Source organism: Bufo gargarizans, chromosome 4, assembly GCF_014858855.1.
Source record: "Bufo gargarizans isolate SCDJY-AF-19 chromosome 4, ASM1485885v1, whole genome shotgun sequence".
NCBI lineage: Eukaryota > Metazoa > Chordata > Amphibia > Anura > Bufonidae > Bufo > Bufo gargarizans.
The window spans coordinates 371,945,915-372,018,003 of record NC_058083.1 but is presented as its reverse complement, the minus strand read 5'-3'; positions in this window follow the sequence as shown (position 1 = coordinate 372,018,003).

The following is a 72,089-nucleotide window of genomic DNA, read 5'->3' as shown; positions in this document are numbered from 1 at the left end:
ATCTGCAAAAGTTCTTTTTGCTTCCGCCAGTATTTTTTTCCTCTTCTTTTCCTCCCTTACTCTCTCCTCCTCTGCTTCCTCCTTTTGGAGCAACTCCAACTCCTCTAGAGACAAAACCCTGTCATCATATTCTTTCATGTCTACATTACTATCTTGCACTACATTTCCACTTGCCTTGCCATTCGTACTCACATTCGCACCCGCATTTGTATTAGTTCCCGCACTCCCACTTCCATTCTGGCCCCCTTTCACACCACCATGCATACCACTCACATCACTATTCATACCACTCTTACCCCCTTTTCCTGGGACCCCACCACTTACTCCCCCCAAACTGGTCGGGCTACCCCCCCACATTTGGGGTTACAGCAATTACATTGGTTTGCTTTGATTTTCCAACAGACGTGGCGACACTATGTTCAGTATCATCGGATTTGAGGTTAGATTCATCCCCACTATACCAGGGTAGCGGGGAATAGGAGGGATCCTGGGGGAACACAGGGGGATTAGGCTCAGGGCAGGGGAAGATAAGGGTTGCCAAAGGTTACGGGGGGAAACAGGGGCTATAGGGGAACACAGAGGGTTAGGGGCTCATTTGTGGTAACCAGGGGAATGCAGGGGATCGTTGGTGGTATAAGGGGTTAATCAGGGGAATGCAGGGGAGTATATGTAGCAGGGGAGTATATGTAGCAGGGGGGGTATATGGCAGCAGGGGGGTATATGGCAGCAGGGGGGTATATGGCAGCAGGGGGGTATATAGGAGGATACTTAGGGTTTAATGCTCGTTGTCCAGGGGGGCTCGTTTTCGTCCAGGGATGATCCTCTCTGTAGGTGGGTGGTGGACCGGACTGCTGAGCGGGGCACATTTCCTATAAAGGGGGCACATTTCCTATAAAGGGGGCACATTTCCTATAAAGGGGGCACATATCTCCCATTAATACATATACACAGAGATGCATGTTGCCAAGGGGCCTCCATACATTTCTCCGCATATCCACAGATCCCACCTGGAGGAGCCCATATACAAGGGCTAATATATGTGTATATATGTCACGGCATATATACATATATATTTAAATATGACCCTTCCCTCAACAATCCCCCTGTTGTCGGGAATACGACAATAAACATTTTGGGGGAAGGCTTGGGCTACATTTGCCTCTTCAATCTACCCTTGGTGACATTTCCGGGAGGACTAAAGTAATCTGACTCTTAGGTACCTAGACATCACCCATCGTGCTCCATCCTGCCTCTCATTAAAACGTCTCCATCCCCCGAGTACCCCATGTTCTTCTCCTTGGATAACTTTCTTGGTATCCTATGATCTTCAGGTGTCAGCCACTCCCAACGTAGTCTATTCCTGACTCCGGAATGGCTTCACCCTTGCAGTCTTTAGATCACTCCATTCAGCGACCGTATTCTCTCTCTTTGCCAGTGTTGTTCTTCTGGCATCCGTTACCCCCAATGTTAGTGCCGGTAATTAATGTAGCACCTCCTTACGGAGTACGGACGGCCGTAGGCTGACCTTTTAATGACTTTCATTTTAATTAAAGACTCAGTTGTTGGAGAGGTTCTCTCCGGGACAGATACATAGGTTTTTACAAGGCAGGTCAGATTTTCTGGTGAGAGGTGATGTCATAGTACCTAAATTTTACCTGCGGGAAGGAACCCCGCACTACCATCATTCAGTCCAACCCTTACAAAAAAATCACCATTGTCGATATTGAAGCGGCAAATACCTTAGTGATGAGGGGCCCGACCCTAGGGAATCTACTCTACCCCACTCACACAAACATGTCATATCCCTCCCAATACAGTCCAATTCAATTCAGTGTGTACCCATAGAGACTCATGCCACCTGGCCTTACTCTATACCTCCCAAGGCACTGGTAGTTAACAGACCCTTGTGTCCTTGGGGAAATGACTATAGGATGCAAGTGTGCGTCCAGCCATATTGTAGTATGGCTGTCGCCCATTTGCACCTAGAGTGTCCATGGGTACATGAGGAACTCACATGCAAATAATCAATGTAAATCTATACACAATATGATGAGGTCACAGGGTGGTCTATGATTATACCCCGAATCCTCCTACGAAAACCTACTACAATACGTGTATGCATACACACAATGTTATGAGGTCACAGGATGGCTTTTGGATTTTCATCCCGACCTTCATAGGAAACCGTATGTCCATGCGATCTCTGGCTTCAGGACTTTGTTGGAGCTAAGTCCTGAGCCTCCTGTGATTAACTTCGTGAAGTTCTGTCTGGTTCTGGTTTAGCTGGTCCGCAAGTCTCTTGACCCTCCTGTAGATTAGACACAGTCCCATGTACATGACTATTACCAGAACCAGAAGAACTATCACCGGATGAATCAATAGGTTGAAGAAGGATGTTGCCTTTGGACTGTAGCCGAACAGACTTTCCCACCAGGAGATCTTGGAGTCTTTGTCCAACGCGGTTGTGATTGCCGTTATTTTATTCTTGTCGTGCGTCAGTTGGATGGTGGCCTGTTTCTCTGTTTCTTGAAGATTCTTAAGTATTTTGTCTTCTTGGCTGAAGTCCAGCAGGAGATGTTTGAGTTCTAACCCAAAGCCCAGAGGAATTTTCTGGAGTCTCACGGGTACGTCAGGGCGGATGTCGAGTCTTTTCTCCGGGGTGATTGGTGTTCTTCCTTGTATCTCTGCGACATCTAAACCTAGGACGGGACTAAGGGTGCAATACGCTCCAGGGAGGAGTACTCCTCTCTCAGTGCAATTAGTTCCATAGATTGTATAAGACATGTTTTGCCTTTGGTACCAGCACCAATACCCCTGTCACAAGTATTTAAGGGAAGAGGGTATTGGGCTGGCCTTCATCTCACAGGACCCCTCGGTGCTCCAACATTGGTGTCTTAACACCCGATCCTGACTACCTTGACAGAGGATAGCATTCCCTTTCTTCCAACATCCCTCTGTGTCTAACAGATAAGGATGGCCTCTCTCATAGGTTAGAACGCCCGCGGGGAGCTGTGGATGAAGCACCGTCTGGTTATTTATGACAACCCCTAAGTTAATTACACTGTAACCTTGTCTAAGATGGCCAGATACCGGAGCCAATGACGAAGCAGTGCAAGTGAGATTCCTACAGCTGTGCCACTGGACTACCCACCAGTTGGTGTGATTGGCTGCAAAGGGAGATATGAGAGGACTTACCCGTTGGCAGAGGTTAAATGGGAAGTGGCCACCGTACAATGATGATACAATATGTTTAAGGTTGCCTGAGAGTTCACTCTGGACTTGCGTACACGCCAGAGCGAGCTGAGCTCTATCCTGTTCTTCCAAGAGACCCACAACTAACCTTCTAAACTTCTCTCGTAAAGCAGAAGATAGAGAGGTAGTGGCATCTATGTGCGAATGCTGCAAACCCTCTAAGACGTGGTTTACATCCAGCTGGGTCTCGAATCCTTCTCCGGCGTGTCGCACAACATCCCCAAGTTTACCTCTCAGGACTTCCATGTCCATAGTGTTCAGGGCGCCCACTCCCAATGCCCCTCCGCCTAGTCCCATGGCTATCAGATCTCTTCTTCCCCTATGATTCCTGTGCATGAGATCATCCTTTCTTACCTCTTGCCCCGCCTCTATCCAACCTCTTATCATGTCAATTTGGTTTCTCACAAACTCCCCACATCTGTGATCCCATTGGTCGACTCGGAAGTCATCTACGGAAATTCTCCAAGTAAATAGGACGAATTTTGTCCCCGTGATGATCTTCCATGGGGATGACAGTTGAGGAGCTATGAGATCTGCCAACTGATGGATAGGGGCTTTGCAAGAGTCTAAATGCATTTTTACAGGTTGGAGACCTGTTGCTTCATAGGGGATCCTCACCACGGTTACACAAACTTGCCCTCTACCTTTGAACGGATACCATTGGTCACTTTCTCCAACCTGTAGCACTAGTTTTCCTACGGGTTTGGATTTAGACAGATAGACCCATTGTGTAAAGGTCCAGCACCCTTCATCTACTGCCTCGCAAAAAGGCCATCTAAACAAACCATCTATATTGATGTCAAAGTTAATATCCCTGCTACTGGGGTCTTTCCAATCGGAAGACACATACCTACCCCGGTATTCCTCATTCATAGGGGTACCGTCCATCCATACATCCACTGTAGGGGTATCAACTCCATTGCACACCAAATCCCATCTCCAGGGATTAGTGTCCAAGGTTACCATCTGGGTATCTTGTTCCCAGTGGGCATAGGTGATGAAATAATATCCAGTCACCTCCTGAACACAATTGTCTCTCATGATGGTGATCATAAAAGACCGTATGGATGGAGATCCCTTTAACTGAGCATACCTGAGATCCTTGGCATCTGTCCGTACTTTTAAAATGGTGGCTCGGTAAAAGCCTTCCAGTTTTACCGGACCACTCTGGTCATTCCATAGGACCTGGCCAGAGTTACTGCAGTTTAACTTTAGCATCATTATACTGGTTCGTATGTAATCTGTGGACACATGTCCCTGAACATAACTGGATTCCCTAGTGATAATCATCTGGGAATCTCTTATCATACAATAAGCTTTTAGGGTGCCCTTTACCGGAATGGGTCTGCCAAAATATGTCCTTACCCTCAGCCCACCTTGGCTATCCCTCCTTATGAAGGTAGCTTTAAGGATATACCAGCCACTATATTCTGCACCCGTGACATCCTCGGGACTCAGAACCCCCTCCTTGGTACACAACACTGTGGTAGTGTTGGCTTCCACTTGTTTGTAAGGATGCAAGTGAGGGTCCCTAGACACCCATCTTAAGGATCTCATAGGAGTAGGTTCAGAGTCCCGAAAATGTCTGAATTCTTTGAGGCAGAGGGCATGTAAATCATGTTGTATGGCAGACACATTCTCCACAGGGGTATAATGTTGAATTACACCTTGGGCAAAACTCTCCCTCTGGAAACCATACAGATACCACTGTCCTGGTATAAAGGAAAAGTTCTCGTATGGTTTCAAGATTTTGCCCTCCAAACATTCCACCATTAAAAGGCCGGGTTTATTAACTCCCAGGCCCTCCCCCGAAGAGGTTGAGCCCACCATCATCATGCTTACCACCAGTGCCACAAGTTGGGGATATGCCATGTTCAGAGGATCTGTATATCTTTTCAGGCTAGTCGTAGCCTTGGTGAGTCTCCCTCCTGTGATCTGTTAATTCAATGTGTGTGTAATTAGTTTCATGGATCCACCCTCGACCCGCCAATACACCCCCCCCCCCCGGTCACCCAACTCTGTGAGGGTTCCTGTTATTGAGTTGGGGAGGATCGGGTGGCCTTGGCCTGGTCGATATTGTCGTGCCTTTTCATAGGTAAATACTTTGATATCCAATTCATTTTTAGTCAAGATGGATGTTCATTACCTTTAAGAGCCATGCTCCACTATAGTTGCAATTTTGTATGTCTTGAGAAGGCCTAGATAAGACAATGTATTCGAGTTCTGATGATTTTAGTGAATAGAAAGACTCTAATCTTTCTTTGTGGTTTTTATATTAATCAATATAGGAGTAGATTGATTTTATATTATCAATTTTAATAGGTGTGCTGAATATATAGTATATATATAAGAGTATAGTCCTCATAGATATATTCAGTTTTAAGATTAGAAACGAGGTATAAACTCCTCTGTCATGTTTAAAATCTGTCTCAGTGTAACACACAAATTAATTATTTCTTTCCTGGAATGGAGAAATGTGGACACAGGTGATCGTGAACAAACCCTGTCTCCTCCAAGAACAATGAATTGAGATAGCCCTATTTATCTTGATTTAATCAAGTCTGGTCAAAAGACTTAAGGATACACAAGTTAGTTGACCAAGTATAAAACTCCTTGTCTCTTCAAGATCTTCTCAAGGTTTTGTCTGAAACCTTAGATAACATTTATTGCTAGTATAGATAAGATATTCTCTTTAGATAAGAGAAATAAGCGAGTGATTAAATTTTTGTATGGAATACTAGTGCCATCTAGTGTTAGGGTAAAATACTAGAGGGAGGTTATATTGATTATAAAGTGAGGTCACTAGTTAATGATAAAACTTGGCCAAGCCCTTTCTAAGATAGGATAAAAAGATGGTATGGGAGACAAGAAAGAAAGAGAGGAGAGAAAAGGGGAGCTCTCTAGAGGGGTCTATCAAGATGGAAGCCATGGTGAGATGTGCTATGATGGACCACCCAGCTTTCCTAGGAGCAGAAGTGAGATTCCTACTAGAACTTGGTAAGAGACACAGAAAATGATATTTCATTTTATTAAGACTAATTTGATAGTGTGGGTGAAATTATACCATCTAGATTGGCGAATAAATACATAATTAAATTAATTGATCATCTCCATATTGAGATGTAGTTTTAGGATATTGTGAGGCTTCATTCTACCTGCAGAAGAATCAAGACTCATAATCTAGCAAAGCATTAAATAATTGCTTAGATATATATATATATTGATAGAACATTCTTCGCCAAGCTAAGTGATGGATTCCCACAGGAAAGACTTATTTCAAGTCCTTTCCATTTAAGATATGGTCTAGCAAAGATCCTATATCCCTGTCATTTGTCTTAATAGTCTTACCAAAGTTATATATGTGAAAATAGTCCAGGATGGGGCGGAAGGATACAGTTATCTCTTCTAAGTTATATCCTTGGATGGATTTGCCCATGCCTGAAGTCATGTGATGTGTAGTTGGTTAGAGGGGGGTGGAATGTATTTAGCATTCCATATTGATGTCTAGGATTAGACATGCCCATCCTGATATCATGAGGTTTTCTCTGAACAGAGGTAATATATATATATATATATATATATATATAACTTATGTTTATATTTGATATCCTAACCTAATAATAGCTTTGTTATAATGTGACAAGTTATTTCCACTCACATGTATTGTTAAGCTTGTAATGCTATATATATTCATTTGCATGTATCATTGTGTTTATCTACTTATATATGTTTATAATCTTGTAACCAATAAATCTGCATATTTTTATAAACCTGTGTATAATTGTATAATGCAGAACTACATGTTTTATCATTGACGTCATCTCACGTCAAAAATAACTTATTTATCTGAGGAAATAGTCGGCCTCAGATGTGAATTGTATCAATTAGGTTGTCTACAATTCACCAGGTCATGATTTTAAGAATTTATGACAAAATTTATAAAATTAATTTTTTTATGATTAATTATTTTTATGACCATAATTAATAATTCTTAATTGAATTATTACCACCCGACATAAATGGAGGTCCCACCGAGATTTGATTGATGAGATGACATATTAATGATAAATTGTCATGTATATTGTTGCTGGCATTAGAATGCTACAGCCAGATCACTTTTAAAACCCTTAGAAGGGCGTGGTCTATACACAGTCAATATTATTGTCCTGGTACTGAAGGGGTTAAGCCCATACCAGAACCGCAGATGAGTTGTTGCAGTAAAGTGTTATTACACGAATGCAACGAGTGCATGACATATAAATCAACTCAGGAGTTGTTTGTCTATGCTAAACACAATTGATGTTTTTGTATCGCCAGAAATTAATAGTAAATTGTCCCAAGATAGGGAACAGATGTATGTCTCATTAGCCTAGGCGGTACAGGGTCCGGTTCTAGTCCTTTGTTTGACTCAGGAACCTTCCTATTAATTCCTGGCCAGTTGACTCCCATAGTTGGAGATTTACCCCCATATACAGGGAGGTTGAGTTTAGTAGCTCAGGGCGTTACAGGATAATAGAGGAACTTTATACATAAAGTCTGACCCAATGTTATTGATAAATAGAATCTACAAGAGAACAGTTTTAAACAGGTTAATTGCTATGTATGCTAATGTAACCATGCTTTCTTATAGGATCCTAATGTACAATTTGCAATTGCTACAGATATGATAATCCCCAAAGGAGGGACTTGTTTCATCTATCTCTGATTAATTGTTTCAGATTTTAGTTTTGTTTGTGATTTTTTTTTAGCAGAGTATCTAGAACCTGTTAAATTGTTTCAATAGTAAAAAGCGCAAAACTGTATTTAAATAGCTCTGTTAACTAACCCTAATTGCCTTAAACAGTCTCCTAAGGGAGGGGTATGGAGTAGTTTGCAGTAAGAGCAGACCAGAGTATACTCCCAGAGTCACAGAGCTGTGTCATATATACAATCAGTTTTCCTGCAGATGCTGTATGTCCCAAAATGTTGCCCACCATCTTAAAGATGGGAGGGGGAAGGAGCACATTCCTAAGTTTAGATGCATGTCAGTGAAAAGGTCAGAGGTTGCAGAGCTGCGCTGTGAGCTGATTTCTTAAGTCAGACTAATGGAAAGGAAGAGTAAGATTCTCCCAACTCCATTGAATGTAAATTCTTTATCTCATGAAGTGAATAAAGAGTAAAGGAAAAGTTGTTTAATACTTCGCTGAGATAGAAATGTCCAGTAAACGAAGCAAACTGCTTCATTAAATTAATAGTTATAGCAAGTCAATAAATGATTAATGATATTGATTACTAATCAGATTTTTCCATAGGATCATTAACATGATGTTTGTGTAGAGTTTTATTTCAGGGCTAAAAACGCCAAGAGCTGAACTAAGATTGAAAAATAAAAAAAAAATTTTTGAAGATGGAGACACATCATAAATTTCTTATGATTGGTGGTGGTATCGTATGACTTTTTTTTTTTTTTAATTATATAAACTTTTATTTTTTTAATTCTCATACAAAAAAAAATACATAACAATATACCATTTACAATGCTATAAAATCCAAAAGTCCGTCAGTTCTAGTCCTTAAAGCATAATTAAATATGATTTCATGCAAATACCCATAATTATATAGATATTAACTAAAATCAAATAAAGGTCTCACTGCCTGGGGGGAAAGCAGGACCAGCCCGGCATCAAAGGGTTTAGCATTACAGATAAAAAACGAGATCTTATTTAGTATTATTATCTCCACACTGAGAGGGAGCATAGGCCCGAGACCCGGGGGGCCCACCGAGCAGCGAACACGCACCCCCCACGGCCTCCCTCAGACGCAAGCAAGCACCACGGACAGGACCAGCACCCGTGGGGCGAATCTCTGTTGCTCACCTATCCCGTGTGGGGCAAGCTCACAGCGATCTTTGATCGCACCCTTCCGTAAAACCGAAGAGAAGGGGAGGGGGGTCCAGCAGTCTTCTATCCCAGTGGTATAAAACCCACTCCCAGGATTTCCTGCCTCATCCCCATATAGTTAGATTAAATGTTAATGGCTTGTTTAAGCATAACTCGCATGGGTGCTCCACGGTATCTCATGGAGAGGGGACACAAATCAAAGTGTCACTCAACAATCCCCAGCACTTGGGGAGAGAAAAGGAAAATAGCCAGCCAGCACTGTCTCATTAGGAGGGCAGAGCCCGGCATCAACTCCAGTTCATTAAGAAGGAACAAATGAGGGACCCAAACCACACCCGTGTCAAATCACTGCCCGTAGTAAAAACTCACGTCCAAGAGAAAAAGCCGCATCCCGGGTCGCACCCGATGCCCGGATCCCCCAAAATCCCGAGCCCCGAACCCTCACCAGAATGTTAGTCAATATTTTAAATTGATCAAGAATTAACCAGTATCTAATGCCGGTGAGTCCTGCCAGCCCCCGGCATTTCTAAAGATGCTCCAATGCTCTATTATGGCTTCACATTCTGCATTAATACATTGCATACACAAAGAAGCCGGACAATTGGATCTTCCCCAAAAAATCCCCCACCTTACCCCCCCCCCCACCCGCCACCTTGCATACAAAAAAAAAAAAAAAAAAAAAAAAAAAAAAGTTAAATTAGTTGGTCGTATCCCAGTCTTTCCACAATTTATCCCACTTTAAGTATGCTCCTCGTTGTTTATACAAGATCTTCTCGTAGCTTTTCACCTTCTCAACCAAACCCAGCCAATTATTACAATCTGGAGCGGAGGAGCAAAACCATACTCTAGAAATGAGAAGCCTAGCCAGAAACATCACCTTAATCAACAATCGACCATTTGTAGGTTGGTGATTAACCTCCGATAGATCTCCCAGGACCCATATCCTGGGAGTGAAGGGAACAACAATGTTGAGTCTGCGAGCCAGATTGGTTTGAACCGATCTCCAGTACCTGCTCACCATTGGACAGTCCCAGAACAGATGTAAATGATCTGCCTCGGATTTATCACAGCGTGGGCAGTTAGAGGAGGTTCTAAGTCCTCTCCTATATAACCATATAGGTGTCACATATATTTTGTGCAAAATATTAAATTGTACCACAATGTGATTAAAATTATGCGAAACCAATTTTAAACTTTCCCCTATATTCTCCCAGTTTGGGGAGCCCGTCGCTAAAAGCGAAGATGACCAGGCTCTCTGTCCTGGTGAGAGAACATCAGAAAAAAACTTTTTCATTAAGTGTCTATAACAGTGAGATACTTTAATTCTCGTGACAATTTTCTTAGAAATTAAATCATGTAAAAATTCAGGAGTTTCTATAATAAGAAGATAGCGATTCGCAGTGCTAGAAAGTGCTGACCTTAATTGAAAATATGCATACCAAGCCACCTCACCTAGATTTGCCCCTTGCTTTAAATCCGCAAGGGGCAAAATGTGTCCACCACTGACCACTTGATGCAGGTACTGAATATTCTTGGTCCTCCAATACTGGCTGCAACTCAAGTCATTTAAATTCAAGAGCTTTGGGTTATGCCATAGTGGAGTACAAATAAGTGATGCCCCAGCTCCACACCAATTCCTTATATTTCGCCAAGACTTTATGGCCATTCTGCAGAAGAGTGTATACCCATTTAATGCATTTAATAAATAGTCAGACTCAAGTACTGTAAAAAAATCTGCGAAGCCTGAGTCTTTCACCACCCTGCTGCAGAACTGGCTATTTTCCCATTCATTAAACAGGCAGAGTTGAGAGGCCACAAAGTACCCCCTAAAGTAGGGGAGGTTAAGACCTCCCCGACTATAGGGCATAGAAAAATAGAGTACCTTCAGTCTCACACGCTTCCTCCCCCATATTAAATCATTGAGCATCCGCTCTATCAATCTAAAGTACTTATCTACAATCCATACAGGCGAGTTGCGCAAGATATATAGAACCTGGGGCAGCACCACCATTTTTATTAATGAAATTCTGTCGGCTCTTGCCGACAGAATTTTTTGCCATATCTTTATTTTAACCCTCAGCTTTATCAACAGAGGAAGCAAATTAAGTTGTAAATATTCCTGTGGTTTGGCAGAAACTGTTATCCCCAGGTACTTTATTGAATCTGAGATCGTTAGCTGGTTATACCGTTCGCCCCGCAGATCATCTATAGGGAGGAGAACGGTCTTCTCCCAGTTGATCTCGAGACCGGAAGGACCGGAAAAGAGACCAACCAGGTCCATTATGCAAGGAAGAGTAGTGTCTGTCTGATGTATGAAAATCAAGATATCGTCTGCATAAAGTGATACTCGATCGTGATTCCCCATTGTGCCAAAGCCAGCCACCCTCGGATCCTGCCTAATACTAGCCGCTAAGGGTTCAATGTAAATATTAAATAACAGGGGGGAGAGAGGGCAGCCCTGACGGGTACCTCTTCCTAATACAAAACTCTCTGTTATCATGTCGTTGATCCTTATCCTAGCAACTGGAGAGTTATATAGGAGCTGTACCATCGCCAAGAATCTTGGGCCAAAGCCCATTTTTTTCATCACCTCCCAGAGAAAGGTCCACTCCACCCTGTCGAAGGCTTTAGTAGCATCCAACGACAGGATGGAGCGGGCGCCACTCCCCGGGGACTGGATATTCATAAATAGCCTATGCAAGTTATGATGGGTGCCCCTTCTTGGCATAAAACCATTTTGATCTGGATGGATAATAGTGGATATAACCCGCGAGAGCCTCCTAGCCAAAATTTTTGATAGTAGCTTAACATCGGTATTTAATAAGGAAATTGGTCTATAGGAGCTCAATTCTGCCGGGTCTTTATCCTTTTTCGGAATTAGAACAATAAGAGCCTCCATCATGGAGCATGGTAAGCCCCCTCCCTGGATCGCCTGGGAAAACACCTCAAGTAGCTGGGGGAGGAGCGTCTCACCATGCCTACGGTAAACTTCATATGGGAGGCCATCCAATCCTGGCGATGAGCTCCCCGAGATAGACCCCAGAGCCTCCTTTAACTCAGAAAGGGAAAGCTCCTCCTCCAAAAATTCCACCTGAGCTTCATTCAAGGTAGAAAGTGGAATCCTCTCCAGGAATCGCATCGCCAGTTCGGGTGTCGTAACAGAAGAGGGTCTATATATCTGAGCAAAATATTGTAAGAAGGTATCCCTAATCCCCTCTAAATTTGTTATGGTTTCCCCCTCTAAATTATGAATTAAAGTGATGGATTGATTTTTCCTATCTTGTTGAGTAATTATTCTTGCTAGGAGCTTACCAGGACGTCCAGACTCCGAAAAATATTTAAGCCCCTTAAAGAATACTCTATGATTTGCTTTCTCTAATAAATACCTTTCCAAGCAACAGCTAGCCTTCTGCATCTCTTCCCTGTTATATTCCGTGGGTTGACTGGTAAAACACTCATTGGTAGAGGCAGCGATCTTAACCAGTTCCTCCTCTTTACACCTAAATATTCTCCTTGCTGCAGCGATCTCACTGATAAAGACCCCTCTTAGATACGCTTTCAAGGCATCCCAAACTACATTGATATTAGCAGAGGGAAAATTTACCTCCCAAAAGGAGGATATCAATAATGTAATAGGCTGAGGATTCTCCATAACGGCAAGCCAATATGGGTTCAACTTGAATCCTAGCCCCCTTATGGCCTTATTCACCCCAGTGCAAACCTCAATTAGTACGGGTGAGTGGTCCGAAACGGTTCGTACTCCATATCGAATCTTGCTGATATTACTCAAATTGCTCTCATTAGTGAGTGCTAGATCAATCCGAGACATTGCTCTCCCCCCCCCTGCTAACGCAGGAGTATACTCTCTTTCCTCCGCCAAGATGTTCCCATATATCTACCACTCCTACCTCTAAACAGAACTGGGGCAACAAGGAGTTACAGGGGTTCCTCCCCCGATCTGCATCTAAAGTAAATCTATCCTTGTTGGGGTCCATAACCGCATTGAAGTCTCCCATCAGGATTAACCGGCATTCTGGTCTATTTTCAGCAAAGAGCAATAGCTGAGTCAGGGGGTACATTGAGAATGGAGGTGGTATATAAAAGAAAGCCAGAATGTAACTGTGGCCATACAGCTTGCCGTGTAGGAAAATGAATCTACCCTGATCATCTATATAGGATTTTATAAGGATGAAGTCTACAGAATTATGAATCAGGACTGAAACGCCCCTAGAGGATCCACTAAATGTGGAGTGGTAAGACTGGGAGTGCCATCCCGTTGTCAGACGGCGCAGGGTTTCTTTAGTAAGGTGAGTTTCTACTATACATATAATTGCTGGAAGGTATCTTTTTACTGCATCCATAATAGCTTGCCTTTTAACCCTTTCCCCAAGCCCTCTAACATTCCAAGATATAATTCTAATAGACATCAATCAAAAACAAGAAGAAAAAAGAAAAAGAAAAAATGGTATCGTATGACTTAAAAGAGACTGAACAGTTATACTAACCATATTGTTTGTCTATCAATTGTGACTAACTAGTCGTCACTGTATTCCATGTAGAGATATGGACGCATATATATTACTCTGTTTTGAGGTAATCTCAAAATATTGATTGGGTTATTATCCCAAATAGGCATAACACTTAAGGCTGCATTTGCCTAGCAGAGGAAGAATAGTTATATCTATTCATGATACCCTGTAGTTTGTTTTTTTTTTTGAAAAAAAAAAAAAAAAAAAAAAAAAAAAAAAAAGTCCTCAACTAGCTGCTGGCTAAAGTATGACATAAGTCAAAGGCCTAAAATAGGCAGGTATATGTTTGATAAAGTTTTTGCTGCGTTGTTGCTCATACTGTCTGTTGTTTTCTTAAGCTTAGATGATGGCCCGAGATGGGATCACGTATTGATGGAAGGACAGATGGCGGAATCCTAAAAGTCTTTGTATCCGGAACCAAGAGAACCTGAGGTCAAGGCTATCCGAGACGCCAGAGACGTCTAGTCGGAGCCAACCCAGATGTATCCAAGATGTATCCAGGAGGGACAAGTGGGCAGAGCCCGAGGAGATTCGACAGCCGCTGCAAAAGTTCATCACACCAATGCAACATGACAAAGTATTCGAGATCGCAGACATGAAGATATGATGCCAAGCACCGCTCGCTAAATCGAGTTGCCAAGTTGCTGACAAGCCAGGAAGCTATTACTTCCAATTTTTCATTTTAGCAGCAACATTATTAAGTTAGAGGACCAAAGTAAAATCTTAACTAGAGACACGTTTCCAGAAAGTCTAGAAAATGACCGAAACGTCTTTCTCTCTACAGTGATCATAAAAGAAAAAGAACGAAACCATTGTATAATATGCGTTCTATGAACCAACGTGTTTATCAATAATGCAAGAAATGTAACCTACTTGTAGTTTAACTAATCATAAAGTTTGTGCGTTAGATTTGTGTCGTAAAAGTACACACAAAATTGTGATACATTTATTCCAAGGTAAAAAACTTGCGTTCCCCAATCTTTAGAAGAAGACATATGAAAAGCCCTTTATTGCATTTCAGCCTATTCAACCTTCTGATAACGAAATTGAATATGCTGAAAAGGGGGGATTTGTCGTGCCTTTTCATAGGTAAATACTTTGATATCCAATTCATTTTTAGTCAAGATGGATGTTTATTACCTTTAAGAGCCATGCTCCACTATAGTTACAATTTTGTATGTCTTGAGAAGGCCTAGATAAGACAATGTATTCGAGTTCTGATGATTTTAGTGAATAGAAAGACTCTAATCTTTCTTTGTGGTTTTTATATTAATCAATATAGGAGTAGATTGATTTTATATTATCAATTTTAATAGGTGTGCTGAATATATAGTATATATATAAGAGTATAGTCCTCATAGATATATTCAGTTTTAAGATTAGAAACGAGGTATAAACTCCTCTGTCATGTTTAAAATCTGTCTCAGTGTAACACACAAATTAATTATTTCTTTCCTGGAATGGAGAAATGTGGACACAGGTGATCGTGAACAAACCCTGTCTCCTCCAAGAACAATGAATTGAGATAGCCCTATTTATCTTGATTTAATCAAGTCTGGTCAAAAGACTTAAGGATACACAAGTTAGTTGACCAAGTATAAAACTCCTTGTCTCTTCAAGATCTTCTCAAGGTTTTGTCTGAAACCTTAGATAACATTTATTGCTAGTATATTAGATAAGAGAAATAAGCGAGTGATTAAATTTTTGTATGGAATACTAGTGCCATCTAGTGTTAGGGTAAAATACTAGAGGGAGGTTATATTGATTATAAAGTGAGGTCACTAGTTAATGATAAAACTTGGCCAAGCCCTTTCTAAGATAGGATAAAAAGATGGTATGGGAGACAAGAAAGAAAGAGAGGAGAGAAAAGGGGAGCTCTCTAGAGGGATCTATCAAGATGGAAGCCATGGTGAGATGTGCTATGATGGACCACCCAGCTTTCCTAGGAGCAGAAGTGAGATTCCTACTAGAACTTGGTAAGAGACACAGAAAATGATATTTCATTTTATTAAGACTAATTTGATAGTGTGGGTGAAATTATACCATCTAGATTGGCGAATAAATACATAATTAAATTAATTGATCATCTCCATATTGAGATGTAGTTTTAGGATATTGTGAGGCTTCATTCTACCTGCAGAAGAATCAAGACTCATAATCTAGCAAAGCATTAAATAATTGCTTAGATATATATATATTGATAGAACATTCTTCGCCAAGCTAAGTGATGGATTCCCACAGGAAAGACTTATTTCAAGTCCTTTCCATTTAAGATATGGTCTAGCAAAGATCCTATATCCCTGTCATTTGTCTTAATAGTCTTACCAAAGTTATATATGTGAAAATAGTCCAGGATGGGGCGGAAGGATACAGTTATCTCTTCTAAGTTATATCCTTGGATGGATTTGCCCATGCCTGAAGTCATGTGATGTGTAGTTGGTTAGAGGGGGGTGGAATGTATTTAGCATTCCATATTGATGTCTAGGATTAGACATGCCCATCCTGATATCATGAGGTTTTCTCTGAACAGAGGTAATATATATATATATATATATATATATATATATATATATAACTTATGTTTATATTTGATATCCTAACCTAATAATAGCTTTGTTATAATGTGACAAGTTATTTCCACTCACATGTATTGTTAAGCTTGTAATGCTATATATATTCATTTGCATGTATCATTGTGTTTATCTACTTATATATGTTTATAATCTTGTAACCAATAAATCTGCATATTTTTATAAACCTGTGTATAATTGTATAATGCAGAACTACATGTTTTATCATTGACGTCATCTCACGTCAAAAAGAACTTATTTATCTGAGGAAATAGTCGGCCTCAGATGTGAATTGTATCAATTAGGTTGTCTACAATTCACCAGGTCATGATTTTAAGAATTTATGACAAAATTTATAAAATTAATTTTTTTATGATTAATTATTTTTATGACCATAATTAATAATTCTTAATTGAATTATTACCACCCGACAATATGGATCCATAAAACTCCCTGCCGCCTACGTGACTTTTTCTTGGTCGTCATCGGCCTTTGCACCTTTAGCATGGTGTCACCCATTACTTCAAGGACCTGATAGGGTCCTTCCCAGTTTGCATCCCAGGGGCCGGCCCGACGGAAGATTTTCACCATCACCAGCTCTCCTACAGAAGGCATTGTTGTTTCCCCCTGTAGATACGGTCTGTGTAGCCGTATTGCTGCATGAGGCAATAACTCCTTCAGGTTTAGTTGTACCTGTTGGAGAAATAGGTCTCTGGCGATGGCGTTCTTCACCGGTTCTGACACCAGGGGTTCATTGGGCAGGCATAGGGGCATTTTGCGTCCGGTCATTAGTTCGAACGGGGTGATACCGGTACTGGTAGCCTCGGTAGCTCGGATTCCCATTAGCACAGCTGGCAGTGAGGTTACCCATGAGGAACCTTTCTCCAATAGTGCTTTAGAAAGTTGTGTTTTTATGGTCCGGTTCATCCGCTCCACGATGCCCGCTGACTGAGGGTGGTAAGGCACATGAAATCTTTGCTTTATGTCTAAAAGACCACAAAGCGCTTTCATTACCTTACCCGTGAAATGGGTCCCTCTGTCTGACTCTATCAATCTGGGGATACCCCATCGTGACAGAACCTGTTCCCAGAGAACACGGGCAGTGGTTGTAGCCGAATCGTTAACCGTGGGGATGGCTTCTACCCATTTAGAGAAAACATCCACTACCACCAGTGCGTAACGATAGTTACGACTTCCTGTTGGTAAAGGTCCTATAAAATCTATTTGTAGTGCGGACCATGGACCATCTGCAGGAGGGACTCGCTGCAACACCGGCTTCAGGGCTGATGCCCTTGGGTTAACCTGAGCACATACCAGGCACTGTTGTGTTACTTCCTCTACTGTGTTGGACATTCCCGGCCAGTATAATTTGTCTCTCAGGAGAGACAAGAGTTTATCCCGGCCCAGGTGTCCAAACAGTTGGTGGTTCAATCTGGTCAGTTCTGCTTGCAGATGCTGTGGAACCACGGGAAGAGGAAGTTGTTGTGTACCGGTATCATAACACAGGATCCCTTGCTGTCTTGACCAGGGATGCTGTGGAGATATGAGGTGTGTCATTAGAAGAGGGTCTTTTACTTGTTCCTCCTCAAATGACACCGGGCCTTTACTCAGGTTGGTACGAACTGCAATGTGGTAGGCCGGTAGCGGCTCAGTGTCTGTTTCCTGAAGTATCCCAGATACTGCCGCTAGTTTGGCCAATTCATCCGCCTTGTTGTTACCTAGCGTCAAAGGCTCATCCCCTTTCTGATGCGCAGGGATTTTTATGATGGCTGCTTCCGCCGGGTGTGCCATGCCCCATTCCCAAAGTTCTTTCAGGACCGACAAATGAGCCAGAGGTTTGTTTTGGCTATCCACAAATCCTCGTCTTTTCCATGTGTCCAGGTGCAGGGTGAGAGAACGAACTACATATGAACTGTCGCTATATATAGTTTGTTTCCCTGGGGGTTGAAGAAGTAAGGCTTTCTTGACTGCCTCCAGTTCCGCCCGCTGTGCCGACATGTGACCTGGTAACTTGACAAGATTTTGGGTACCTGTGGTCTCATCCAGCACAGCAAAACCTGTGACATAGGTCCCATCCATGAAAAATCGAGAGCCATCAACAAAGATGACTCTGTCTTCTGGATGTTTATCGGTCCTGAAAATTTGTGGCGCGTTGATGTGCGCTGGTTGGCCACAGTCATGTTCGGTGCCAGTTAGGTTCAGTAACTGGGACAGAACATACTTGGCTTTGTGGTTCACCTGTAGACTCCGGCCACTGAGATCCATAATCCACCTCCCAAATCTCTGTTGGGAGACTCCAGGGAGTGTATCACGGAGCAGGAGGGCCAATGGAGAGTGTGGAGTCTGCAAAGTGAGGGGCCTGAAGCCTACAATATGCTCAGTGGTTTTGACGGCATAGTATATGGCTGCCAGTTGTTTGGCACACTCATCGAACCCTCGTTCAACAGGCGAAAGTAACCTGGAGAAGTATCCCAGCGGTCTAGTGTCATACCCTATCTGCTGTAGGAGGACCGCTGAGATAGACTCCGTCCCTGCATGCGCCTGTATGGCTATTTCCCCTTCAGGATGGGGGGTAGCCAATACAGGGGCAGAGGAGAGGTCCCTTTTCAAAGTAGAAAAGGCCTCTTCCTGTGCATCAAACCAACCTTTGATTGAAGGGTCTTCTCCTCTGAGGAGTTCATAGAGGGGTTTTGCTTTGGCAGCAAAATCCTCTATGAACTCCCTCATGAAATTAGCAACTCCCAGGAATTTTCTTAAATCCTGTAGAGTGCCCGGCCTAGGTATCTTTACCATGGCTTCCACTCTGGCTGCCACGATTCCTTTGGCTCCAAAAGAAATTTGGACTCCAAGAAAAGTCACCTCCGTTCTGGCCAAATTTGCCTTGTGGGGACTCAGCTTTAGTCCTGACTTGGCCAGGAGTCCCAATAGCTCTTTTAACAGAACCAAGTGTTCTTCTATGGTTTCTGTTTGTAAGAGCAGGTCATCCACGTATTGCAGAAGGCATCCTGGCCGTGAAAATACACTCAGAACGGCCGCCAATGCCTGGTGAAAATACGTGGGACTACTGTGGAATCCCTGGGGGAGTTTTCTTTACTGGCCAGAGGGCATTGTTGCATTTAGAATTGCCCTCTATGACCACCCCCTTAGTTTTCAATTCTTGGACAGTGTCCAAAATTGAATGGGTGGCTTCTGGCGGAAAGCGGTATTGGCGTTGAGGTGGAGGGTCGGGACCTTGTATGTCCACCTGAACTCCAATCAGTCTGCCACAATCGTTTTTTCCCTAGGCCCACAGATCGGGGTACTTATACACAATAGGCTCAAGATCTGGATTATGCGAGATCTCAGACCATTTGTGTTCAAGTACTTCAGTAGAGTCATCTACTGTTGGCAATGGTGGTCCCAGAAACTGGCGTTGGATGACAAACACCTTGGATTGTCTGGGACCCTTCCATACAATACTATTTGCCAGATCTAGGATCCACCCATTTTGTATCATTACGTCGGTTCCAATAATGTTGTCAGAACCGGGGTAATATCACATGGGGATCCTAAGGGTCGTGTGAGTGGTAATCTGGACAATTACTTCTTCTATTCTGTGGGCCTTCACCCCCCTTTGTTGGTGATCAAATCCGATCACCACACACTGAGGGCTGTTGGGATGTAAATCATGTTTGACATTGGTAATGGAAATTTCCGCACCAGTGTCAAGCATGATTTCGGCGTCCTGATTTTTGATTTTGGCTTTTATGTGGGGTCTCCCTGAAGAATCCAGTATGATAGGACATACTGGCGCCAGTTCTTTAGGGATCCCTGATCTTCAATCAATTTCTACCAGACTCCCAGTAGGTACCTGTGAGGTACATACTGCCACTTGTGGGTTCTTGTTATGGACCCTTAGTGTGGATTCCAGGGATTCCACACTCCTTACCGAACGCGCAGGGTCATTCACAACAGCCACATGTTTTGGTGTCTGGACCTGTGAATGTCCCAGATATTCCCCCACTGGTTTGGCATAATTAGGTTTCATCTTGAAACCGTTATTATTGCCCGTTCTCTCAGGATTTGTCCGGTTATTACGTGACCATTGTGGACAATTCCTCTTTATGTGCCCGTATTGTAAACATAGGAAGCATCGAATGCTTCCTATCCTTTCCAATGGCGGGGCCGTGGGGCGAATAGTTGAATTACCCTTTGTGTGCTGTACCCGATCATCTTGAGATATATCAGGTACAGGCGCACGCTCCGTCACTTTGACAAATTTCTTATTGAGCAGTGTATCCTGTCTGCACTGCTCAATAATCATAGCAGCATCCGTGAGGGATGGTTCCCTGGCTGCGCTCAACCGGATTGCAGTATCAAGGTATGGGAATTTCTCCACAAACGTACGTATCATACCCTGTGGAATTCCGACACCGTGATCCTTTGTAACCCTTCTATACATGGCTTCAAACCGACTACACATAGACAAAGGTTCGTCATGTATAGTGGGTTTGAACTTGGACAGGATATCTGGAGTGACGTCCCAATGGCCCGTTGCCAGTCTCATGAGTATGGAGAGACGTCCCTCCTTGTCATAAAACTGTCCATTCATGGGTTGTGTCCTCCCCGTTACCTCATACCTTTGGTTTAGGTGTGTAGGTAATCATAACTTGAATAACTCCATGCGATATTCGTGAGCCACTGAATACTTGTTACAGTGACCCTCGAATATATCACATGAAGTAAACAGATCTACAATGGGATCATAATTTGGGATCTCCTTGCAAATCCGTAACAGGAAGTTTATCCTTTCCATACTGGAATGGTTAGGATAAAAATATTCCTGTCTTTCCGGACGCGTTGGCGGATTGGAAGTGGTAAATGGCCAACCACTTTCCTCTCTCCAATCGTTGTCCTGTTCCTGGAATCGGTTGCTACCCCTATTCTCCCTGGGTGTTTGGGTAAAAGGTAGCGTCCGTTCCACCTGTCCCCTGGTGTCTACTGCCTCGGGTGTTTGATCCGTGGAAGATATTGGCGCTGTCGCCGCTGTCTCCTACCTGGCTCGCCAATGTTAAAGGGGAATATTAATCATCAATATTTATGCAAATATTGATAATTAATATTAATAAATAGGCGTGAGTCGTCTTATGATATCTCCGCCTATTTATGGCTTACTTAGTAACAAATCGTTACTGATTGCCCTACACTAATCACTAAACTAGCTGCACGCGCCTTACTGACTACCCCTAGTAATCACACGTTACACAATTGGTATAAATGACACAGTATTTATTAATAATACATTAGTAATACAATGCCAACAATACACTAACTCTATTGCGGCGATGCTTTACAACATTAAAGGAATTATTATGTTTATAACTATATATATCTATAACAAGTGGATAGATATATATTGTTATAACCGCGCACTACAATACAAATACACACACTAATACAATATACTAACACGGTTCTGACTATGCTAACACAGTCCCAATTCCTCCCCAGTATCTAACTATAATACACATACATACCCTTTACCAGAGGCCCACCCAATCCTGTCAATATACTTTCCCTATGGGGAATAACAAGGGGTAAATACAGACACTGCTGCTGCTGGGGTAAGCAGGGCAGCCGGAAAAGGGTATCAGGCGTAGCACTATACCAGGGTAGCGGGGAATAGGAGGGATCCTGGGGGAACACAGGGGGATTAGGCTCAGGGCAGGGGAAGATAAGGGTTGCCAAAGGTTAGGGGGGGAAACAGGGGCTATAGGGGAACACAGAGGGTTAGGGGCTCATTTGCGGTAACCAGGGGAATGCAGGGGATCGTTGGTGGTATAAGGGGTTAATCAGGGGAATGCAGGGGAGTATATGTAGCAGGGGGGGTATATGGCAGCAGGGGGGTATATAGAAGGATACTTAGGGTTTAATGCTCATTGTCCAGGGGGGCTCGTTTTCGTCCAGGGATGATCCTCTCTGTAGGTGGGTGGTGGACCGGACTGCTGAGCGGGGCACATTTCCTATAAAGGGGGCACATATCTCCCATTAATACATATACACAGAGATGCATGTTGCCAAGGGGCCTACATACATCTCTGTGCATATCCACAGATCCCACCTGGAGGAGCCCATATACAAGGGCTAATATATATGTATATATGTCACGGCATATATACATATATATTTAAATATGACCCTTTCCTCAACAATAGGTATATTAAGCAAAATGTATTAAGCAAAGCGCTCTTAGTAAATCTTACAGCACCAGGATCTGTATCTAATGTAAGGAGCTTACCTAATGCCTCTGTCCGGAAGTGCGCCCATAAACGCTGTGCTGTCAGATAGTAGTGTGTGTCCACACGCTTGAATGGGGATGCACTGCGGTGTCTTTGTAATTTGCGCCTATATGTAGCGTGGGGGGGGGGGCGTGTTGATCTAAATCGAGATCACTAAGGCTCTTTTCCGGTTTGAAGGTGATGCGCTCAACCTTCCGTGTGTCACGCATCACTTGACTGGGGCGGATATGACGTGATGCATGGCCGGAAGTCCTATGCGTTCCATTGGAGTCCGGAAGTGGTGCGTTCCACCACTTGCGTCCCAATGCTGAGGTACAAGCTTCAGTTCTAACATGTTGTGGTGTATTGGCTTAATCTGGACCTAACTTTTGCTTATATTTAGATGTTTATAGAAAAAGGGGGATTAATATTTGGCCGGATTTGAGTTGAGGTTATGACCAGCTGCTTAAAAGTGGGCCGATACTGGGAGTAGGAGGTTTTTGCGTCGAATTGATGATTTATGTTGGCATATGCGATCTCGGATTTTTGGGATCGTTTCTCCTATGTCAATTTTGCCACATGGGCGTTTTAGTAAATAAACCACAAAAGATGACTTGCATGTAAAAAACTTTTTGCATGTAAAAAACTTGTTAAGTTGAAATCGCAATTCGATTAATTCAAGTTATAATAATCGAATTGCGATTTCAACTTTTTACGTATATTCTTATTATTTCTCTAACTTTGTCTTTTAGAATATTCGTAATATTCTAAAAGACGAAGTTAGAGCAATATTGCAAAATTTCGTAAAATATTCTATATGTGTATTTTACAAAATTTCGTAATATTGCTCTAACTTCGTCTTTTAGAATATTACGAATATTCTAAAAGACGAAGTTAGAGCAATATTAAGAATATACGTAAAAGTTGAAATCGCAATTCGATTATTATAACTTGACTTAATCTAATTGAGATTTCAACTTAACAAACACTGCTATATTCCATATTCGTTAATTCTAGCCTAATATGGAATATAGCAGTGCTAAGTTGAAATCGCAATTCGATTATTAAAACTTGAATTAATCGGATTGCGATTACAACTTAGCACTGCTATATTACATATTAGGCTAGAATGAACGAATATGGAATATAGCAGTGTTAAGTTGAAATCCAATTTGATTATTATAACTTGAATTAATCGAATTGCGATTTCAACGTAATTCTCAAATCCGACAGTACATTCTAGTATATGAAGACGTTCCCATGGTGATGGGGACACTCCATGAGCACGAAAGTCAGCTGAAGCGGCAACGGGCACTGACTGGAGCAGCCAGGAAGCCAGGAATCCAAAGGACAGGTAAGAAGAACAACTTTAGGGAAGTGGGAAAGTAAAAAATATAACAATAAAAAAAAAAAAAAAAGAATATTCGATTTCGCAAATATATAGAACTATATTCTAAATATTCGTGAAATCTCGAAGTTAGTTTTGCCACCACAAGATGGGAAGCACATCTTTACCGCTATGGTAACAAGGCAGGTAGATTATTGGCAAGGCTGGCGAAAGGGCAAAGAGGGACATCTACTATTCACTCCCTTAAAGGGAAAAATGGAGTAATGACTTCGCATCCAGGAGAAATCAACAAAATACTGGGAGATTTTTACGAAGATCTGTATGCAGTAAATCCCTCTCAGAATAAAAGTGGTAGAAGTTGGTTAGCAGGAGCTCAGATGCCTAAACTATCGGCGGAGGACAGGGAAACGTTAAATGCCCCGGTCTCCACGGAAACAGTAATTGCATATATTAAAAACCTGAACTTGGAAAAGGCACCGGGGCCTGATGGATATGGTGGGGAATTTTATAAACTAATAGCCCAGGATATAGCGCCGACTCTTGCTCAGGTATACTCAGGGTATATGAATGGTGACCCAATACCGTCATTAACCAATACAGCCTACATTAAAGTTCTTCCGAAGCCCGGAAGGGATCCCACAGACCCAGCCTCATATCGTCCAATTTCCCTCATTAACGTAGATCTCAAAATCATTTCTAAGATACTAGCTGATAGACTCTCAAACCTGCTACCTAAATTGATTTCATCGGCTCAGGTGGGATTTGTGCAGGGTAGGTCGGCAGTGACGAACATTAGAAAAGTTTTGTTGGCATTGGATGAGGTGAAGTTGAGACCCTCTTCCCATTCATTCCCAGCCATAGTATCTATTGATGCGGAAAAAGCATTTGATGGCGTGGACTGGGGGTGGATGGGAGAGGTGTTGGACAATATGGCTTTTGTGGGACCGTTTATAAAATTCCTGAATGGAGTTTACTCAGATCCTCAGGCTAGAGTAGCCACGCCAGGATTTTTGTCCAGAGCTATTCACTTAGGTAAAGGGACGAGGCAGGGATGTCCGCTCTCTCCACTCCTCTTCAATCTGGCACTGGAGCCTTTATCTAGACGGATTGAGAAGGACAACAAACTAGAAGGGATAAAGATAGGTAAGTCCGGGAAGAAGGTGGTAAAGCATGAGCTTTTTGCAGACGATTTGTTAGTATTCTTGGAGAATCCGCATAGAGACATAGGGTACTTGATAGAATTACTAGAGACGTTTGGAACATTCTCGGGATTCAAGGTAAATACTGACAAATCGGAGCTGATGTTTATAGGACCTCAGGCCAAGAAAGCCCAAAAAAGAGCATTAGGATTTCCCCTGCGGTTGGCCAATCATTCGATTAAATACCTAGGCATACATGTAGGAAGCACGCCGGACTCATTATATTCATTAAATTACCCACCATTAATCAAAAAAATTCTAGCAGATATAGGGAGATGGTCATCCTTGCCACTATCCTTGGGAGGGAGGTGTCAACTTTTAAAAATGATGAGCATAGCCCAACTCCTGTATCCCATACAAACAATCCCTATCCTACTTAAACATAAGGATGTAGAAACCCTGGAAAAGGCATTTTGGTCATTTCTGTGGAGGGGGAAAAGGTGTCGAATCTCACTGGCAAAACTGCAATTGCCAAAAATTTTAGGGGGTCTTAACTTCCCGGACATAAGAGCATACAATTTAGCTAGTCTCCTAAGGCACAGCATAGATTGGATCTATGGAACACAATTTTATACGAATACCAAATTAGAGGAACAATTGGTGGCACCTTGGTCACTGACAGCGTTGCTGCACACTAGATATGGGGCCATGCCTCCTGAGGTAAAGGGTAGTCTTCTGATAAAAGATACGGTGGCAAGTTGGAAGGCGATACGCAAATTATTTTCACTGCCTTTCAGTCTGTCCAAGCACATGAGCATCTGGGGTCATCCAGAATTCCCAGCGGGGAGTGAAGCTAAACATTTTCAGAATTGGAAAGATTTGGGGATAAGTAAGGTAAGAGATCTTTGGGATGCACAGACAGGCAGTTACCTTAAGTACGAGGACTTCATTGTGAGATTTCCTGCATTACGCAACCAACATCCATTAGCATTTTCACAAATTAAAGATTTTTTAGCTAAACGGGTAATTAACCTAACCTGAGAAATGGGGCTAAAAGACTTCGACTTACTGACAGGCCAGGGACTCAGGAAGAAGTCACTCTCTGAGCTATATGGGGGCTTGAGGGAGAAGAAGCAAAGGCAGATAGCAGAAAGTCTGTTCTCTAAATGGAAGAAAGAATTCCCACTTATAGACATACAAAAAATGATACTGAAAGGATGGGAGACAGTTAGAAGGGTGACACCGAACGAAGGATGGAGAGAGACATACTTCAGGATGATGCACAGGGCAATTTATGGCTTTCACTTTGCCCCTCGGTTGCTCCAAACGGATAGAATCCTGAAATGTCCAAAGTGTCAAGAGACAGGTACGGACTTGTAACATGGGATATGGTCATGTCCGGAGACGGAGAGGTTCTGGAAACAGATCATTTTTCAAATTAAAAATCACTTGAAAATAGAAATTTCGCTTGCGCCGGAGCTCCTAATATTCCAGGTAGCTTCCGAGGGACAAAGGATAACCCCGTTGGTGCATTTACTGCTGCTAGCTGCCAAGAGATGTATATTCAGGGAGTGGCTCCAGCCTAAAACACCCTCAATGGATGCAGTTTTCTTACATACTAAGTCATGCTTTTTGCTGGAAAGGGCAGAGGCAGAACAATTTAAAGGAAAGAGGGTTAATGCTTTCTTTAGTAGATGGGAGCCTTTCATAAAGGTAGCCCTGACCAACACTGAATTGCTGGAGACTGTGCAACCATTCACAGGTTCAGAGTGATATCTGAAAAGAAAACTAGCTAATACCTTAGGGACGTTACAGGTAGACTGAAGAAATAGAAAATAACCTGGCTTTTTGAAGGTATCGAACCATACAGTAGACCTGTGGTGAAAGGGGGGGAGGGGGGAAGGGTCAGTTGGGGTTTGTTGCAATAAAGTTTGGGGTTAATGCTATATAGAAAATGAAAGTGGATAGTCATGAAACCAGAAAAAGAAAAAGGTTGTGATACAACGAGGTGAACCATGAGGTCATTGGACAACTGTACTATGAAAGATGAATAGTATATATGCTACTACATGAGCATTCAGGAATTCAAACCGTATACTGATTGTAGTGTAATGAATATGAAATTTTGTATCTTACAGGATTACTGTCACTGTAATTGTATATGTGATATGATGTCACTAAGTTGTAACTGAATCTGACTTATCTGCTTCAATAAAAAGGATATTTGAAAAAAAAAATCGCAATTCGAATATTCGCGCTCAACACTAGTCATATACATCAAGGGAACCTATGGAGGTAAAAATTATATATAGCAATTAAGGACAAATACTGTATATGGTACATCATCCCGCCTATTTGCTATGTAAGGTCTAGGAAAGGGGAGAAAAAACCTATAGAGGTATAGACTACTGCCAAAATACTGGAGCACAAGATTGTAGGTCATTTAGGGTTAATTTAGGTGGGAGGAGGTTGTGGTGATAGAACTGCGGGCCATGATAGGTATATTAAGCAAAATGTATTAAGCAAAGCGCTCTTAGTAAATCTTACAGCACCAGGATCTGTATCTAATGTAAGGAGCTTACCTAATGCCTCTGTCCGGAAGTGCGCCCATAAACGCTGCGCTGTCAGATAGTAGTGTGTGTCCACACGCTTGAATGGGGATGCACTGCGGTGTCTTTGTAATTTGCGCCTATATGTAGCGTGGGGGGGGGGGGCGTGTTGATCTAAATCGAGATCACTAAGGCTCTTTTCCGGTTTGAAGGTGATGCGCTCAACCTTCCATGTGCCACGCATCACTTGACTGGGGCGGATATGACGTGATGCATGGCCGGAAGTCCTATGCGTTCCATTGGAGTCCGGAAGTGGTGCGTTCCACCACTTGCGTCCCAATGCTGAGGTACAAGCGTCAGTTCTAACATGTTGTGGTGTATTGGCTTAATCTGGACCTAACTTTTGCTTATATTTAGATGTTTATAGAAAAAGGGGGATTAATATTTGGCCGGATTTGAGTTGAGGTTATGACCAGCTGCTTAAAAGTGGGCCGATACTGGGAGTAGGAGGTTTTTGTGTCGAATTGATGATTTATGTTGGCATATGCGATCTCGGATTTTTGGGATCGTTTCTCCTATGTCAATTTTGCCACATGGGCGTTTTAGTAAATAAACCACAAAAGATGACTTGCATGTAAAAAACTTTTTCTTGACTGGGGATGATAAAAATAGGTGCCCTCGAGAACATTACTGCAATGTTGGCAATGGATACATGGAAAAGTCCCTGCTTTTTGTGCTGTGAGAAATCTCTGTTTGGAAATGGTATGTAATGGGCCGATGTCTGCTTTGACTAAAAGGTCTCTTAGGTTCTTGGGTCTGTGGGTACATGCTAGGATGGAGTTTTTGAAATTCTTGTACTTTTGGAAAGGTTTTCTGTAAAATGGACCAGTGGTTTCTAATAATTTTCAGTATTATTTTGTTGGTGGGGTGGTTGTTTCCGGAAGTACCACACACAGGTACACTTAGTATAGGGATTGTGTTACACAGGACAGGCACACAGGGCTCTTAGGGCCCTTTCACACAGAGCTGCTGCAAACCTCTCCTTTTACCTGGGACAAAGTGCATAATGTACTTCGCCACATCTCTGGGCGATTTGCGCTTTGCACATTGTCCCATGGGGAAGGAGAGGTTTGTCCTATAAAGGAAAAAAATAAAAAATAAAAATAAAATCACAGGTAAGCAAAGAAGTTAATGTTCCAAAAGTTCAAAAAAGTTAATAAAAGTTAATGTTCTGTTTCAAATGTTATATAAAGTTAATGTTAATAAATTTATTGCGTTGTGGCCAGTTTTTTTTTTTTTTACCTTCTAGGTGGACCAACCGATCGACCAGCTGCAGCACTGATGTGCATTCTGACAGAAGCATTGCGCTGCTGTCAGATTACACAAAAGTCGGTGTATGTGGCACTGCAAGACGTGATTTCTCCTCTGCAGTGAAAAATATACGTTTGCCGAGGCTTATGAGCTGAGGGGCGGTGTTCATATGCTTTGGCAAACACTTTGTATCTAAAAAAATAATAATTCCTGCAATGATTTATTCATCCACATCGATTGATGTGAATAGAGAAATCGGGTTTGCCAGGGCAAACGGGCTGAGTGGGTTTGGATGTTGGGCGGAGCTCTTATGTCCTGGCAGACGCCTTTCCCCTAATTTTTTTTTTTGCAAATTTTTTGGCAGAGATTTTTTCATCCACATTGATCGATGTGAATGAAGAAATCTGTGCCGTTCATTTTTTCTTTCAGCCCAGAGGCTGAACGGAAAAAAAAAATCTCATTACCCGTATGCTCAATATAAGGAAAATAGCAGAAACTCCTAATGCTGGCCATACATGTAATGATTGTGGAGACCCTCAAATGCCAGGGCAGTACAAACACCCCACAAATGACCCCATTTTGGAAAGAAGACACCCCAAGGTATTCGCTGAGGTGCATATTGAGTCCATGAAAGATTGGACTTTTTGTCCCAAGTTAGCGGAAAGAGAGACTTTGTGAGAAAAAACAAACAAAAAAAAAAATTTCTACTAACTTGTGCCCAAAAAAAAAAATCTTTTATGAACTCGCCATGCCCCTCACGGAATACCTTGGGGTGTCTTCTTTCCAAAATAGGGTCACATGTGGGGTATTTATACTGCCCTGGCATTTTAGGACCCCTAAAGCGTGAGAAGTCTGGAATCCAAATGTCTAAAAATGCCCTCCTAAAAGGTACTCATTGGAATTTGGGTCCCTTTGTGCACCTAGGCTGCAAAAAAGTGTCACACATGTGGTATCTCCGTAGTCAGGAGAAGTAGGGCAATGTGTTTTTTGGTGTCTTTGTACATATACCCGTGCTAGGTGAGAGAAATAGCTCTTTAAAAGACAACTTTTTCAATTTTTTTATACAAAGTTGTCATTTGACAGAGATATTTCTCTCACCTAGCATGGGTATATGTAAAAATACACCCCAAAACACATTGCCCTACTTCTCCTGAGTACGGCGATACCACATTTTTGCAGCCTAGGTGCACAAAGGGGCCCAAATTCCAATGAGTATCCTGAGGATTTCATAAGGCATTTTGTACGCATTTGGATTCCAAACTACTTCTCACACTTAAGGGCCCCTAAAATGCCAGGGCAATATAAATACCCCACAAGTGAACCCATTTTGGAAAGATGACACCCCAAGGTATTCTGTGAGGGGTATGGTGAGTTCCTAGAATATTTTTTTTTTTTTTTTTGCACAAGTTGGCGGAATTTTTTTTTTTTTTTTTTTTTTTACAAAGTCTCATATTTCACTAACTTGTGACAAAAAATAAAATTTTACATGAACTCACCATACCCCTCACGGAATACCTTGGGGTGTCTTCTTTGCAAAATGGGGTCACATGTGGGGTATTTATACTGCCCATCAGCGAATACCTTAGGGTGTCTACTTTCCGAAATTGGGTCATTTGTGGGGTGTTTCTACTGTCTGGGCATTGTAGAACCTCGGGAAACATGACAGGTGCTCAGAAAGTCAGAGCTGTTTCAAAATGCGGAAATTCACATTTTTGTACCATAGTTTGTAAACGCTATAACTTTTACCCAAACCAATAAATATACACTTATTGCACTTTTTTTTATCAAAGACATGTAGAACAATAAATTTAGAGAAAATTTTATATAGAAATGTTTATTTGAAAAATTTTACAACTGAAAGTGAAAAATGTCATTTTTTTGCTAAAATTTCGGTCAATTTTGATTAATAACAAAAAAAGTAAAAATTTCAGCAGCAATGGAATGCCACCAAATGAAAGCTCTATTAGTGAGAAGAAAATGAGGTAAAATTATTTTGGGTGGTAAGTTGTATGACCGAGCAATAAACCGTGAAAATAGTGCAGTGCAGAATTGTAAAAAGTGGTCTGGTCATTAAGGGGGTTTAAGCTAGGGGAGCTGAGGTGGTAAATATAATCAGGATTGATCACTGTCTTGGCTGCCCCCGTGTCTATTAAGAAAGGAACCTGTTGGTTGCCTACCTGGACTGGTATCTCAATTTGGCAGCCCATGGCTGCTTCAGTCATGGCAGATAAGGACACGGGGTTGCCGGCTTCCAATTGTGAGGTCACCGAACCAGGGGTGTGCCCTGAACCCTGGTTCTGTGAGTTCACCTGTTCTTGAGGTTGTAACCGGCAATTTCTGCGTATGTGACCAGGTTTAACATCTGAAGTCACCCCTCCTCTGTATGGTCTGTCCTTGTTGATCAGACCATGGTCTCTGTTGTCCTTGTACCATATTGATTTTTGAGGATTTGGTAGTGGACATGTCTAGTTCAAAACCCTTAGCAGCAGCAACTAACTGAGGTAATGCTGTCACCCTCCATTCCGGCTTACATGCCTTCAGTTTTGTCTGGAGGGTAGGTCTCAGTCCCTCCATGAAAGCAGATGTCAGTAACTTCTATCCCATAGGTCAAGTGGTATCCCAACCCATGTCAGTCCACACTGTCCGTAGTCTAGACTCAAATGCCACTACGTCTTCTTTAGTCTCCTGCATTATGTCTTTTAAACTACGGGCACTGTCATCTTCCTTTGTCTTGGCCTATCTACCCAAAATTCTGCAATATTCTATGCCCGATGTGTCAGTTTTCTCCCAGTCAGACCATGAGGACTGGTCAGTTTTTACCCTTTCAGCCAGTAACTGTTCTTTTAGAGGGTTATATGGTGATTCTCCCATTTTTAAGGCCACTAAGTCATTTAAGTCAGCCCATGTGGCCCTATATGTGGCTTGTATCTGTTGTAACATACGGTGGGCAGGCATAGGTCTTGTCAATGGGTCAGGAATTCTACCTAAAAGTCCCATTTGGTCCTTAGGACTCCATGGGGAGTAAGACATTATGTGCTGTTGCACATGCTGGACTTGACCACTCGGTGGTGGTGGTGCCTGGGGGGCTTGATTGTCTCCCCCGTCTCCTGGTCCCCCACTGGTGGAGGTGGAGGAACTTGTGGGGTGAATCTGGTACGTATGGTGACCGGATAGAGTCCTGTACGTAGTCTAGGTCGGTGTGCCCCACATGCTCTACAAGTTCCCGTCCAGTCAGGATTCTGATTTCCACACATTGTACATGTCCAGCCTAGTCTATCCACCGTCCCAGAATATGACGGTGGAGGAGCTGAAGGTGGAGGACATATTTTCTTTTCTGTCTCACTGTCATGTTTTACACTTGTGTCATAATGCAAATTTCCTCCAAATGTTACATTTGGCCATTTCTCATTCTTCACTTTCTCTGCTGTCCGACACCAACATTCCACAACCTCCTCACATTCCTGATCCTTCATCCAACCACTATGTGTTCTTTTAAACCTTTCCCAAACTTCAGAATCTAAGTTACCATGTTTCATACCCGCCTTCTATAACACCTTCTGTGTTTTTTTTCTTGTCTTGCTTCCCCTCTGAATTGTCAACTATCTGTTTGGCTAATTTGTACCCCTCAGGTATACTCTGTATCTATGTGTTAAGAATTTCTCTACCAGACGTCTTAAATATCTACAGTTATTACTGTACAATCATCTATGTGCTTCCTTATAGCAGATTTCCTCATTAATCTCCTGTTAATGTATCAACTATATTGCACATAGGAAAACAATCATCTAATCTGCTTCCTTATAGTGACTTTATCAACTATATTACAGATTAGGAAAACTCTATAATGTCTTAACACTTTCTCAGAGGAGTCCACGGTTCACTATTTCCTCTACGAGCATTTTTTGTGATACGATACAAAATCCAAACAACAACCAGTATGTAAAAATCACAACACCAATAACCAAACCAAACATTTCCCAAGACCAAAACCAATCAAATTCCATATCTCAGCATAAATAGGTTCTTATCATTTTAAAAAGGCTTGACCGTCAGAGAAACCTCAATAGACCCACTGTCCCGGGCCCAGGTGAAGACAGAGGAAACAGATATATTTGTGTAAGACTAAGCTTCTTACCTTACAGCGCTGTTTGTAGTATCTGTGAGTCCGGGTCTCCTCCTGTTGTGGCCGGAACTGTAAGGTCAGAGTTCACTAGTCAAACCCCACGTTTGGGCATCAAAGAAATTGTGGGGGCAAAGACCCCTTACTCTTATTTATGCTGAGTTCCAAATCATCATTTTCCATAGATTCAGCAATGGGTACCCATGTAGAATTGATTGACCGACACTCAGTGATCAAAGCAAGTCTCTGTTTATTAAAAGACAAACTGTATATCTTATACTGTTAATGGGGGAGGAAAAGACCCTCCCACACACGTCTCATAAAACTCATGATCACATTTGCTTACTCAGTAAAAACTATTACACAATTATCTCTGCAAAAATCGACTTCACCACAAATTAGGAACTTACTCCTTGGAAAATTATAAGAGGAACTAAAAACAGGGGCAAAGGCTAAAAACTGCCAGTTCATTCAAAAAATGAAAAAGACAGAAGAGGAAGTATGTGAAACATGCAACCATTATTTTAGAATAGTCACAAGAACTTCAGCATCTTAAAATGGCCGACAAGACAAGAAAGATTTCTTGTCATAAACCATTTTAAGATGGCTGACATAAAACAGGGAAAAGATCTCCTGTCTACCACAATGGTTAACGCATTAAGTGAAAAATGGTACAAAAAGGTTAACCAACTCTTCTATGTATTTCAATGGCTTTTGTCACAAGATGGCATGAGATATCACTGACATGTGTTTAATTGTGGTAATGAGTTAATTTTAGCTTGGCTACATCTGTATATTGTAGTGTGGAAAATTTATATTACAATTATTATTATTTATGAGTATATATTGAGATATCGTGGAACATCAAAGAAATAAATATTACAAACAGACAGACTAGTGCACAACGATAGGTACAGTTACTTAGAGTTAAACAACAAAAGGACTACTTTACAGTATATAGTAGTTACTACTAGGGATGAGCGAACTCGAACTGTATAGTTCGGGTTCGTACCGAATTTTGGGGTGTCCGTGACACGGACCCGAACCCGGACATTTTCGTAAAAGTCCGGGTTCGGGTTCGGTGTTCGTCGCTTTCTTCGCGCTTTTGTGACGCTTTCTTGGCGCTTTTTGAAAGGCTGCAAAGCAGCCAATCAACAAGCGTCATACTACTTGCCCCAAGAGGCCATCACAGCCATGCCTACTATTGGCATGGCTGTGATTGGCCAGAGCACCATGTGACCCAGCCTCTATTTAAGCTGGAGTCACATAGCGCCGCCCGTCACTCTGCTCTGATTAGCGTAGGGAGAGGTTGCGGCTGCGACAGTAGGGCGAGATTAGGCAGATTAACTCCTCCAAAGGACTTGATTAACTGATCGATCTGCAGCTGTGGATCATTGAGCTGCTGATCCTCAATTGCTCACTGTTTTTAGGCTGCCCAGACCGTTTGTCAGTCACATTTTTCTGGGGTGATCGGCGGCCATTTTGTGTCTTGTGGTGCGCCAGCACAAGCTGCGACCAAGTGCATTTAACCCTCAATGGTAGGGTTGTTTTTTGGCTAAAGCCTACATCAGGGTGAAGCTGTCACACCAAGTGCATTTAACCAGCAATAGTCTGTTTATTTTTTGGCCATATACTACATCAGGGGCAAGCTGCGCCTGTCACCAAGTGCATTTAACCCTCAATGGTGTGGTTGTTTTTTGGCTAAAGCCTACATCAGGGTGAAGCTGTCACACCAAGTGCATTTAACCAGCAATAGTCTGTTCATTTTTTGGCCATATACTAAATCAGGGGCAAGCTGCGCCTGTCACCAAGTGCATTTAACCCTCAATGGTGTGGTTGTTTTTTGGCTAAAGCCTACATCAGGGTGAAGCTGTCACACCAAGTGCATTTAACCAGCAATAGTCTGTTTATTTTTTGGCCATATCCCAGTCTAATTCTGTCACTAAATCCATACCGGTCACCCAGCGCCTAAATACTAGGCCTCAAATTTATATCCCGCTAAATCTGTCCTTAGTGCTGTAGCTGGGCGAGTTATTTAGTGTCCGTTCAAGCACATTTCTTGTTCTGGGTTGAAATACAATTCCCAATTTAGCAATTTCATAATTTAGTGGTTTCTGCTATATCAGAGCTATTTGAAATCTATCCCTAAAAGGGTATATAATATTCAAGGTGCACATTGGGTCATTCAGAATAACTTCACACACACCCGCTACTGTGTATTTCCAAGTCTAATTCTGGCACTAAACCCATACCTGTCACCCAGCGCCTAAATACTAGGCCTCAAATTTATATCCAGCTAAATCTGTCCCTAGTGCTGTAGCTGGGCGAGTTATTTAGTGTCCGTTCAAGCACATTTCTTGTTCTGGGTTGAAATACAATTCCCAATTTAGCAATTTCATAATTTAGTGGTTTCTGCTATATCAGAGCTATTTGAAATCTATCCCTAAAAGGGTATATAATATTCAAGGTGCACATTGGGTCATTCAGAATAACTTCACACACACCCGCTACTGTGTATTTCCAAGTCTAATTCTGGCACTAAACCCATACCTGTCACCCAGCGCCTAAATACTAGGCCTCAAATTTATATCCCGCTAAATCTGTCCTTAGTGCTGTAGCTGGGCGAGTTATTTAGTGTCCGTTCAAGCACATTTCTTGTTCTGGGTTGAAATACAATTCCCAATTTAGCAATTTCATAATTTAGTGGTTTCTGCTATATCAGAGCTATTTGAAATCTATCCCAAAAAGGGTATATAATATTCAAGGTGCACATTGGGTCATTCAGAATAACTTCACACACACCCGCTACTGTGTATTTCCAAGTCTAATTCTGGCACTAAACCCATACCTGTCACCCAGCGCCTAAATACTAGGCCTCAAATTTATATCCAGCTAAATCTGTCCCTAGTGCTGTAGCTGGGCGAGTTATTTAGTGTCCGTTCAAGCACATTTCTTGTTCTGGGTTGAAATACAATTCCCAATTTAGCAATTTCATAATTTAGTGGTTTCTGCTATATCAGAGCTATTTGAAATCTATCCCTAAAAGGGTATATAATATTCAAGGTGCACATTGGGTCATTCAGAATAACTTCACACACACCCGCTACTGTGTATTTCCAAGTCTAATTCTGGCACTAAACCCATACCTGTCACCCAGCGCCTAAATACTAGGCCTCAAATTTATATCCCGCTAAATCTGTCCTTAGTGCTGTAGCTGGGCGAGTTATTTAGTGTCCGTTCAAGCACATTTCTTGTTCTGGGTTGAAATACAATTCCCAATTTAGCAATTTCATAATTTAGTGGTTTCTGCTATATCAGAGCTATTTGAAATCTATCCCTAAAAGGGTATATAATATTCAAGGTGCACATTGGGTCATTCAGAATAACTTCACACACACCCGCTACTGTGTATTTCCAAGTCTAATTCTGTCACTAAACCCATACCTGTCACCCAGCGCCTAAATACTAGGCCTCAAATTTATATCCCGCTAAATCTGTCCCTAGTGCTGTAGCTGGGCGAGTTATTTAGTGTCCGTTCAAGCACATTTCTTGTTCTGGGTTGAAATACAATTCCCAATTTAGCAATTTCATAATTTAGTGGTTTCTGCTATATCAGAGCTATTTGAAATCTATCCCTAAAAGGGTATATAATATTCAAGGTGCACATTGGGTCATTCAGAATAACTTCACACACACCCGCTACTGTGTATTTCCAAGTCTAATTCTGTCACTAAACCCATACCTGTCACCCAGCGCCTAAATACTAGGCCTCAAATTTATATCCCGCTAAATCTGTCCCTAGTGCTGTAGCTGGGCGAGTTATTTAGTGTCCGTTCAAGCACATTTCTTGTTCTGGGTTGAAATACAATTCCCAATTTAGCAATTTCATAATTTAGTGGTTTCTGCTATATCAGAGCTATTTGAAATCTATCCCTAAAAGGGTATATAATATTCAAGGTGCACATTGGGTCATTCAGAATAACTTCACACACACCCGCTACTGTGTATTTCCAAGTCTAATTCTGGCACTAAACCCATACCTGTCACCCAGCGCCTAAATACTAGGCCTCAAATTTATATCCAGCTAAATCTGTCCCTAGTGCTGTAGCTGGGCGAGTTATTTAGTGTCCGTTCAAGCACATTTCTTGTTCTGGGTTGAAATACAATTCCCAATTTAGCAATTTCATAATTTAGTGGTTTCTGCTATATCAGAGCTATTTGAAATCTATCCCTAAAAGGGTATATAATATTCAAGGTGCACATTGGGTCATTCAGAATAACTTCACACACACCCGCTACTGTGTATTTCCAAGTCTAATTCTGGCACTAAACCCATACCTGTCACCCAGCGCCTAAATACTAGGCCTCAAATTTATATCCAGCTAAATCTGTCCCTAGTGCTGTAGCTGGGCGAGTTATTTAGTGTCCGTTCAAGCACATTTCTTGTTCTGGGTTGAAATACAATTCCCAATTTAGCAATTTCATAATTTAGTGGTTTCTGCTATATCAGAGCTATTTGAAATCTATCCCTAAAAGGGTATATAATATTCAAGGTGCACATTGGGTCATTCAGAATAACTTCACACACACCCGCTACTGTGTATTTCCAAGTCTAATTCTGGCACTAAACCCATACCTGTCACCCAGCGCCTAAATACTAGGCCTCAAATTTATATCCCGCTAAATCCGTCCCTAGTGCTGTAGCTGGGCGAGTTATTTAGTGTCCGTTCAAGCACATTTCTTGTTCTGGGTTGAAATACAATTCCCAATTTAGCAATTTCATAATTTAGTGGTTTCTGCTATATCAGAGCTATTTGAAATCTATCCCTAAAAGGGTATATAATATTCAAGGTGCACATTGGGTCATTCAGAATAACTTCACACACACCCGCTACTGTGTATTTCCAAGTCTAATTCTGGCACTAAACCCATACCTGTCACCCAGCGCCTAAATACTAGGCCTCAAATTTATATCCAGCTAAATCTGTCCCTAGTGCTGTAGCTGGGCGAGTTATTTAGTGTCCGTTCAAGCACATTTCTTGTTCTGGGTTGAAATACAATTCCCAATTTAGCAATTTCATAATTTAGTGGTTTCTGCTATATCAGAGCTATTTGAAATCTATCCCTAAAAGGGTATATAATATTCAAGGTGCACATTGGGTCATTCAGAATAACTTCACACACACCCGCTACTGTGTATTTCCAAGTCTAATTCTGGCACTAAACCCATACCTGTCACCCAGCGCCTAAATACTAGGCCTCAAATTTATATCCCGCTAAATCTGTCCCTAGTGCTGTAGCTGGGCGAGTTATTTAGTGTCCGTTCAAGCACATTTCTTGTTCTGGGTTGAAATACAATTCCCAATTTAGCAATTTCATAATTTAGTGGTTTCTGCTATATCAGAGCTATTTGAAATCTATCCCTAAAAGGGTATATAATATTCAAGGTGCACATTGGGTCATTCAGAATAACTTCACACACACCCGCTACTGTGTATTTCCAAGTCTAATTCTGGCACTAAACCCATACCTGTCACCCAGCGCCTAAATACTAGGCCTCAAATTTATATCCCGCTAAATCTGTCCCTAGTGCTGTAGCTGGGCGAGTTATTTAGTGTCCGTTCAAGCACATTTCTTGTTCTGGGTTGAAATACAATTCCCAATTTAGCAATTTCATAATTTAGTGGTTTCTGCTATATCAGAGCTATTTGAAATCTATCCCTAAAAGGGTATATAATATTCAAGGTGCACATAGGGTCATTCAGAATAACTTCACACACCCGCTACTGTGCATTTCCAAATCTAATTCTGTCACTAAACCCATACCTGTCACCCAGCGCCTAAATACTAGGCCTCAAATTTATATCCCGCTAAATCTCTCGTTACCGCTGTCCTGTTGTGGCTGGGAAAGTTATTTAGTGTCCGTCAAAGCACACTTTTTGTTCTGGGTTGAAATACAATTCCCAATTTAGCAATTTCATAATTTAGTCGTTTCTGCTATATCAGAGCTATTTGAAATCTATCCCTAAAAGGGTAGATCATATTGAAGGTGCACATAGGGTCATTCAGAATAACTTCACACACACGCTTCTGTGCATTTCCAAGTCTAATTCTGTCACTAAATCCATACCGGTCACCCAGCGCCTAAATACTAGGCCTCAAATTTATATCCCGCTGAATTTGAATACAATACATTGGGCCAAATAATATATTTGTTGTTGTGGTGAACCATAACAATGAGAAAAACATCTAGTAAGGGACGCGGACGTGGACATGGTCGTGGTGGTGTTAGTGGACCCTCTGGTGCTGGGAGAGGACGTGGCCGTTCTGCCACATCCACACGTCCTAGTGTACCAACTACCTCAGGTCCCAGTAGCCGCCAGAATTTACAGCGATATATGGTGGGGCCCAATGCCGTTCTAAGGATGGTAAGGCCTGAGCAGGTACAGGCATTAGTCAATTGGGTGGCCGACAGTGGATCCAGCACGTTCACATTATCTCCCACCCAGTCTTCTGCAGAAAGCGCACAGATGGCGCCTGAAAACCAACCCCATCAGTCTGTCACATCACCCCCATGCATACCAGGGAAACTGTCTCAGCCTCAAGTTATGCAGCAGTCTCTTATGCTGTTTGAAGACTCCGCTGGCAGGGTTTCCCAAGGGCATCCACCTAGCCCTTCCCCAGCGGTGAAAGACATAGAATGCACTGACGCACAACCACTTATGTTTCCTGATGATGAGGACATGGGAATACCACCTCAGCATGTCTCTGATGATGACGAAACACAGGTGCCAACTGCTGCGTCTTTCTGCAGTGTGCAGACTGAACAGGAGGTCAGGGATCAAGACTGGGTGGAAGACGATGCAGGGGACGATGAGGTCCTAGACCCCACATGGAATGAAGGTCGTGCCACTGACTTTCACAGTTCGGAGGAAGAGGCAGTGGTGAGACCGAGCCAACAGCGTAGCAAAAGAGGGAGCAGTGGGCAAAAGCAGAACACCCGCCGCCAAGAGACTCCGCCTGCTACTGACCGCCGCCATCTGGGACCGAGCACCCCAAAGGCAGCTTCAAGGAGTTCCCTGGCATGGCACTTCTTCAAACAATGTGCTGACGACAAGACCCGAGTGGTTTGCACGCTGTGCCATCAGAGCCTGAAGCGAGGCATTAACGTTCTGAACCTGAGCACAACCTGCATGACCAGGCACCTGCATGCAAAGCATGAACTGCAGTGGAGTAAACACCTTAAAACCAAGGAAGTCACTCAGGCTCCCCCTGCTACCTCTTCTGCTGCTGCCGCCTCGGCCTATTCTGCTGCTGCCGCCTCGGCCTCTTCCTCCGCCTCTGGAGGAACGTTGGCACCTGCCGCCCAGCAAACAGGGGATGTACCACCAACACCACCACCACCACCTCCGTCACCAAGCGTCTCAACCATGTCACACGCCAGCGTTCAGCTCTCCATCTCACAAACATTTGATAGAAAGCGTAAATTCCCACCTAGCCACCCTCGATCCCTGGCCCTGAATGCCAGCATTTCTAAACTACTGGCCTATGAAATGCTGTCATTTAGGCTGGTGGACACAGACAGCTTCAAACAGCTCATGTCGCTTGCTGTCCCACAGTATGTTGTTCCCAGCCGGCACTACTTCTCCAAGAGAGCCGTGCCTTCCCTGCACAACCAAGTATCCGATAAAATCAAGTGTGCACTGCGCAACGCCATCTGTGGCAAGGTCCACCTAACCACAGATACGTGGACCAGTAAGCACGGCCAGGGACGCTATATCTCCCTAACTGCACACTGGGTAAATGTAGTGGCAGCTGGGCCCCAGGCGGAGAGCTGTTTGGCGCACGTCCTTCCGCCGCCAAGGATCGCAGGGCAACATTCTTTGCCTCCTGTTGCCACCTCCTCCTTCTCGGCTTCCTCCTCCTCTTCTTCCACCTGCTCATCCAGTCAGCCACACACCTTCACCACCAACTTCAGCACAGCCCGGGGTAAACGTCAGCAGGCCATTCTGAAACTCATATGTTTGGGGGACAGGCCCCACACCGCACAGGAGTTGTGGCGGGGTATAGAACAACAGACCGACGAGTGGTTGCTGCCGGTGAGCCTCAAGCCCGGCCTGGTGGTGTGTGATAATGGGCGAAATCTCGTTGCAGCTCTGGGACTAGCCAATTTGACGCACATCCCTTGCTTGGCGCATGTGCTGAATTTGGTGGTGCAGAAGTTCATTCACAACTACCCCGACATGTCAGAGCTGCTGCATAAAGTGCGGGCCGTCTGTTCGCGCTTCCGGCGTTCACATCCTGCTGCTGCTCGCCTGTCTGCGCTACAGCGTAACTTCAGCCTTCCCGCTCACCGCCTCATATGCGACGTGCCCACCAGGTGGAACTCCACCTTGCACATGCTGGACAGACTGTGCGAGCAGCAGCAGGCCATAGTGGAGTTTCAGCTGCAGCACGCACGGGTCAGTCGCACTACAGAACAGCACCACTTCACCACCAATGACTGGGCCTCCATGCGAGACCTGTGTGCCCTGTTGCGCTGTTTCGAGTACTCCACCAACATGGCCAGTGGCGATGACACCGTTATCAGCGTTACAATACCACTTCTATGTCTCCTTGAGAAAACACTTAGGGCGATGATGGAAGAGGAGGTGGCCCAGGAGGAGGAGGAGGAGGAGGAGGAAGAGGGGTCATTTTTAGCACTTTCAGGCCAGTCTCTTCGAAGTGACTCAGAGGGAGGTTTTTGGCAACAGCAGAGGCCAGGTACAAATGTGGCCAGCCAGGGCCCACTACTGGAGGACGAGGAGGACGAGGATGAGGAGGAGGTGGAGGAGGATGAGGATGAAGCATGGTCACAGCGGGGTGGCACCCAACGCAGCTCGGGTCCATCACTGGTGCGTGGCTGGGGGGAAAGGCAGGACGATGACGATACGCCTCCCACAGAGGACAGCTTGTCCTTACCCCTGGGCAGCCTGGCACACATGAGCGACTACATGCTGCAGTGCCTGCGCAACGACAGCAGAGTTGCCCACATTTTAACCTGTGCGGACTACTGGGTTGCCACCCTGCTGGATCCACGCTACAAAGACAATGTGCCCACCTTACTTCCTGCACTGGAGCGTGATAGGAAGATGCGCGAGTACAAGCGCACGTTGGTAGACGCGCTACTGAGAGCATTCCCAAATGTCACAGGGGAACAAGTGGAAGCCCAAGGCCAAGGCAGAGGAGGAGCAAGAGGTCGCCAAGGCAGCTGTGTCACGGCCAGCTCCTCTGAGGGCAGGGTTAGCATGGCAGAGATGTGGAAAACTTTTGTCAACACGCCACAGCTAACTGCACCACCACCTGATACGCAACGTGTTAGCAGGAGGCAACATTTCACTAACATGGTGGAACAGTACGTGTGCACACCCCTCCACGTACTGACTGATGGTTCGGCCCCATTCAACTTCTGGGTCTCTAAATTGTCCACGTGGCCAGAGCTAGCCTTTTATGCCTTGGAGGTGCTGGCCTGCCCGGCAGCCAGCGTTTTGTCTGAACGTGTATTCAGCACGGCAGGGGGCGTCATTACAGACAAACGCAGCCGCCTGTCTACAGCCAATGTGGACAAGCTGACGTTCATAAAAATGAACCAGGCATGGATCCCACAGGACCTGTCCGTCCCTTGTCCAGATTAGACATTAACTACCTCCCCATAACCATATATTATTGGACTCCAGGGCACTTCCTCATTCAATCCTATTTTTATTTTCATTTTACCATTATATTGCGAGGCTACCCAAAGTTGAATGAACCTCTCCTCTGCCTGTGTGCTAGGCCTAAATATATGCCAATGGACTGTTGCAGTGGTGGCTGACGTGAAGCCTCATTCTCTGCTATGACATGCAGACTGATTCTCTGCTGACATGAAGACAGATTCTCTGTTACGGGACCTCCCTCCTCTGCCTGGGTGCTGGGCCTAAATATATGCCAATGGACTGTTGCAGTGGTGGCTGACATGAAGCCTGATTCTCTGCTATGACATGCAGACTAATTCTCTGCTGACATGAAGCCAGATTGTCTGTTACGGGACCTCTCTCCTCTGCCTGGGTGCTGGGCCTAAATTTATGACAATGGACTGTTGCAGTGGTGGCTGACGTGAAGCCTGATTCTCTGCTATGACATGCAGACTGATTCTCTGCTGACATGAAGCCAGATTGTCTGTTACGGGACCTCTCTGCTCTGCCTGTGTGCTAGGCCTAAATATATGCCAATGGACTGTTGCAGTGGTGGCTGACGTGAAGCCTCATTCTCTGCTATGACATGCAGACTGATTCTCTGCTGACATGAAGCCAGATTGTCTGTTACGGGACCTCTCTGCTCTGCCTGTGTGCTAGGCCTAATTATATGCCAATGGACTGTTGCAGTGGTGGCTGACGTGAAGCCTGATTCTCTGCTATGACATGCAGACTGATTCTCTGCTGACATGAAGCCAGATTGTCTGTTACGGGACCTCTCTGCTCTGCCTGTGTGCTAGGCCTAAATATATGCCAATGGACTGTTGCAGTGGTGGGTGACGTGAAGCCTCATTCTCTGCTATGACATGCAGACTGATTCTCTGCTGACATGAAGACAGATTCTCTGTTACGGGACCTCCCTCCTCTGCCTGGGTGCTGGGCCTAAATATATGCCAATGGACTGTTGCAGTGGTGGCTGACATGAAGCCTGATTCTCTGCTATGACATGCAGACTAATTCTCTGCTGACATGAAGCCAGATTGTCTGTTACGGGACCTCTCTCCTCTGCCTGGGTGCTGGGCCTAAATTTATGACAATGGACTGTTGCAGTGGTGGCTTACGTGAAGCCTGATTCTCTGCTATGACATGCAGACTGATTCTCTGCTGACATGAAGCCAGATTGTCTGTTACGGGACCTCTCTGCTCTGCCTGTGTGCTAGGCCTAAATATATGCCAATGGACTGTTGCAGTGGTGGCTGACGTGAAGCCTCATTCTCTGCTATGACATGCAGACTGATTCTCTGCTGACATGAAGCCAGATTGTCTGTTACGGGACCTCTCTGCTCTGCCTGTGTGCTAGGCCTAAATATATGCCAATGGACTGTTGCAGTGGTGGGTGACGTGAAGCCTCATTCTCTGCTATGACATGCAGACTGATTCTCTGCTGACATGAAGCCAGATTCTCTGTTACGGGACCTCTCTCCTCTGCCTGTGTGTGTGCTGGGCCTAAATATATGCCAATGGACTGTTGCAGTGGTGGCTGACGTGAAGCCTGATTCTCTGCTATGACATGCAGACTGATTCTCTGCTGACATGAAGCCAGATTGTCTGTTACGGGACCTCTCTCCTCTGCCTGTGTGTGTGCTGTGCCTAAATATATGCCAATGGACTGTTGCAGTGGTGGCTGACGTGAAGCCTCATTCTCTGCTATGACATGCAGACTAATTCTCTGCTGACATGAAGACAGATTCTCTGTTACGGGACCTCTCTCCTCTGCCTGGGTGCCGGGGCCTAAATATCTGAGAATGGACTGTTCCAGTGGTGGGTGACGGGAAGCCAGATTCTCTGCTATGGAACCTCTCTCCAATTGATTTTGGTTAATTTTTATTTATTTAATTTTTATTTTAATTCATTTCCCTATCCACATTTGTTTGCAGGGGATTTACCTACATGTTGCTGCCTTTTGCAGCCCTCTAGCTCTTTCCTGGGCTGTTTTACAGCCTTTTTAGTGCCGAAAAGTTCGGGTCCCCATTGACTTCAATGGGGTTCGGGTTCGGGACGAAGTTCGGATCGGGTTCGGATCCCGAACCCGAACATTTCCGGGATGTTCGGCCGAACTTCTCGAACCCGAACATCCAGGTGTTCGCTCAACTCTAGTTACTACTGTTGAACGAACAAAGTTAACGAAGTGGAATTCAATCCAAATTTTGGTAACTAGTGTTGAGTGAATAAAAGTATCCAATGTGGAATTTAATCTGAAGCTTAGGAAAAATTTGATTGATAACAAATCCGAATTTTCTTGTGCTTCATGGTAATGTATAGTTTTTTGTGTGTTACACGTATTACAAAGTGAAAGTAAGAATCCTGGGAGCACAAGAATATAATGCAAACCGCAGATAGCCACCCCTGTGATGTCACAGCCCTTTAAAAGCCTCATCCCGTGCGATCTCTGCCATTTCACTGTGAGCTGAGCATAGGGAGAGACGTGGAAACTCTGTTGAGTTAGGGATAGTAGTGCTGACAACCTGTAGAAAAAGTAAATACTGAATTGCCAGTGTGAAAGGGACAGCCCAGGGATAGTGCAGGGACTGTAATCTAAAGCTAAAGGGATGCATAGGAGACAGTGCACTCAATCTCAGGGTAGGGCACAGAGATATCTAATTGAACAGTGTCCAGAGTGTCCAGAGTAAATTATAGAAAAACTATTCTATTGGGCCCTGATTTCCAAATTGGGGTGAATAATCTCATTCTACTGTTATTGGGGTGTCCACCTTGTTTAATACATAAACAATTCTAATATGTCTTAATTCCCAAATTTGGGTGAATAACCTGTTTATAGGGATGAGCGAACTCGAACTGTATAGTTCGGGTTTGTACCGAATTTTGGGGTGTCCGTGACACGGACCTGAACCCGGACATTTTCGTAAAAGTCCGGGTTCGGGTTCGTCGCTTTCTTGGCGCTTTTGTGACGCTTTCTTGGCGCTTTTTGAAAGGCTGCAAAGCAGCCAATCAACAAGCGTCATACTACTTGCCCCAAGAGGTCGTCACAGCCATGCCTACTATTGGCATGGCTGTGATTGGCCAGAGCAGCATGTGACCCAGCCTCTATTTAAGCTGGAGTCACATAGCGCCGCCCGTCACTCTGCTCTGATTAGCGTAGGGAGAGGTTGCGGCTGCGACAGTAGGGCGAGATTAGGCAGATTAACTCCTCCAAAGGACTTGATTAATCGATCGATCTGCAGCTGTGCATCATTGAGCTGCTGAAATTCAATTGCTCACTGTTTTTAGGCTGCCCAGACCGTTTGTCAGTCACTTTTTTCTGGGGTGATCGGTGGCCATTTTGTGTCTTGTGGTGCGCCAGCACAAGCTGCGACCAAGTGCATTTAACCCTCAATGGTGTGGTTGTTTTTTGGCTAAAGCCTACATCAGGGTGAAGCTGTCACACCAAGTGCATTTAACCAGCAATAGTCTGTTTATTTTTTGGCCATATACTACATCAGGGGCAAGCTGCGCCTGTCACCAAGTGCATTTAACCCTCAATGGTGTGGTTGTTTTTTAGCTAAAGCCTACATCAGGGTGAAGCTGTCACACCAAGTGCATTTAACCAGCAATAGTCTGTTTATTTTTTGGCCATATACTACATCAGGGGCAAGCTGCGCCTGTCACCAAGTGCATTTAACCCTCAATGGTGTGGTTGTTTTTTGGCTAAAGCCTACATCAGGGTGAATCTGTCACACCAAGTGAATTTAACCAGCAATAGTCTGTTTATTTTTTGGCCATATACTACATCAGGGGCAAGCTGCGCCCGTCACCAAGTGCATTTAACCCTCAGTAGTGTGGTTGGTCAAGCTGTCACACCAAGTGCATTTAACCAGCAATAGTCTGTTCATTTTTTAGCCATATACTACATCAGGGGCAACTGCGCCCGTCACCAAGTGCATTTAACCCTCAGTAGTGTGGTTGGTCAAGCTGTCACACCAAGTGCATTTAACCAGCAATAGTCTGTTCATTTTTTGGCCATATACTACATCAGGGGCAAGCTGCGCCCGTCACCAAGTGCATTTAACCCTCAGTAGTGTGGTTGGTCAAGCTGTCACACCAAGTGCATTTAACCAGCAATAGTCTGTTCATTTTTTGGCCATATACTACATCAGGGGCAAGCTGCGCCCGTCACCAAGTGCATTTAACCCTCAGTAGTGTGGTTGGTCAAGCTGTCACACCAAGTGCATTTAACCAGCAATAGTCTGTTCATTTTTTGGCCATATACTACATCAGGGGCAAGCTGCGCCCGTCACCAAGTGCATTTAACCCTCAGTAGTGTGGTTGGTCAAGCTGTCACACCAAGTGCATTTAACCAGCAATAGTCTGTTCATTTTTTGGCCATATACTACATCAGGGGCAAGCTGCGCCGGTCACCAAGTGCATTTAACCTTCAGTAGTGTGGTTGGTCAAGCTGTCACACCAAGTGCATTTAACCAGCAATAGACTGTTCATTTTTTGGCCATATACTACATCAGGGGCAAGCTGCGCCCGTCAAAAAGTGTATTTAACCCTCAGTAGTGTGGTTGGTCAAGCTGTCGCACCAAGTGCATTTAACCAGCAATAGTCTGTTCATTTTTTGGCCATATACTACATCAGGGGCAAGCTGCGCCGGTCACCAAGTGCATTTAACCTTCAGTAGTGAGGTTGGTCAAGCTGTCACACCAAGTGCATTTAACCAGCAATAGTCTGTTCATTTTTTGGCCATATACTACATCAGGGGCAAGCTGCGCCCGTCACCAAGTGTATTTAACCCTCAGTAGTGTGGTTGGTCAAGCTGTCACACCAAGTGCATTTAACCAGCAATAGTCTGTTCATTTTTTGGCCATATACTACATCAGGGGCAAGCTGGGCCCGTCACCAAGTGCATTTATCCCTCAGTAGTATGGTTGGTCAAGCTGTCACACCAAGTGAATTTAACCAGCAATAATCTGTTCATTTTTTGGCCATATACTACATCAGGGGCAAGCTGCGCCTGTCACCAAGTGCATTTAACCCTCAGTAGTGTGGTTGGTCAAGCTGTCACACAAAGTGCATTTAACCAGCAATAGTTTGGTTATTTTTTGGCCATATCCCAGTCTAATTCTATCAGTAAATCCATACAGGTCACCCAGCGCCTAAATACTAGGCCTCAAATTTATATCCCGCTAAATCTGTCGTTACCGCTGTACTGTTGTGGCTGGGCAAGTTATTTAGTGTCCGTCAAAGCTCATTTTTTGTTCTGGCTTGAAATACAATTCCCAATTAAGCAATTTCATAATTTAGTGGTTTCTGCTGTATCAGAGCTATTTGAAATCTATCCCTAAAAGGGTATATAATATTCAAGGTGCACATAGGGTCATTCAGAATAACTTCACACATGCTACTGTGCATTTCCAAGTCTAATTCTGTCAGTAAATCCATACCGGTCACCCAGCGCCTAAATACTAGGACTCAAATTTATATCCCGCTAAATCTGTCATTACCGCTGTACTGTTGTGGCTGGGCAAGTTATTTAGTGTCCGTCAAAGTACATTTTTTGTTCTGGGTTGAAATACAATTCCCAATTTAGTAATTTCATAATTTAGTGGTTTCTGCTGTATCAGAGCTATTTGAAATCTATCCCTAAAAGGGTATATAATATTCAAGGTGCACATAGGGTCATTCAGAATAACTTCACACACACGCTACTGTGCATTTCCAAGTCTAATTCTGTCAGTAAATCCATACCGGTCACCCAGCGCCTAAATACTAGGCCTCAAATTTATATCCCGCTAAATCTGTCGTTACCGCTGTACTGTTCTGGCTGGGCAAGTTATTTAGTGTCCGTAAAAGCACATTTTTTGTTCTGGGTTGAAATACAATTCCCAATTTAGCAATTTCATAATTTAGTGGATTCTGCTGTAGCAAAGCTATTTGAAATCTATCCCTAAAAGGGTATATAATATTCAAGGTGCACATAGGGTCATTCAGAATAACTTCACACACACGCTACTGTGCATTTCCAAGTCTAATTCTATCAGTAAATCCATACCGGTCACCCAGCGCCTAAATACTAGGCCTCAAATTTATATTCAGCTGAATTTGAATAGTATACATTGGGCCAAATAATATTTTTGTTGTTGTGATGAACGATAACAATGAGGAAAACATCTATTAAGGGACGCGGACGTGGACATGGTCGTCGTGGTGTTAGTGGACCCTCTGGTGCTGGGAGAGGACGTGGCTATTCTGCCACATCCACACGTCCTAGTGTACCAACTACCTCAGGTCCCAGTAGCCGCCAGAATTTACAGCGATATATGGTGGGGCCCAATGCCGTTCTAAGGATGGTAAGGCCTGAGCAGGTACAGGCATTAGTCAATTGGGTGGCCGACAGTGGATCCAGCACGTTCACATTATCTCCCACCCAGTCTTCTGCAGAAAGCGCACAGATGGCGCCTGAAAACCAACCCCATCAGTCTGTCACATCATCCCCATGCATAACAGGGAAACTGAGCCTCAAGTTATGCAGCAGTCTCTTATGCTGTTTGAAGACTCTGCTGGCAGGGTTTCCCAAGGGCATCCACCTAGCCCTTCCCCAGCGGTGGAAGACATAGACTGCACTGACGCACAACCACTTATGTTTCCTGATGATGAGGACATGGGAATACCACCTCAGCATGTCTCTGATGATGACGAAACACAGGTGCCAACTGCTGCGTCTTTCTGCAGTGTGCAGAGTGAACAGGAGGTCAGGGATCAAGACTGGGTGGAAGACGATGCAGGGGACGATGAGGTCCTAGACCCCACATGGAATGAAGGTCGTGCCACTGACTTTCACAGTTCGGAGGAAGAGGCAGTGGTGAGACCGAGCCAACAGCGTAGCAAAAGAGGGAGCAGTGGGCAAAAGCAGAACACCCGCCGCCAAGAGACTCCGCCTGCTACTGACCGCCGCCATCTGGGACCGAGCACCCCAAAGGCAGCTTCAAGGAGTTCCCTGGCATGGCACTTCTTCAAACAATGTGCTGACGACAAGACCCGAGTGGTTTGCACGCTGTGCCATCAGAGCCTGAAGCGAGGCATTAACAATCTGAACCTGAGCACAACCTGCATGACCAGTCACCTGCATGCAAAGCATGAACTGCAGTGGAGTAAACACCTTAAAACCAAGGAAGTCACTCAGACTCCCCCTGCTACCTCTTCTGCTGCTGCCGCCTCGGCCTCTTCTGCTGCTGCCGCCTCGGCCTCTTCCTCCGCCTCTGGAGGAACGTTGGCACCTGCCGCCCAGCAAACAGGGGATGTACCACCAACACCACCACCACCTCCGTCACCAAGCGTCTCAACCATGTCACACGGCAGCGTTCAGCTCTCCATCTCACAAACATTTGAGAGAAAGCGTAAATTCCCACCTAGCCACCCTCGATCCCTGGCCCTGAATGCCAGCATTTCTAAAATACTGGCCTATGAAATGCTGTCATTTAGGCTGGTGGACACAGACAGCTTCAAACAGCTCATGTCGCTTGCTGTCCCACAGTATGTTGTTCCCAGCCGCCACTACTTCTCCAAGAGAGCCGTGCCTTCCCTGCACAACCAAGTATCCGATAAAATCAAGTGTGCACTGCGCAACGCCATCTGTAGCAAGGTCCACCTAACCACAGATACGTGGAACCACAGAGGCCGTTACCGCTGTACTGTTCTGGCTGGGCAAGTTATTTAGTGTCCGTCAAAGCACATTTTTTGTTATGTGTTGAAATACAATTCCAAATTTAGCAATTTCATAATTTAGTGGTTTCTGCTGTATCAGAGCTATTTGAAATCTATCCCTAAAAGGGTATATAATATTCAAGGTGCACATAGGGTCATTCAGAATAACTTCACACACACGCTACTGTGCATTTCCAAGTCTAATTCTGTCAGTAAATCCATACCGGTCACCCAGCGCCAAAATACTAGGCCTCAAATTTATATCCCGCTAAATCTGTCATTACCGCTGTACTGTTGTGGCTGGGCAAGTTATTTAGTGTCCGTCAAAGCACACTTTTTGTTCTGGGTTGAAATACAATTCCCAATTTAGCAATTTCATAATTTAGTGGTTTCTGCTGTATCAGAGCTATTTGAAATCTATCCCTAAAAGGGTATATAATATTCAAGGTGCACATAGGGTCATTCAGAATAACTTCACACACACGCTACTGTGCATTTCCAAGTCTAATTCTGTCAGTAAATTTATACCGGTCACCCAGCGCCTAAATACTAGGCCTCAAATTTATATCAGCTGAATTTGAATACTATACATTGGGCCAAATAATATTTTTGTTGTTGTGATGAACGATAACAATGAGGAAAACATCTATTTATTAAGGGACGCGGACGTGGACATGGTCGTCGTGGTGTTAGTGGACCCTCTGGTGCTGGGAGAGGACGAGGCCGTTCTGCCACATCCACACGTCCTAGTGTACCAACTACCTCAGGTCCCAGTAGCCGCCAGAATTTACAGCCATATATGGTGGGGCCCAATGCCGTTCTAAGGATGGTAAGGCCTGAGCAGGTACAGGCATTAGTCAATTGGGTGGCCGACAGTGGATCCAGCACGTTCACATTATCTCCCACCCAGTCTTCTGCAGAAAGCGCACAGATGGCGCCTGAAAACCAACCCCATCAGTCTGTCACATCACCCCCATGCATATCAGGGAAACTGAGCCTCAAGTTATGCAGCAGTCTCTTATGCTGTTTGAAGACTCTGCTGGCAGGGTTTCCCAAGGGCATCCACCTAGCCCTTCCCCAGCGGTGGAAGACATAGACTGCACTGACGCACAACCACTTATGTTTCCTGATGATGAGGACATGGGAATACCAACTCAGCATGTCTCTGATGATGACGAAACACAGGTGCCAACTGCTGCGTCTTTCTGCAGTGTGCAGAGTGAACAGGAGGTCAGGGATCAAGACTGGGTGGAAGACGATGCAGGGGACGATGAGGTCCTAGACCCCACATGGAATGAAGGTCGTGCCACTGACTTTCACAGTTCGGAGGAAGAGGCAGTGGTGAGACCGAGCCAACAGCGTAGCAAAAGAGGGAGCAGTGGGCAAAAGCAGAACACCCGCCGCCAAGAGACTCCGCCTGCTACTGACCGCCGCCATTTGGGACCGAGCACCCCAAAGGCAGCTTCAAGGAGTTCCCTGGCATGGCACTTCTTCAAACAATGTGCTGACGACAAGACCCGAGTGGTTTGCACGCTGTGCCATCAGAGCCTGAAGCGAGGCATTAACGTTCTGAACCTGAGCACAACCTGCATGACCAGGCACCTGCATGCAAAGCATGAACTGCAGTGGAGTAAACACCTTAAAACCAAGGAAGTCACTCAGGCTCCCCCTGCTACCACTTCTGCTGCTGCCGCCTCGGCCTCTTCCTCCGCCTCTGGAGGAACGTTGGCACCTGCCGCCCAGCAAACAGGGGATGTACCACCAACACCACCACCACCTCCGTCACCAAGCGTCTCAACCATGTCACACGGCAGCGTTCAGCTCTCCATCTCACAAACATTTGAGAGGAAGCGTAAATTCCCACCTAGCCACCCTCGATCCCTGGCCCTGAATGCCAGCATTTCTAAACTACTGGCCTATGAAATGCTGTCATTTAGGCTGGTGGACACAGATAGCTTCAAACAGCTCATGTCGCTTGCTTTCCCACAGTATGTTGTTCCCAGCCGCCACTACTTCTCCAAGAGAGCCGTGCCTTCCCTGCACAACCAAGTATCCGATAAAATCAAGTGTGCACTGCGCAACGCCATCTGTAGCAAGGTCCACCTAACCACAGATACGTGGACCAGTAAGCACGGCCAGGGACGCTATATCTCCCTAACTGCACACTGGGTAAATGTAGTGGCAGCTGGGCCCCAGGCGGAGAGCTGTTTGGCGCATGTCCTTCCGCCGCCAAGGATCGCAGGGCAACATTCTTTGCCTCCTGTTGCCACCTCGTCCTTCTCGGCTTCCTCCTCCTCTTCTTCCACCTGCTCATCCAGTCAGCCACACACCTTCACCACCAACTTCAGCACAGCCCGGGGTAAACGTCAGCAGGCCATTCTGAAACTCATATGTTTGGGGGACAGGCCCCACACCGAACAGGAGTTGTGGCGGGGTATAGAACAACAGACCGACGAGTGGTTGCTGCCGGTGAGCCTCAAGCCCGGCCTGGTGGTGTGCGATAATGGGCGAAATCTCGTTGCAGCTCTGGGACTAGCCAGTTTGACGCACATCCCTTGCCTGGCGCATGTGCTGAATTGTGTGGTGCAGAAGTTCATTCACAACTACCCGACATGTCAGAGCTGCTGCATAAAGTGCGGGCCGTCTGTTCGCGCTTCCGGTGTTCACATCCTGCCGCTGCTCGCCTGTCTGCGCTACAGCGTAACTTCGGCCTTCCCGCTCACCGCCTCATATGCGACGTGCCCACCAGGTGGAACTCCACCTTGCACATGCTGGACAGACTGTGCGAGCAGCAGCAGGCCATAGTGGAGTTTCAGCTGCAGCACGCACGGGTCAGTCGCACTGCGGAACAGCACCACTTCACCACCAATGACTGGGCCTCCATGCGAGACCTGTGTGCCCTGTTGCGCTGTTTCGAGTACTCCACCAACATGGCCAGTGGCGATGACGCCGTTATCAGCGTTACAATACCACTTCTATGTCTCCTTGACAAAACACTTAGGGCGATGATGGAAGAGGAGGTGGCCCAGGAGGAGGAGGAGGAGGAGGAAGAGGGGTCATTTTTAGCACTTTCAGCCAGTTTTTTCGAAGTGACTCAGAGAGAGGTTTTTTGCAACAGCAGAGGCCAGGTACAAATGTGGCCAGCCAGGGCCCACTACTGGAGGACGAGGAGGACGAGGATGAGGAGGAGGTGGAGGAGGATGAGGATGAAGCATGGTCACAGCGGGGTGGCACCCAACGCAGCTCGGGCCCATCACTGGTGCGTGGCTGGGGGGAAAGGCAGAACGATGACGATACGCCTCCCACAGAGGACAGCTTGTCCTTACCCCTGGGCAGCCTGGCACACATGAGCGACTACATGCTGCAGTGCCTGCGCAACGACAGCAGAGTTGCCCACATTTTAACCTGTGCGGACTACTGGGTTGCCACCCTGCTGGATCCACGCTACAAAGACAATGTGCCCACCTTACTTCCTGCACTGGAGCGTGATAGGAAGATGCGCGAGTACAAGCGCACGATGGTAGACGCGCTACTGAGAGCATTCCCAAATGTCACAGGGGAACAAGTGGAAGCCCAAGTCCAAGGCAGAGGAGGAGCAAGAGGTCGCCAAGGCAGCTGTGTCACGGCCAGCTCCTCTGAGGGCAGGGTTAGCATGGCAGAGATGTGGAAAACTTTTGTCAACACGCCACAGCTAACTGCACCACCACCTGATACGCAACGTGTTAGCAGGAGGCAACATTTCACTAACATGGTGGAACAGTACTTGTGCACACCCCTCCACGTACTGACTGATGGTTCGACCCCATTCAACTTCTGGGTCTCTAAATTGTCCACGTGGCCAGAGCTAGCCTTTTATGCTTTTGAGGTGCTGTCCTGCCCGGCGGCCAGCGTTTTGTCTGAACGTGTATTCAGCTTGGCAGGGGGCGTCATTACAGACAAACGCAGCCGCCTGTCTACAGCCAATGTGGACAAGCTGACGTTCATAAAAATGAACCAGGCATGGATCCCACAGGACCTGTCCGTCCCTTGTCCAGATTAGACATTAACTACCTCCCCTTAACCATATATTATTGTACTCCAGGGCACTTCCTCATTCAATCCTATTTTTATTTTCATTTTACCATTATATTGCGAGGCTACCCAAAGTTGAATGAACCTCTCCTCTATCTGGGTGCCGGGGCCTAAATATATGCCAATGAACTGTTCCAATGTTGGGTGACGTGAAGCCTGATTCTCTGCTATGACATCCAGACTAATTCTCTGCTGACATGAAGACAGATTCTCTGTTACGGGACCTCTCTCCTCTGCCTGGGTGCTGGGCCTAAATATCTGACAATGGACTGTTGCAGTGGTGGCTGACGTGAAGCCTGATTTTCTGCTATGACATGCAGACTGATTCTCTGCTGACATGAAGCCAGATCCTCTGTTACGGGACCTCTCTCCTCTGCCTGGGTGCTGGGCCTAAATATATGCCAATGGACTGTTGCACTGGTGGCTGACGTGAAGCCTGATTCTCTGCTATGACATGCAGACTAATTCTCTGCTGACATGAAGCCAGATTCTCTGTTACGGGACATCTCTCCTCTGCCTGGGTGCCGGGCCTAAATATCTGACAATGGACTGTTGCTGTGGTGGCTGACGTGAAGCCTGATTTTCTGCTTCGACATGCAGACTAATTCTCTGCTGACATGAAGACAGATTCTCTGTTACGGGACCTCTCTCCTCTGCCTGTGTGCTATGCCTAAATATATGCCAATGGACTGTTGCAGTGGTGGCTGATGTAAAGCCTGATTCTCTGCTATGACATGCAGACTAATTCTCTGCTGACATGAAGACAGATTCTCTGTTATGGGACCTCTCTCCTCTGCCTGTGTGCTGGGCCTAAATATATGCCAATGGACTGTTGCTCTGGTAGCTGACGTGAAGCCTGATTCTCTGCTATGACATGCAGACTAATTCTCTGCTGACATGAAGCCAGATTCTCTGTTACGGGACCTCTCTCCTCTGCCTGGGTGCTGAGCCTTAATATATGCCAATGGACTGTTGCACTGGTGGCTGACGTGAAGCCTGATTCTCTGCTATGACATGCAGACTGATTCTCTGCTGACATGAAGCCAGATTGTCTGTTACGGGACCTCTCTCCTCTGCCTGGGTGCTGGGCCTAAATATCTGACAATGGACTGTTGCATTGGTGGCTGACGTGAAGCCTGATTCTCTGCTATGATATGAAGACTGATTCTCTGCTGACATGAAGCCAGATTGTCTGTTACGGGACCTCTCTCCTCTGTCTGGGTGCTGGGCCTAAATATATGCCAATGGACTGTTGCAGTGGTGGCTTACGTGAAGCCTGATTCTCTGCTATGACATGCAGACTAATTCTCTGCTGACATGAAGACAGATTCTCTGTGCAACACGCCAGACCTGCAGGGTACGACGAAGTGAGGTCACGGTTATGGGCAATCGAGGGTACTCACTATATTTGAAGAACCCTGGGCAGGCGCGTGGCAGTGAAGGAGAGGTAGACACGGTTCCTCTGGGGCACGCTCTGTAGATAGGGACCAGGCCTGATGGTGGATGAGGTGCCCTGGATGTTACAGGTGATTTGTGTGCCTGGGGCAAGGTCCCTGTTGTATTCGTGACTCCAGTGCCTTTGGACGGTGGCACGCCGGTTGGTGGTTGGAATGATGGAGGCACACAAGTACACAGTGAACCAAACGTAACTTTACTGGACAATCCAACTTTGTACAGCAGGTAGTAGTACAGTCTTTGTATTACAGTTCCACAAGGAGGCTTATTCACACAATGGCAGGTAATAGTCATGCAAGATACGCAGAGGGTAAATTCACAAGCACTCAGCAGCAGGTTGTACCTTTCCTCAGAATCAATGTACACTGTCTTTTCTAGAACTCCTGCTCTGGCTTTATATCTCCCAAGGCCCGGATGCCTAAAAGGGTGGCTTAAATCCTTGGTTACTTTCTTCCTCAGGTATTAGATTCTTGCTGCACTTTTTAGTGTAATCTGCCCATCAGGGTTACGTAGCTTACCCTGAATCGCCTTCTTCTGTAAGGTGGATAATTGTGGGTTTCTCCCAGGAGGTTGGGCCCTGCAACTGGGGTGTCTCTACTGAGCTAATCCTAGCCTCAGGAGCTTCAGGTGGACGAAGTGACTCCTCTAGTCCCCTGGAATGAACTAACACTTCCCTGTCTGGGCCTTCCTATATAAAACTAGGGCTCTCTAGCTCCCTCTAACGTCTGGGAGGCTAAACTACACCCTGACAGGCCTGACACCCAGATAATACAGGGAAAACAAACGCATGACATTTAATGCAATGGAACACATTAACCTGTGCAGTGCCCACCTTTACCTAGTGGGACACTACATCTGTTACGGGACCTCTCTTCTCTGCCTGTGTGCTGGGCCTAAATATATGCCAATGGACTGTTGCAGTGGTGGCTGACGTGAAGCCTGATTCTCTGCTATAACATGCAGACTAATTCTCTGCTGACATGAAGACAGATTCTCTGTTACGGGACCTCTCTCCTCTGCCTGTGTGCTGGGCCTAAATATATGCCAATGGACTGTTGCACTGGTAGCTGACGTGAAGCCTGATTCTCTGCTATGACATGCAGACTAGAGTTGAGCGAACACCTGGATGTTCGGGTTCGAGAAGTTCGGCCGAACATCCCGGAAATGTTCGGGTTCGGGATCCGAACCCGATCCGAACTTCGTCCCGAACCCAAACCCCATTGAAGTCAATGGGGACCCGAACTTTTCGGCACTAAAAAGGCTGTAAAACAGCCCAGGAAAGAGCTAGAGGGCTGCAAAAGGCAGCAACATGTAGGTAAATCCCCTGCAAACAAATGTGGATAGGGAAATTAATTAAAATAAAAATTAAATAAATAAAAATTAACCAAAATCAATTGGAGAGAGGTTCCATAGCAGAGAATCTGGCTTCCCGTCACCCACCACTGGAACAGTCCATTCTCAGATATTTAGGCCCCGGCACCCAGGCAGAGGAGAGAGGTCCCGTAACAGAGAATCTGTCTTCATGTCAGCAGAGAATTAGTCTGCATGTCATAGCAGAGAATGAGGCTTCACGTCAGCCACCACTGCAACAGTCCATTGGCATATATTTAGGCCCAGCACCCAGGCAGAGGAGGGAGGTCCCGTAACAGAGAATCTGTCTTCATGTCAGCAGAGAATTAGTCTGCATGTCATAGCAGAGAATGAGGCTTCACGTCAGCCACCACTGCAACAGTCCATTGGCATATATTTAGGCCCAGCACACACACAGGCAGAGGAGAGAGGTCCCGTAACAGAGAATCTGGCTTCATGTCAGCAGAGAATCAGTCTGCATGTCATAGCAGAGAATGAGGCTTCACGTCAGCCACCACTGCAACAGTCCATTGGCATATATTTAGGCCCAGCACACACACAGGCAGAGGAGAGAGGTCCCGTAACAGAGAATCTGGCTTCATGTCAGCAGAGAATCAGTCTGCATGTCATAGCAGAGAATGAGGCTTCACGTCAGCCACCACTGCAACAGTCCATTGGCATATATTTAGGCCCAGCACACACACAGGCAGAGGAGAGAGGTCCCGTAACAGAGAATCTGTCTTCATGTCAGCAGAGAATTAGTCTGCATGTCATAGCAGAGAATGAGGCTTCACGTCAGCCACCACTGCAACAGTCCATTGGCATATATTTAGGCCCAGCACCCAGGCAGAGGAGGGAGGTCCCGTAACAGAGAATATGTCTTCATGTCAGCAGAGAATTAGTCTGCATGTCATAGCAGAGAATGAGGCTTCACGTCAGCCACCACTGCAACAGTCCATTGGCATATATTTAGGCCCAGCACACACACAGGCAGAGGAGAGAGGTCCCGTAACAGAGAATCTGGCTTCATGTCAGCAGAGAATCAGTCTGCATGTCATAGCAGAGAATGAGGCTTCACGTCAGCCACCACTGCAACAGTCCATTGGCATATATTTAGGCCCAGCACACACACAGGCAGAGGAGAGAGGTCCCGTAACAGAGAATCTGGCTTCATGTCAGCAGAGAATCAGTCTGCATGTCATAGCAGAGAATGAGGCTTCACGTCAGCCACCACTGCAACAGTCCATTGGCATATATTTAGGCCCAGCACACACACAGGCAGAGGAGAGAGGTCCCGTAACAGAGAATCTGGCTTCATGTCAGCAGAGAATCAGTCTGCATGTCATAGCAGAGAATGAGGCTTCACGTCAGCCACCACTGCAACAGTCCATTGGCATATATTTAGGCCCAGCACACACACAGGCAGAGGAGAGAGGTCCCGTAACAGAGGATCTGGCTTCATGTCAGCAGAGAATCAGTCTGCATGTCATAGCAGAGAATGAGGCTTCACGTCACCCACCACTGCAACAGTCCATTGGCATATATTTAGGCCTAGCACACAGGCAGAGCAGAGAGGTCCCGTAACAGACAATCTGGCTTCATGTCAGCAGAGAATCAGTCTGCATGTCATAGCAGAGAATCAGGCTTCACGTCAGCCACCACTGCAACAGTCCATTGTCATAAATTTAGGCCCAGCACCCAGGCAGAGGAGAGAGGTCCCGTAACAGACAATCTGGCTTCATGTCAGCAGAGAATTAGTCTGCATGTCATAGCAGAGAATCAGGCTTCATGTCAGCCACCACTGCAACAGTCCATTGGCATATATTTAGGCCTAGCACACAGGCAGAGGAGAGGTTCATTCAACTTTGGGTAGCCTCGCAATATAATGGTAAAATGAAAATAAAAATAGGATTGAATGAGGAAGTGCCCTGGAGTCCAATAATATATGGTTATGGGGAGGTAGTTAATGTCTAATCTGGACAAGGGACGGACAGGTCCTGTGGGATCCATGCCTGGTTCATTTTTATGAACGTCAGCTTGTCCACATTGGCTGTAGACAGGCGGCTGCGTTTGTCTGTAATGACGCCCCCTGCCGTGCTGAATACACGTTCAGACAAAACGCTGGCTGCCGGGCAGGCCAGCACCTCCAAGGCATAAAAGGCTAGCTCTGGCCACGTGGACAATTTAGAGACCCAGAAGTTGAATGGGGCCGAACCATCAGTCAGTACGTGGAGGGGTGTGCACACGTACTGTTCCACCATGTTAGTGAAATGTTGCCTCCTGCTAACACGTTGCGTATCAGGTGGTGGTGCAGTTAGCTGTGGCGTGTTGACAAAAGTTTTCCACATCTCTGCCATGCTAACCCTGCCCTCAGAGGAGCTGGCCGTGACACAGCTGCCTTGGCGACCTCTTGCTCCTCCTCTGCCTTGGCCTTGGGCTTCCACTTGTTCCCCTGTGACATTTGGGAATGCTCTCAGTAGCGCGTCTACCAACGTGCGCTTGTACTCGCGCATCTTCCTATCACGCTCCAGTGCAGGAAGTAAGGTGGGCACATTGTCTTTGTAGCGTGGATCCAGCAGGGTGGCAACCCAGTAGTCCGCACAGGTTAAAATGTGGGCAACTCTGCTGTCGTTGCGCAGGCACTGCAGCATGTAGTCGCTCATGTGTGCCAGGCTGCCCAGGGGTAAGGACAAGCTGTCCTCTGTGGGAGGCGTATCGTCATCGTCCTGCCTTTCCCCCCAGCCACGCACCAGTGATGGACCCGAGCTGCGTTGGGTGCCACCCCGCTGTGACCATGCTTCATCCTCATCCTCCTCCACCTCCTCCTCATCCTCGTCCTCCTCGTCCTCCAGTAGTGGGCCCTGTCTGGCCACATTTGTACCTGGCCTCTGCTGTTGCCAAAAACCTCCCTCTGAGTCACTTCGAAGAGACTGGCCTGAAAGTGCTAAAAATGACCCCTCTTCCTCCTCCTCCTCCTCCTCCTCCTGGGCCACCTCCTCTTCCATCATCGCCCTAAGTGTTTTCTCAAGGAGACATAGAAGTGGTATTGTAACGCTGATAACGGTGTCATCGCCACTGGCCATGTTGGTGGAGTACTCGAAACAGCGCAACAGGGCACACAGGTCTCGCATGGAGGCCCAGTCATTGGTGGTGAAGTGGTGCTGTTCTGTAGTGCGACTGACCCGTGCGTGCTGCAGCTGAAACTCCACTATGGCCTGCTGCTGCTCGCACAGTCTGTCCAGCATGTGCAAGGTGGAGTTCCACCTGGTGGGCACGTCGCATATGAGGCGGTGAGCGGGAAGGCCGAAGTTACGCTGTAGCGCAGACAGGCGAGCAGCAGCAGGATGTGAACGCCGGAAGCGCGAACAGACGGCCCGCACTTTATGCAGCAGCTCTGACATGTCGGGGTAGTTGTGAATGAACTTCTGCACCACCAAATTCAGCACATGCGCCAAGCAAGGGATGTGCGTCAAATTGGCTAGTCCCAGAGCTGCAACGAGATTTCGCCCATTATCACACACCACCAGGCCGGGCTTGAGGCTCACCGGCAGCAACCACTCGTCGGTCTGTTGTTCAATACCCCGCCACAACTCCTGTGCGGTGTGGGGCCTGTCCCCCAAACATATGAGTTTCAGAATGGCCTGCTGACGTTTACCCCGGGCTGTGCTGAAGTTGGTGGTGAAGGTGTGTGGCTGACTGGATGAGCAGGTGGAAGAAGAGGAGGAGGAAGCCGAGAAGGAGGAGGTGGCAACAGGAGGCAAAGAATGTTGCCCTGCGATCCTTGGCGGCGGAAGGACGTGCGCCAAACAGCTCTCCGCCTGGGGCCCAGCTGCCACTACATTTACCCAGTGTGCAGTTAGGGAGATATAGCGTCCCTGGCCGTGCTTACTGGTCCACGTATCTGTGGTTAGGTGGACCTTGCTACAGATGGCGTTGCGCAGTGCACACTTGATTTTATCGGATACTTGGTTGTGCAGGGAAGGCACGGCTCTCTTGGAGAAGTAGTGCCGGCTGGGAACAACATACTGTGGGACAGCAAGCGACATGAGCTGTTTGAAGCTGTCTGTGTCCACCAGCCTAAATGACAGCATTTCATAGGCCAGTAGTTTAGAAATGCTGGCATTCAGGGCCAGGGATCGAGGGTGGCTAGGTGGGAATTTACGCTTTCTATCAAATGTTTGTGAGATGGAGAGCTGAACGCTGGCGTGTGACATGGTTGAGACGCTTGGTGACGGAGGTGGTGGTGGTGGTGTTGGTGGTACATCCCCTGTTTGCTGGGCGGCAGGTGCCAACGTTCCTCCAGAGGCGGAGGAAGAGGCCGAGGCGGCAGCAGCAGAATAGGCCGAGGCGGCAGCAGCAGAAGAGGTAGCAGGGGGAGCCTGAGTGACTTCCTTGGTTTTAAGGTGTTTACTCCACTGCAGTTCATGCTTTGCATGCAGGTGCCTGGTCATGCAGGTTGTGCTCAGGTTCAGAACGTTAATGCCTCGCTTCAGGCTCTGATGGCACAGCGTGCAAACCACTCGGGTCTTGTCGTCAGCACATTGTTTGAAGAAGTGCCATGCCAGGGAACTCCTTGAAGCTGCCTTTGGGGTGCTCGGTCCCAGATGGCGGCGGTCAGTAGCAGGCGGAGTCTCTTGGCGGCGGGTGTTCTGCTTTTGCCCACTGCTCCCTCTTTTGCTACGCTGTTGGCTCGGTCTCACCACTGCCTCTTCCTCCGAACTGTGAAAGTCAGTGGCACGACCTTCATTCCATGTGGGGTCTAGGACCTCATCGTCCCCTGCATCGTCTTCCACCCAGTCTTGATCCCTGACCTCCTGTTCAGTCTGCACACTGCAGAAAGACGCAGCAGTTGGCACCTGTGTTTCGTCATCATCAGAGACATGCTGAGGTGGTATTCCCATGTCCTCATCATCAGGAAACATAAGTGGTTGTGCGTCAGTGCATTCTATGTCTTTCACCGCTGGGGAAGGGCTAGGTGGATGCCCTTGGGAAACCCTGCCAGCGGAGTCTTCAAACAGCATAAGAGACTGCTGCATAACTTGAGGCTGAGACAGTTTCCCTGGTATGCATGGGGGTGATGTGACAGACTGATGGGGTTGGTTTTCAGGCGCCATCTGTGCGCTTTCTGCAGAAGACTGGGTGGGAGATAATGTGAACGTGCTGGATCCACTGTCGGCCACCCAATTGACTAATGCCTGTACCTGCTCAGGCCTTACCATCCTTAGAACGGCATTGGGCCCCACCATATATCGCTGTAAATTCTGGCGGCTACTGGGACCTGAGGTAGTTGGTACACTAGGACGTGTGGATGTGGCAGAACGGCCACGACCTCTCCCAGCACCAGAGGGTCCACTAACACCACCACGACCATGTCCACGTCCGCGTCCCTTACTAGATGTTTTTCTCATTGTTATGGTTCACCACAACAACAAATATATTATTTGGCACAATGTATTGTATTCAAATTCAGCGGGATATAAATTTGAGGCCTAGTATTTAGGCGCTGGGTGACCGGTATGGATTTAGTGACAGAATTAGACTTGGAAATACACAGTAGCGGGTGTGTGTGAAGTTATTCTGAATGACCCAATGTGCACCTTGAATATTATATACCCTTTTAGGGATAGATTTCAAATAGCTCTGATATAGCAGAAACCACTAAATTATGAAATTGTTAAATTGGGAATTGTATTTAAACCCAGAACAAAAAATGTGCTTTGACGGACACTAAATAACTTTCCCAGCCACAACAGGACAGCGTTAACGAGAGATATAGCAGGATATAAATTTGAGGCCTAGTATTTAGGCGCTGGGTGACAGGTATGGGTTTAGTGACAGAATTAGACTTAGAAATACACAGTAGCGGGTGTGTGTGAAGTTATTCTGAATGATCCAATGTGCACCTTGAATATTATATACCCTTTTAGGGATAGATTTCAAATAGCTCTGATATAGCAGAAACCACTAAATTATGAAATTGCTAAATTGGGAATTGTATTTCAACCCAGAACAAAAAATGTGCTTTGACGGACACTAAATAACTTTCCCAGCCACAACAGGACAGCGTTAACGAGAGATTTAGCAGGATATAAATTTGAGGCCTAGTATTTAGGCGCTGGGTGACAGGTATGGGTTTAGTGACAGAATTAGACTTGGAAATACACAGTAGCGGGTGTGTGTGAAGTTATTCTGAATGACCCAATGTGCACCTTGAATATTATATACCCTTTTAGGGATAGATTTCAAATAGCTCTGATATAGCAGAAACCACTAAATTATGAAATTGTTAAATTGGGAATTGTATTTAAACCCAGAACAAAAAATGTGCTTTGACGGACACTAAATAACTTTCCCAGCCACAACAGGACAGCGTTAACGAGAGATTTAGCAGGATATAAATTTGAGGCCTAGTATTTAGGCGCTGGGTGACAGGTATGGGTTTAGTGACAGAATTAGACTTGGAAATACACAGTAGCGGGTGTGTGTGAAGTTATTCTGAATGACCCAATGTGCACCTTGAATATTATATACCCTTTTAGGGATAGATTTCAAATAGCTCTGATATAGCAGAAACCACTAAATTATGAAATTGCTAAATTGGGAATTGTATTTCAACCCAGAACAAGAAATGTGCTTGAACGGACACTAAATAACTCGCCCAGCTACAGCACTAAGGACAGATTTAGCTGGATATAAATTTGAGGCCTAGTATTTAGGTGCTGGGTGACAGGTATGGGTTTAGTGACAGAATTAGACTTGGAAATGCACAGTAGCGGGTGTGTGAAGTTATTCTGAATGTCCCTATGTGCACCTTCAATATGATCTACCCTTTTAGGGATAGATTTCAAATAGCTCTGATATAGCAGAAACCACTAAATTATGAAATTGCTAAATTGGGAATTGTATTTCAACCCAGAACAAGAAATGTGCTTGAACGGACACTAAATAACTCGCCCAGCTACAGCACTAACGACAGATTTAGCTGGATATGAATTTGAGGCCTAGTATTTAGGCGCTGGGTGACAGGTATGGGTTTAGTGACAGAATTAGACTTGGAAATGCACAGTAGCGGGTGTGTGAAGTTATTCTGAATGACCCTATGTGCACCTTGAATATTATATACCCTTTTAGGGATAGATTTCAAATAGCTCTGATACAGCAGAAACCACTAAATTTTTAAATTGCTAAATTGGGAATTGTATTTCAACCCAGAACAAAAAATGTGCTTTGACGGACACTAAATAACTTTCCCAGCCACAACAGGACAGTGGTAACGAGAGATTTAGCGGGATATAAATTTGAGGCCTAGTATTTAGGCGCTGGGTGACCGGTATGGATTTAGTGACAGAATTAGACTGGGATATGGCCAAAAAATAACCACACTATTGCTGGTTAAATGCACTTGGTGATGGGCGCAGCTTGCCCCTGATGTAGTATATGGCCAAAAAATGAACAGACTATTGCTGGTTAAATGCACTTGGTGTCACAGCTTGACCAACCACACTACTGAGGGTTAAATGCACTTGGTGACGGGCGCAGCTTGCCCCTGATGTAGTATATGGCCAAAAAATGAACAGACTATTGCTGGTTAAATGCACTTGGTGACGGGCGCAGCTTGCCCCTGATTTAGTATATGGCCAAAAAATGAACAGACTATTGCTGGTTAAATGCACTTGGTGTGATAGCTTGACCAACCACACTACTGAGGGTTAAATGCACTTGGTGACGGGCGCAGCTTGCCCCTGATGTAGTATATGGCCAAAAAATAAACAGACTATTGCTGGTTAAATGCACTTGGTGTGACAGCTTCACCCTGATGTAGGCTTTAGCCAAAAAACAAACGCACCATTGAGGGTTAAATGCACTTGGTGACAGGCGCAGCTTGCCCCTGATGTAGTATATGGCCAAAAAATAAACAGACTATTGCTGGTTAAATGCACTTGGTGTGACAGCTTCACCCTGATGTAGGCTTTAGCCAAAAAACAACCACACCATTGAGGGTTAAATGCACTTGGTCGCAGCTTGTGCTGGCGCACCACAAGACACAAAATGGCCGCCGATCACCCCAGAAAAATGTGACTGACAAACGGTCTGGGCAGCCTAAAAACAGTGAGCAATTGAGGATCAGCAGCTCAATGATCCACAGCTGCAGATCGATCAGTTAATCAAGTCCTTTGGAGGAGTTAATCTGCCTAATCTCGCCCTACTGTCGCAGCCGCAACCTCTCCCTACGCTAATCAGAGCAGAGTGACGGGCGGCGCTATGTGACTCCAGCTTAAATAGAGGCTGGGTCACATGGTGCTCTGGCCAATCACAGCCATGCCAATAGTAGGCATGGCTGTGATGGCCTCTTGGGGCAAGTAGTATGACGCTTGTTGATTGGCTGCTTTGCAGCCTTTCAAAAAGCGCCAAGAAAGCGCCACAAAAGCGCGAAGAAAGCGACGAACACCGAACCCGAACCCGGACTTTTACGAAAATGTCCGGGTTCGGGTCCGTGTCACGGACACCCCAAAATTCGGTACGAACCCGAACTATACAGTTCGAGTTCGCTCATCCCTAATGCAGACTAATTCTCTGCTGACATGAAGCCAGATTCTCTGTTACGGGACCTCTCTCCTCTGCCTGGGTGCTGGGCCTAAATATCTGACAATGGACTGTTGCATTGGTGGCTGACGTGAAGCCTGATTCTCTGCTATGATATGAAGACTGATTCTCTGCTGACATGAAGCCAGATTGTCTGTTACGGGACCTCTCTCCTCTGCCTGGGTGCTGGGCCTAAATTTATGAAAATGGACTGTTGCAGTGGTGGGTGACGTGAAGCCTGATTCTCTGCTATGATATGAAGACTGATTCTCTGCTGACATGAAGCCAGATTGTCTGTTACGGGACCTCTCTCCTCTGCCTGGGTGCTGGGCCTAAATATCTGACAATGGACTGTTGCATTGGTGGCTGACGTGAAGCCTGATTCTCTGCTATGATATGAAGACTGATTCTCTGCTATGACATGAAGCCAGATTGTCTGTTACGGGACCTCTCTCCTCTGCCTGGGTGCTGGGCCTAAATTTATGATTATGGACTGTTGCAGTGGTGGGTGACGTGAAGCCTGATTCTCTGCTATGACATGAAGACTGATTCTCTGCTGACATGAAGCCAGATTGTCTGTTACGGGACCTCTCTTCTCTGCCTGGGTGCTGGGCCTAAATATCTGACAATGGACTGTTGCATTGGTGGCTGACGTGAAGCCTGATTCTCTGCTATGATATGAAGACTGATTCTCTGCTATGACATGAAGCCAGATTGTCTGTTACGGGACCTCTCTCCTCTGCCTGGGTGCTGGGCCTAAATTTATGATTATGGACTGTTGCAGTGGTGGGTGACGTGAAGCCTGATTCTCTGCTATGACATGAAGACTGATTCTCTGCTGACATGAAGCCAGATTCTCTGTTACGGGACCTCTCTCCTCTGCCTGGGTGCTGGGCCTAAATATCTGACAATGGACTGTTGCATTGGTGGCTGACGTGAAGCCTGATTCTCTGCTATGACATGAAGACTGATTCTCTGCTGACATGAAGCCAGATTCTCTGTTACGGGACCTCTCTCCTCTTCCTGGGTGCCAGGGCCTAAATATCTGAGAATGGACTGTTCCAGTGGTGGGTGACTTGAAGCCAGATTCTCTGCTATGGGACCTCTCTCCAATTGATTTTGGTTAATTTTTATTTATTTAATTTTTATTTTAATACATTTCCCTATCCACATTTGTTTGCAGGGAATTTACCTACATGTTGCTGCCTTTTGCAGCCCTCTAGCCCTTTCCTGGGCTGTCCTTTTTAGTGCCGAAAAGTTCGGGTCCCCATTGACTTCAATGGGGTTCGGGTTCGGGACGAAGTTCGGATCGGGTTCGGATCCCGAACCCGAACATTTACGGGAAGTTCGGCCGAACTTCTCGAACCCGATCATCCAGGTGTCCGCTCAACTCTACCTGTTTAATTCAACTGTTATTCAGGTGCCCATCTTATTTACTTCATAAACAATTCTATTAGGCCTTGATTCTCAAATTTGAATGAATAACCGGTCTCCTTCATCATTATTGGGGTGTCCACCGTTTAAATAGATAAGCAATTCTATTAGGCCTTGATTCTCAAATTTGGGTGAATAATCTGTCTTCTTCAACTGTTATTGGGATGTCCATCTTGTTTAATAGGTAAACAATTCCATGAGGCCTTCATTCTCAAATTGGAGGGCATAACTTGTCTTGTGCTACTGTTATTAGGGTGTCCACATAGTTTAATAGATAATCAATTCTATTATGCCTTGATTCTCAAATTTGGGAAAATAACCCATCTCCTTAAACTGTTATTGGGGTGTCCACCTTGTTTAATAGATAAACTATTTTATTACGCCCTGATTCTTAAATTGGGGTGCATAACCTGTGTTGGTCTGTTGTTTTTGTGGTGTATACGCTTGTTTAATACATATATAATTCCATTAGGCCTTGATTCAAAAAAAGTGGTGAATAACCTGTCTGCAACTGTTACTGGGGTGTCCACCTTGTTTAATAGATATACCATTCTCTTAGGCCTTGTTTATCAAATTGGGGTGAATGACTTGTCTTTTTCTACTGTTATGGGGGTGTCCACCCTGTTTAATGGATATACAATTCTATTACATCTTGATTCTCAAATTGGGATGAATTGTCTTGTTGAACTGTCTTGTTTTACTGTTGTTGGGGTTTCCACACTGACATTGAAAAATGTATTTATTTACATACACAGTTAGTGTTACTGCACAGTATGTCCAACAGACAGTTGCCAGGGCCCTCCAAAAGAAAGGGAATGTGGCAAAAATGTTGCTGTAGCTGACACAAGTAGCAGCCGCTGCAACAACAGGCCAGAGCTGCCACTGTCATCCAGTGGTCATTTTTTGACAACGAATTCCACTGTCCTGGGATGTTTGACTCAGTCTTCAACATCATCTCAACTGATATCAGACACCCACAGCCAAGAGTTGGTGGCTTCCTCTGATACCACGCTTAGTTGACATGGCACAGGAATAAGCTCTGTGTCCCCACCTGTTCTGAACCTGCCTCTTTCCTCTGCTGCTCTGATTTTCAGCAAGGACGAGCTTAGTGAGGATGGTCAGCAGCTACAGACCAGACCAGAATTGGAAGAGAAGTCCTCTGCATCCTCCCGCAGACATGCAAGTAGCAATGATGACAGTCGCATGGGAGCAGGTGTTGTGAGCAGTCAGGAACCTGGCCATGAGACTGGTGAGAGTGACATAAGTGATGACTAGACAGTAGTGGATAATAATGTAGCTGATCACAAGTGGTAGCTGGGTGAAAAGGGGGTTTTATCACCATCAGGAGGTGAGGGTGGCAGCTTGCCCGTGAGACAGCGGCAAGGTGGCAGCATTCTGCTGAGTTAACAGGGTTCAAGAGGGTGGCAACAGTGTAAGATCTGGAGCCAAACATGCTTAGGATAGACCGTCTGCTTCTCAGGAGCCTATCTGTCCAGAAACAACTAGCGGTGCATTGCTTAATAGAGGCGGTGGCAGGCAGTCATCACAGTCAGTGGTGGTGGTAAAACGCTATATTCGCCAGTGTTGGAATTTCTAATCAAGTTGTTGGAGGACGTTAACATGACAGTATGCAGGATCTATGGGCAGAAGGTGAAATACGGCCAGGGTGCTATTTTCGGCACCACAGTCCTGCATCAACACGTGGAGCACATGGGAAAACTGTGGTTCTAATGTAGTGGTACAGCCTGACGCAGCAACTGCTGCATCTCCCAGTGGCCTGCACCCCTTCTCTAGCAGTCAGGGATCCTCAACCTCAGGAGAATGGAGCTGCCGTTTCTTTTCTTCGTCTATTGCTCCTGATGATCCTCCTCCTACTCCTCGTCACGTGTTTCGCCAGCAATCGATTACCGAGGCATTTACAAAAAGACAACAACATGAGTGCACTCATCCAATGGCACAGAAGCAAAATGTGCTTCTGGCCAAAATACTGGTACTACATTCCCTCCCTTTTCATGTGGTTGACTCTGTAAATTACAGAAAAGTAATTGCTTCTGCTGATCGAAGGTGAAAAGTTCCAAGCCTTCATAACTCTAAAAATGCTGTACCAGCACTGCATACACAAATGCAGCAGAAGGTGGGCCAGTCCTTGAGCCTATATCACCAGCAAAGATTTTTTGGGGAGTGCCGGTTTTCTTTCATTCTTCTTGAGCCTGGCGGTGTCTGGTACAGTTCATGGCAGCACCAACGTGTGGAGCTGTAACTATAGTCAAGGACAATATATTTACTTTACGGCCCACTGGGTAAATGTAGTTCCTGCCCAGGCACACCAGCAGCTTGGCCAGGTAATGGCAATGCCACCTCCGCATTGTAATTGTGGGATTTATGTGCTAATGTCCTCCTCTGCCTCCTCATTCTTCACCTTGTCCACAGCCTTCATTGTAGGAACAGTTCAGAATGGTCCTCCAGCATACCAAATATGCAGAGCACAGCTGTTTCATGCTATTCTGCACCTGGTAAGCCTGGGCAAACAGAGGCACACCGGGGAGGAACTGGTCTGCGTCCTTCAACTAAAATCGAATCCTGGCTGTCTCCTCACCAACTGAAGATCAGAACCATGGTCACCGATAATGGGAAGAACATTCTGTCAGAACTGCATCAAGGAGCAAACTGCAAGACATCTTGAAAATGGCCAGGAAATTGTGCATTCACTTTTGCCACTCTTACCATGCACAACATGCAATCCTTGACCTGCAATGGCAGAATGGTATTCCCCAATATCGCCTCGTGTGCAAAGTTTTTACACGTTGGAATGCCACCCTCCTTATTTTGGACCCACTGTTTGAGCAGAGAAAGACCATAAACAATTTGCTGATGATACAGGAGGACAGGACTACTTCCCTGTGTAACTTTGACATTAGCCAGTGGCAACACATGCGTAACATCTGCTGTTTGCTCAGGCCCTTTGAGGAGTCCAAGACCTGGAGCAGGTGCTGATAAATTTGACTCGTCAGAGGACATGAGACGTAGCGCCTACATCACACGCCAACCTGAGCTCTGTGGAGGCTGAACTGGCACAGGAGGAGGATGAGGACAAGGAGGAGGACATAAAAGCCTAGGAACTCTATACAGAACTTGTAGGTTTATATGCTCAAATGACAGGAGAGGAGCAGGAGGAGCATGAGGAGCTAGAGGGCAATGATGCAGATAACCTGGCAGAATTTGGCAGTATGCAGTGGAGATGGGGATAGGGAGTCCTCCCAAGTCTCTTGTGCAAATGGATAGATGCATGCTGAGTTGCTTGCATAGTGACAGCTGCATTATCACCATTCGGCAGAGAGATGACTACTAGCTAGCCACAATGCTAGAGTCTCTCTACTGGTCCAAAATGGGGGACCTTTTAGCACCTTCTGAGTAGGATGAAAAACTACTATTGAGACTATCGAGACATCCTTTGTAGTCGGTTGGTCGCTGCCTACGTGTGCCATCACCCATCCTAATGAAGGTATAAACGGAGGCAGGGGGAACCCTCTCAGCTCACGCCCCACTGCCATGACTGCTGTAGAGGAGTGGGGGGTGAGCAGAAGCAGAACCACCAACTTAAGTTTTGAGTCTGTGATGAGTAGTTTTCTTCAGCCGCCGACTGAAAAAAACACCCAGCATCAGCAGTATATAGAGTGAAACCTGAACCAGCAGGTGGTGGCATACTTGAACTGCAACCTGTTACCCCAGATCTAAGATTCCCTGGACTGCTGGGCAGCCAAACATGAATTGTGGCTGCAACTGGCCAAGCTTGCCCTGGACAAGTTTTACTGCCCAGTAGTATGGCATCAGAGTGGGTGTTTAGTGTGATGGGTGGTATAATTACCCCAAAGAAAACTCGACTTTCAACACAAAATGTTGAGAAACTAACCTTTATAAAGATGAATTAGGCGTGGATTCCCCAGGATTTCCAGACACTGTTGCTTGATGCAACAGACTAGATCATTTGGGCAGTAATGATCTGACTATAGTGTGCTACCACACTGGAACATTGTGACAAATGGCCCGTTATTTCTACCCTCGTGCTGCTGACTCTATTCTGATGCTGCCAGCCGCCTGATGCTGCATGCCTCCTGCCTCTATTGTCATCTGCTCCTACTGTGATCTGCCACCATCTTGTGTTAACATTACTGCCCCACCCCCCCCCCATACTCGGCGTCCCTATTGTGAAATTTCATTCTGCTGCCCCCCATTCTCACTCTATTCCGGGGCCACTATTGTGACACTTCATGCTATTGACACCCTCCCCACTCTATTTTGGGGCCACTATTGTGACATTTCATGCTGTTACTACTCTCACCACCACTTTTACGGGCCACTGTTGTGACTCATGCTGTTGCTACTCACAAGTCTGTTATATTCGCCATAAATTAGCAAATTTGAGAATTCGTGATCTCCAGTCATTGTTTACTTGATTGTGAAAATCGGCAATGTAATATATTTGCAATAAATTTGCGATAAATTTGCGATTCGAATATTCAACACTATTCGCGAATACAAATACAGGGAGTGCAGAATTATTAGGCAAGTTGTATTTTTGAGGATTAATTTTATTATTGAACAACAACCATGTTCTCAATGAACCCAAAAAACTCATTAATATCAAAGCTGAATATTTTTGGAAGTAGTTTTTAGTTTGTTTTTAGTTTTAGCTATTTTAGGGGGATATCTGTGTGTGCAGGTGACTATTACTGTACATAATTATTAGGCAACTTAACAAAAAACAAATATATACCCATTTCAATTATTTATTTTTACCAGTGAAACCAATATAACATCTCAACAT